Source organism: Carassius carassius, chromosome 30, assembly GCF_963082965.1.
Source record: "Carassius carassius chromosome 30, fCarCar2.1, whole genome shotgun sequence".
In the NCBI taxonomy this organism is placed as follows: Eukaryota; Metazoa; Chordata; class Actinopteri; order Cypriniformes; family Cyprinidae; genus Carassius; species Carassius carassius.
This window is the reverse complement of record NC_081784.1, coordinates 5,755,355-5,822,412: the sequence shown is the minus strand read 5'-3', so window position 1 is coordinate 5,822,412 and position 67,058 is coordinate 5,755,355. Positions and strand designations below refer to the sequence as shown.

At 36.3% G+C, this 67,058-nt stretch overlaps 5 protein-coding genes across 7 annotated transcripts in view; 2 read left to right on the top strand and 3 right to left on the bottom strand.

The window, feature by feature from the left end:
• Positions 1–13,973: 13,973 nt before the first annotated feature.
• Positions 13,974–16,368, bottom strand: LOC132111097 (homeobox protein zampogna-like). The gene is made up of 2 exons (XM_059518267.1): positions 15,889–16,368; positions 13,974–14,806 (listed from the first exon to the last, which is right to left on the bottom strand). The coding sequence occupies exons 1-2, from the start codon at positions 16,172–16,174 to the stop codon at positions 14,349–14,351; spliced, it is 744 nt and encodes a 247-aa protein (XP_059374250.1). The 5' UTR covers positions 16,175–16,368; the 3' UTR covers positions 13,974–14,348.
• A 5,062-nt stretch (positions 16,369–21,430) lies between these two features.
• LOC132111096 (homeobox protein Nkx-2.3-like) lies at positions 21,431–23,925 on the bottom strand. Its single transcript, XM_059518266.1, has 3 exons — positions 23,785–23,925; positions 23,333–23,678; positions 21,431–22,366 (listed from the first exon to the last, which is right to left on the bottom strand). The coding sequence occupies exons 2-3, from the start codon at positions 23,670–23,672 to the stop codon at positions 21,741–21,743; spliced, it is 966 nt and encodes a 321-aa protein (XP_059374249.1). The 5' UTR covers positions 23,673–23,678; positions 23,785–23,925; the 3' UTR covers positions 21,431–21,740.
• A 10,841-nt stretch (positions 23,926–34,766) lies between these two features.
• On the top strand, positions 34,767–41,501 carry LOC132110467 (aspartate aminotransferase, cytoplasmic-like). Its single transcript, XM_059517096.1, has 9 exons — positions 34,767–35,012; positions 37,323–37,504; positions 37,765–37,888; positions 38,058–38,170; positions 39,352–39,456; positions 39,791–39,941; positions 40,053–40,218; positions 40,617–40,759; positions 41,177–41,501. Exons 1-9 carry the CDS (start codon positions 34,904–34,906, stop codon positions 41,314–41,316), a joined length of 1,233 nt encoding a protein of 410 aa, XP_059373079.1. The 5' UTR covers positions 34,767–34,903; the 3' UTR covers positions 41,317–41,501.
• Positions 41,502–45,019: 3,518 nt separating this feature from the next.
• LOC132110466 (metal transporter CNNM1-like) lies at positions 45,020–61,006 on the bottom strand. 2 transcript variants are annotated; one of them, XM_059517094.1, is made up of 10 exons: positions 59,414–61,006; positions 54,145–54,288; positions 53,266–53,406; positions 52,808–52,977; positions 51,989–52,088; positions 50,441–50,586; positions 49,543–49,783; positions 47,999–48,103; positions 46,832–46,942; positions 45,020–45,753 (listed from the first exon to the last, which is right to left on the bottom strand). In XM_059517094.1, the coding sequence occupies exons 1-10, from the start codon at positions 60,855–60,857 to the stop codon at positions 45,674–45,676; spliced, it is 2,682 nt and encodes an 893-aa protein (XP_059373077.1). In that variant the 5' UTR covers positions 60,858–61,006; the 3' UTR covers positions 45,020–45,673. The 2 variants fall into 2 exon arrangements, with proteins under 2 accessions (XP_059373077.1, XP_059373078.1); XM_059517095.1 differs by lacking the exon at positions 46,832–46,942 and having other exon boundaries at positions 59,414–61,004.
• A 4,342-nt stretch (positions 61,007–65,348) lies between these two features.
• The window catches only part of LOC132111095 (inactive heparanase-2-like), a 64,359-nt gene continuing 62,649 nt past the window's right edge, over positions 65,349–67,058 (top strand). For both annotated transcript variants that reach the window (XM_059518265.1, XM_059518264.1), the window contains exon 1: positions 65,349–65,685. In XM_059518265.1, coding sequence (XP_059374248.1) covers positions 65,435–65,685 — 251 coding nt within the window. In that variant the 5' untranslated portion in view covers positions 65,349–65,434. The remainder of the gene's footprint in view (positions 65,686–67,058) is intronic.

The following is a 67,058-nucleotide window of genomic DNA, read 5'->3' as shown; positions in this document are numbered from 1 at the left end:
TTGAATTTTTTTTTATAATTTTTTGGGCCACTTTTTTTTCGTTTGATGGAATTAGAAATCATGTCATGTCATCACTGTAAAGATCACACGCATCCGTAAAGCCTGAATGATACGGGGCTCATGGTGTCTAAATTGCACGTTCTTCATCTGTGTGCCTAAATATACACCCAACGTGTGTTTGGATTTAGTTTTTTCATGTTTTTCATGTTTTTTCAAGTGTTTGAAGGCCTGTGTTGTTTTGCGTCACTAGTTAAGGCTTGTGAAACAGGATATTTCACACCTTGCACGAAATAAAAGAATCTCATGCCAGGCTTGTTGTGAACAGAAAGCTTCCCCTAATAAATCCAGATGTTTATAGTTCCGAGACACTCTTAATGGCCTCTAGTCTTGAGAGCACAGTGCACCTTCTTGCACTCACAAAAGTGATATATTAATACCACACAGAGTGTTGGCATTTACGCATGAAGACAGTTGTGAAAATAAAAGAAGGGATTGGAGAGGATGGGCTGGTCTTATTTATTCGAGATCACATACACTTAATCCAACAGGAGAAAATAAATGAAAAGGCACAACTTGTTTGAAGTTATGATTTTAATTTAAATATGCTGTTTGCATGGCTATATTGACTTTAAATTAAATTGAAACATCTAATAAATAAAGAATGGCGTTCACAGAATAGTTCATCCTGAAGTCTTGTTATCATTTACTCACCCTCATAACTTTTAACACCTGCATGACTTTTTTCTTGCGTGGAAAGCTAAAGGTGTTATTTATAGCTGAAAGTCAATTGCTCTTTCCTATGTAGAGAAATTAAATAGAGACCAAATCTGTCAGGCAAGATTTCCAATAAATTTCTAATTAGTGCTACATTATGTAACTTAATTTTGTTCGGAACTGAAATAATGAGCGAGTACATCATACAACCGTCTTCCAAAACCAGTTTCTGCCTTACCCTAAATCAAAATGGTAAGACTATAACATTATATTTTAGAGCTAACTGGATGGATTTCGCGGGAACCAGCATTTCAGTCTGTATGTGTATGTTTATTTATGTTTAACCCCTTTAACTCGAAGCTGCCTGGTACTGAGCAGACAGGGGGCGCTGCAAAGTTTGGAATCGTCATATTGCTTCTAAACCACTTGCTTGACCAGCACAAAATAGGTGTCATTTTAAAGCTTAGATGATTGGCTTTACAGTGAAGATGTGAAGGAATATGTGCAACTCTTAAAAAGTGCTTTTAAAATTGCTGAAATATTAGAGGTGCTTAATTTTCATAACATAAGGAAAAAATGGCTCTACTTGGAAATGTGGTCTGTAAAAGCATCATACATAACAGATAGTCTTGTGTTATAAATCGTCGAAAAGGTCTCAACTACAAGAATACAAAAAGCATATCTGTTGCAACTAAAAATGTGCTGAAGCACATGTAAACAGCATACATACTTTACAGTTTTGCGCCACGCTTTGGCTTATAACTTAAGTAAACTACAGTAGATCGGATATCTTTATTTAGAGCAGGTGGTCTTGACTCAATTGAGCCAACATGCAATAACACGATACCTAAACCATGAGAAAATCCCCACGGAATAACATTATATGCTGCTTGACTAAAGCTATTGGACTTCCTGGATCTAAGTGTTCTCCAACATCATTTGAAAGTTCAAACAATATAATCTCATCTCGGGTATGGTGATTGGTTATGGTGTGTAGAGAACATTATGTCACTGTTTTACAGCGGGAGCGTGCTTGGATTGGGCTGATCGCTCCGAATGACTGCACTTGCTTCACCATGCGTCATAGATTAGGAGCGCTCAGTGAAGGGCATTGGAAGATCATCAGGATCTTATTAGTTTAGTATTTTTAAGTTTTATTGTGGCATTTACACATGTAAGTAGTACTTATTTTCAGTAAATTTTCAGATTTGGAGAGGTTCCAGGACTTTTGATAAAAAGGCTACCTTGGTTCAAAATGCCTTAACTTTTCATTGCTTTCAGAGATCAACACAAAATTAGGCGCAGGTGCAGTTGACATGATCGTGAACCAGCCCAAAATTTATATTATGACCAGTCACATATGCTTTTTATGTCAAGCTTGCTTGAATAATTACAAAATAAATAAACAAACAAATTGCATTACTTTTTACTGGGTTTTCTCAGCAGTGTTGTGACGTCTTGCCTCCAAACATGATGATCAAAATATATTTTTCTATTAAATTTAAAGATGTGTTCTATTATATGAGACCAACTTGTTGATTTCTTTTTTAAGTTATGTAAAGTTATAAGCCGCAACTTTTGAGAAAATGTAGAAATCATTAAAAATGCCTTCAGGGTGTAAAGGGTTAATACAGAAAAGGACAGACTACTACATGGCTGTAAGCAGTTTAAGTAGTCTGAAGCCAAAACAAATGAGCCTCAAACCGAAAAGCGTTAGCAAGCAAAAAAACTAAAACGACAGTTCCCGTAATAAAACACGAATCAACATAGTTTGCATAGCATCAAATGAGCTCTGCACTGACTAGGTTTTCACAAAACAATGTTTTTGTTGGTTTCAATGCCAATCTCTCATCCAATGCTTTGGTTTATTTGCCTATAAATAGCCTATAGGCAGGTTAATAGTTACCACCAAATTACCTTATCTGATATGAATAGCAATCGTTATGTCTAATATCAACACTGCTAAACTTTTGTAACAATGCATTTAAAAAGGCATTACAGCCACCTGCCCATAAGGCCTATTTTTTGGATGTCCGTTACCCTTTCGTTACTGATATTCACTTTGATACAATGGTGCACCTCAAGCCATCAGTCACATAATTCAGACTCATGTAGGCTAATTACCAAAAGCAATGTCAAGCTATTAGATTCACGTGATTCAGACCCATGTAATTACAAAAACATGTCCTCTGACTGCAAGTAACTTGCAATTTTATTTTTCATTCACTAGATGGACAGAGGTTACGAAGTGTAGCTTTAAATTTAATTTCCCATGCAAATGGTATTCATAAGTCTTGAAATATAGTGCACAAATTGTATGGAATTAAATCGTATTGCTTTTTTAGAGCAAGTACCCATTCACTTTAAATATATGAAGAGAGCAGATTGAACATTCTGCTAAATGTCTCTTTGTGTTTCTTTCGGGTTTGGAAATGATGACAGGATGTTCATTTTTCACTATACCTTTTAAAGGGTTCATATGATACTGCTAAAAAGAACATTATTTTGTCTATTTGGTGTAATGCAATGTGTTTACGTGGTTTAAGGTTCAAGAAACAAATTATTTTCCACATATTGTACATTATTGCTGCTCCTCTATGCCCGGTCTTTCTGAAAAGCGTACTTTTTTGCAAAGCTCATCGTTATGAAAAGCGAGGTGTATGCAGATTGGCCAGCTATCCAGTGCATTGTGATTGGCTGAATACCTCAAGTATGTGACGAAAATGTTACACCCCTCATTATACTGTGATGCTGTATCCTGGGGCAAAGAGACAAAACCAATAAAACCCCTTAGAAACATGGCATTTGTTGCGTCAAACAAATGCCATGGGGACAAATTTACACATTATAATGACTTATACTGTCTTTTTACATGTTGCTTTGTGTATCGCGCCATGTACACATAAAACCATTTCTGCATTTGTGATCAGAGATACAACAAACAACAAGTGCTACTCTACACTGCTCAAAACTCGCATTTGAATCATCATGACAAATTCTTTAAATATGAAAACATATTTACAGCCTGTGAGTCAGAAGCGCCAGACTGTCCTTGCAAAGTTGGAACTGCCCCACTTTATAGAAACAGCCTTTGTGCACAGACGGCATTGTAGGCTATTCTCCCAGGTTCAGGAAACAGTCCTCTGTAAAATGTGCTGCACACATCTGAATATTTGGGTTGAACTGTTCTGGAACAGTCTTGTAAATACAACTTAACCAATGATTTCTAGTCGTGTCCTCTTTTGGAAGGCCAAACAAAGTAGTTTCATTTTCACAATGAAACAGCGTGTCCACGACATGGCGGCTGTGGCAGCAACAATATTACAGCAAGAATCAAGAAGTTACGCTGCCTTTCTTTGTATGAATATTTGGGTTGTGTTATGCAAATCTTCCCACACAGTGACGTAGACATGTGGGGGCGTGTTTAAACTAGGTGTTTTAGGAGGGCGTGGACGAGTCTTAACTTTTATAAAGACTATCTCTTTGGGTCTGAGACTTTAGGCTTTGCAACTTTAGGAATTTTATCCATGCACAAACAGACTTACACTTACACAGACTTACACTTCAAAAAGAAAGGAAAACTTGAAATTGCATCATATGACCCCTTTAAGGCCACACAGGGTTTGATAGTAAGCTGATTTTGTGTGAAGGTGTCCAAAAGTTTCTCTCTTTCTGCTTTCTTGACAAATGCCTGTCAGAAAGTAAACAAGGACATAAAATATCCTGTCAAGAGCCTCAAAGTGAAGTTTGTATGCTCTCACTGCACAGCCAGCCAGTTGTCAGTTGACTTCTCTTCCACAGGTGTGGACAGGGCTGGGCGAAGAGGAGGGATCTCAGCCTGTTGGACAGAACAAAAGCGTACCGGACAGAGCTGTCTGCTCTATGTTGACCTTGAGCAACAAACAAAAAGCTGTTTGTCATTGAGAAATTTCTTTGCTTGCCTCGACTGGTCATTCCATGACCTGTTTAGTGAGATGCTGTAAATTTCATGGCTAGTCATAGTCCAATTTGTTGAGATAGCTCAAAGCAGTGGATGCAAACCTTATTCCCGAAGCATTCCAGACTGCACATTTTGGATGTCTCCTTTATTTAACACCTGATTCAGCTCATTAACAGAGGCTCCATGACTAAAACTTGGTGTGTAAGATAAGGGAAACATCCAAAATACAGTGGTGTGGGAAATGCTTGTGAAACACTAACTCAAAGCATAGTTGTAGCAAATTTAAAGCGTATATTTAATAATCACTGCATATATTTTTCTCTGACAATTTATTTGAGTGTTCTAAAATCTGTTTAGAGTTTCCTCATGTTATCACTGTAAAGTTCATATAGATCAGTAAAGCCTGAATGAAGTTGCTTTGTTACTTGGCAACTGATATTTTATTATATTATATTATATTTACTTGAGTAATTTTCTTTATTGTAATCATTGCTTTTAATATGTTTAATTTGTTTTATTTATCATATTACTGTTGCCACAATAGAAGCTACTTGATATAGTGTAGTGATGGGAATTTGAGATAATTTTACTGACTCTATCCTTTGAGTCTCGTTCAGCACAATGAACAAATCTTTTTTTCATTTTAGCAAAATGTAATTAAAATGTTATGTGTTACTTCCCTAACACATCTAGTACTTACGCACACGTTGATCACACTACAAACAATACAAAACTATGAGAATGAGAAAATATTAATTTGTTATTTACCTGTGTCTTTAGCCTATGATTAGCTCACTTCACCTCTTATCTGACAAGTCTTCGGGTTTGAGTCGTTCCTTCATCACGTGATAGCCCCATAAACTAAGCCTATAGGTGCATTTGACTTCATTCAGTGCTGCACAAACCGATCACAATCTGACTTGAAGCAGTGCATGCCAGTTTGAAATTTTGTCCGATTTGAGATGGCGCCGATTCCAAATGACTTTCATGTGTGGCATTAAAGTAAAGTGAGAGGGATTCGAGAGCAGCCGGCTGACTCAGCCGCCGTAGTTTCTCCAGGAAGACTGCAGGAGTGCTGATGACGACACAGCTGTTTCACGATTGGCCAGATTCACCACATGCAAACGATCATGTGTGTTTCGGGTTTATTCTAACCTTTTCATTTCCAAAAATGGCCACAGATCTGTGTTTTTAGAATGGTTAAAGCTTTTTTAGTGTAGTCGCACTGTTGCATTGAGTCACGTTTATCATGCAACACTGATAAAATCACATATACCCCCACTTTATTAGTGTTTAAATAGTATATGACTATGTTGAACTTTATTCTTGAAAAGATGGTACTGTATTAAGCAGTACATAAAAAGTGTTTCTGTTGCTCATGAAAATGTTTCTAAAATGTCTGTGTATTTGACAAATATTGCATTTAATTCACTTTACCTGCGATAAAGTGTGCAAACACCACTTGAGTGTCACTAATGGGACCAGAAAGTGTCCGGCTTGATGTGTCTGTTCTCAACTCCACCCCCGACTGCAAGCGGCTACTCTCATTGACCGCCGTCTGTAGCCGTGCTTCAAGTCCAACACACCTTTTGTTAAGCTATGGGACTGTCACATGATGAACAAATGACTCAATAGATAAACTAATCAATTCTCTTTCCGGCTCAAACTGCATTTTTTAAAGGGATCATATGATGCAACTAAATTTTTCCCTTTCTCTTTGAAGTGTTACAAGCTTTCTTTGCAAATACTAAAGTCTCAAATCCAAAGAGATATTCTTTATCGAAGTTAAGACTCTGCTACGCCCCCCTAAAATGGCTTGTTCTAACACGCCCCCACATGTCTACATCAATATGTGGATATATATACGTAATTCTGCCCAAATGTTCACGCAAGGAAAGAAGGCGTGATTTCAGTAATCGCAGTTAGTGTTGAAGCAGTCATGTCAGGGAGATGCTGTGCATTTCTAGTTGAAAGCAAAAGCACTTTATTTGGCTTTCCGAAAGTAGATGCATTTAGGAATCTTTAAGATTACTTACCACAGAACAGCAACGCATTTTATGGACGACCGTTTGGTGAACCTAGGAGAGGAGGTCATTCTGACTTTGCTATGACAATCTGGAGCTTCTGAATCAGCTACTTTAAGTATGTTTGGTTATCAGCTTAAGTATTTGCTATTGAATGTTCAAATGGAGTTTTGCGCGTCACGTGAGTGTATGTGCACATGCTGTGAGAAAGAGAGAGAGAGAGAGAGAGGGTCACACAGTGGAGTCAGCTGTGTTAACGTCCGTGGATTGTGTTCTGCAAACACATACGAGCTTCATCACTGTCTCTGCCACTCTACTCTGTTCCCCTTTCAGGCTTGAGCTGATGGTAAAACTAAGGACATTAATAACTGTCTTTAAATTTATTTTGAAAGATGAATCTCGCGATAATGGAAAGGGACGTTACATTTCCGATGAGTGCTTGCAGTTTTCGGCCAATCACAATGCACTGGGTCACTTGGCCAATCAGAGCAGACTGCTCTTGTCAGAAGGAAGGACTTTGTAGAAAACGACGCATTTGAGAGAGGCGGGGCATAGAGGACCTTCAATAATGTACAGTATTTGAAAAATGTTTTTTTTTAACATTAAAACATGTCAACATATTCTTTTACACCAAATACACAAAATAATGATATTTAAAAAAAGGCATAATATGACCCCTTTAAGCTATGGGGCTGTCATTTGATAAACGAATGACCCGAAAAACCCGAAGTCTCAAAAGAGGTGAACTAATTTCAGTACAGAACTCATAGGATGTTGCGAATGCACGACTGAACGTATCACTCCCCGAGATGACTTGTTCGTTCCGAGTCAGATTAAAGATTTGTTTAAAATGAAGGAATCGCTCAAGAACGACCCATAACAAATATAGTGCATATAACCTTGCTTTAGTTCACAGTAAAACTGTAATACTGAGAATGTATCCTTATAGTCATTAACAGATCATTTAAAAATAAAAACAAAAAGTCATATCCTTTCTCAGGAATACTTGATCATGGTAGCGTCAGTTCAAGGTCAGGTAGTTTTTGTTCTAACCTAGCAGTCATGAAGGCCTTGAATGTTTGCATTTTACCTTCCTAACCATTAAACACATGATTTGGGCAAAGCAACAACAACAGGACACCATTCCAGAGAGTGGAGGAGCGGATGTGTGCCAAATCAGAGTTGGTGAGCAGCCCTAAGAGGTTCTAAGTGGAGGTCCTATCTCTGCTCTGATAAGTGAAGTTGCCTTTTGTCAGTGTTTTTCAATGCACTCCTTGTTTTTTCCTTATCTGCGATAATTAAAACATTGAAATTCCTTTCACAGAGTCCAGGGAGTGAGAGTCAGACCTGTTGGGAAGCATCTTGTGGAAATGTAACAGGTTGGAGCATATCAGAGCCCTCAGCAAGCCATCTATGGCCAGAGAAGTGTAAAAATATTCACACTCTGGTGCCAGAAAACACCATGTTCCCACACTCACTCACAAACCCATCTTTCAGCCCAAAAAGGAAAACCACTTTTATCCATCTTTTTATGGTAAACAACAACTTCATGTGCATATTTTGAACTCAGCATTTAATATCATATTGCTTTGAGTTTAGAGTTTGTAAACTACTGCAGAATAATATGTAGAGGAGAGCAGGTCTAGTTGTAAAACACATGGTTTAAACGTTTCCACGTATGCTAACATGACAAAACCTAGTTGCCAAGTTGACATTAGCATAGTCAAAAACTGCGACAAAATGTAAAATTCTTTATATCACAGAACATTAACCATAGCAAAAGAAAATGTAATATCAGTTTAAATGTTTATTTAAAATGTGACAAATCTGTTATTTAGCAGTTTCCATTGCTATTGAGAAAGTGTCAGAAAAACTTCTGCATCTTCGCAGTGACGGCACTCTTATTTTCCAGTTTGGACGTGAAAGGTTATGCATGAAAATGTTTTCTTGCGCACGTGAAAATGTCCATGTTTTTTTTCTGTAAATGGAACCGTGAATCTGTAGTTATCCATTGGAAATGTAAAGTGGATCATCTCAGACTTCATTTAGTGAATCCAAATTTTTTTTACCTTAAAGGGTTAATTCACCTGAGAATGAAACTTCTGAGAATGAGAATGAAAATGAATCTTCTACTCACCCTCAAGCATCCTAGGTGAATGTGACTTTGCTTTTTCAGAATAGCCCAATCAAAGTTATATAAAAAATTGTCCTTGCTCTTCCAAGCCATTCAGCGAGGGTAAGCAGGTGTTTGTTGTCAACAGTTCAGAAGACGTGAAATAAAGTGCGCGCATCTGTAATAAAACATCCCTCACACTGCTCTGGGGGGTGAATAAAGGCTCCCTGTAGCGAATCCATGTTTTTGTAAGATAAATATCCAGATTTAAAATGTAATAAACACTTTTTTTCTAACATCTGACTGTGGGACGTGGAAGATGCATGTGTCATGCACACGCCTCTGGGAAATGTAGGAGCAAAGGAAACAATGTTTCCTTAATTTAGCGTAGGAAAACAAGTCTCCTCTTAGCTTATATCGAAATCCTCCAATGTTTTTCTTTACAAATCCTAGTTTTGTAACTCTAATTCATGACCAGCGTTTTGTTTTGTTCTTTCTCCGCTCTCATTACTAACCACGCAACGCACGTCTTCCGGTTCCCCACAGTCAGCAGAAGTGGAAAAAAAGTGATTATTACATTTGAAATCTGGATATTTATCTTACAAAAATGCATGGATCCGCTACAGGGGGCCTTTATTCACCCCCCGTAGCCATGTGAGGGAAATTTTTATTACAGATGCGCGCACTTTATTTTCACGTCTCCTGAACAGCTGACAACAAACACTCGCTTACCCCATAGAGCAAAGACAATATTGAATATAACTTTGACTGGATTATTCTGAAAGAAGAAAGTCACACACACACCTAGGATGCTTTGAGGGTGATTAGAAGATGGACAATTTTTCATTCACGGGTGAACTTAACCCTTTAAAAGGGGGATTTTTTTCTCAAAATGTAACGTGGTCTGAAACAACTTTTCCTTTGCAGCTGACGTCACGAAATCCTTAATTTCCGGCCACCTGCCCAGGCACAATTCTGGTAGGTAGGCTAATCAGTCTAATTAACTCTTGAAAACAAAACAAAATTCCTGTTTTACACCATTTCTCTTATAATATCTAGAGTACCAAAAAGTTAAATGTGTTTAATTCACCAACTGTCAGAAAAACCACAATCGACCTCTAAAACCAACATCTAAAACAATTTGATCCCTAAAAAAAATCATTAATGCATTGATTATTTTTTACATTAATTTTCTTAACCACACACTCATAAAACAAAGTACATTTAAATCTGTGGAATTACAAAGCTGTTCTTATAGTTAGAAAGTGTGTGTTTTAAGAGTTGATAGTTGATAAATGCATCACACTGGCGTAGAGTTAATCTCTTATGGTTTTACTGTAAATGTTTACATTCCAGCATACCGTGATGTTATCAGCTAATCGTTTCTGGAACAGACTGTAGAGTCCTGTGGGTTGGATTATTGGTGGTGGTGTTGGGAGTGGGGGGGGGGGGGGGGGGGTGATTCGCCTGAGGAGACAAGGTCAATGTGAAGCTCTGCTCTCTCCAAACAAAGGTATTAACTTTGGGCCATTTCTTTCCTCTTTCGTGCACTTTCTATGGCAGGGATGAATGCATTAACGTCTCTTTCCACTGTGCACATGTGAAAATTTAACTTCATGTTACTTTCTCCCACCTTGATCATCTGTTCAAGTATCATAGAAAGGCATTAATGCATGTCATGGACTCCATGACTTTTATTTTGAAGGTGACATGTGTCATTTTTTCCCCCAATATAAAATACCTCTCATCTTATTCTTATTCATGTCTCATCTTATTCAGAGACAACGTTGTGTATCTTGTTTCCCTAAACAGTTTTAGTATTGTTGATCTGTTGCAAAATTGACTCAACCAATGGTGTGAGGTTAGGGCGGGACTATGTGTTAAATCTTAAATTGAGAAATAGGGTAATAGGGAAAACAGTTTTGCAGTTCCTTTCAGTGACACTAATTGTGCAAAATGTATATGATGCCTTTTAGGATGGGCATTGAACCTATTTTTTGTCTTTTCTCTGACACTGAAATAAATGAGCTGCTAGAAGCCCATTTCTGCCATGGAATAAAATAAGCAATTGCAACTTTTTCTCTCACGATTGTGGGTATATCTCATAATTTTGCATTTCTTTCACAAATATTGGAAAAGAAGTCAGAATTGCAAGACATAAACTCACAATTTAGATTTTTTTAAAAATGGAATTAAGAGGGAGAATTCAGACTTTTTTCACAATTCTCAGTGAGAATTGAAAAAAGGTTTGTGTGACTTTTTATCTCACAATTCTGACTTTTTTCTCATAATTGGAAGTATATATCTTACAATTCTAACTTTTCTTCTCAGAATTTAATGTTTATATCTTGCACAATTCTAATTCTTTCTCTCTCTCTCTCAGAATTGTGAGAAAATTTCTGAATTGTGAGATAAAACATTGCAATTACCTTTTTTCTTTTTTTTTTATCCCATTCCAGAAACAAGAAAAAAAGACACCCCAGATATAATGAACCTCTGATCCTTTTTTATTGCTCATCAAGGAAATTGTGTGTCATTCTGGAAGTATTTTCAGTTCTTTGTGTGAAATCCCTCAATCAGTGTCCCGGCTGAAGACAGACACTTTGTTCTTCAGTAGTTGATCTGGGAGGCTCCGACTCATGGTTGATGTGTTTTGAATCAATTCTTTGTCTCACCTATTTTAATTTCCTCACAGATGAATGTCGGAGTGAAACATGACAAAATAACATTTGAGTCCCCCCCCCCTCCCCCCCCGTCATTGTGAGGCTTAATTGCTGAGGTGTTTTGTCGTAGCAGGTAATAATGAGTATGCAGTGGGCGAACTCTCCCAACCGCTTTTGTTGTCTTTGTGAGGGTTTATAAGCTTGCTCACTCTAGTCTGCACAAATCGTCTGCTCTACTCAAAACTGTTTACATACTTTTCCACGATAGCTTTTTGTTGTTGTTGTATAAACACAGACATCCATATGGTTCTCAACTGCGCCCTAATTCCTCTTCAGAAGCTAAACTATTCCCGTGTTTGTGGAGAGGTCTAAAGTACTTTAGGCCTTGTGCTTCTAAAGGCCATCATCATTAATCTATTTTAATCATAAAAAAAGTTTATAACTGAAAGCAAAAACGAATATACAGAAACTTGGGAGACATTTAATTATTCAATACACTTAAACAACATCTTAGCAAAATTTGCAAGTATTGTTAAAGCATATTTACTTGAATTTGTGCATTTCATTATAGTAAACGTTTTCATTTAGGTCCAGGTGATTGACTCTGATGGTAGGCCTACACAGGTGGCATAAAAGTATATTTATAGTTTAGTTATTTTCTTTTCCTTACTTTGTTGGTGAATTGTAAACAGAAATCCATGTTTTGCCCTCAAATGGCTCTTACAAAATGTTGCTATGATTTCATCCATGAATTGACTATGCGTAATGGATGCAGGTCTCAAAGGGTGTGACTGCAGATAGATGCTGTATTTTGGTGATACTGAACCTCCTTTCTCTTGCCTTTATGAGGGTGTTGTCTCCTCAAGGGCCCTTGATTAATGTGCTCTGGGCTTTGGCCAGACTCTGTTGTGCAACATAGATACGGTTTATTGACAGTATCTGAATCATGCAGATTTCACGAAAGGGCTGCTTAAACTCATGTGAACTGCTTTATATTGTGATGGTTGAAATAGAATTATATTCCTCGCCCCCATCATTTTTTAATCTAATTTTTCAACTAATCCTTGAATGTGTGTGAGAGGCAGCACAGTCTCAGTCACGTGGAATACCACACATTTCAACACATTTACCTGAAACACTTCAGATATTCATTACAGTTAATGAACAGGCTAAGTTAACTAGCTAAAGTTTAGTTATTTAATTAATTTATTGAGAATTTGTGATTTATTGCTAAATGATCTGAATGAAAAAATTGGTGTAGAAACAGTTTTCATTCAAATTGCTGATATATTACAAAATGGATCACAAAAAAATGCTAACACGTTGAATTAAACATGACATTTTTCGAATTAAAAATATATTTTTTTTTCTTTTTTTTTACAGTATAACTCAATTAAATTAAATTGATCAGCAGATGATTTACTTTTTTTTAATTTTATTTTTTATTTTTTTAATCATGAGTTATAATGTACCCTTAATTCAGCTTAGCTTTTAAATTTCAGTAGATTAGATATTCAATATATAAACAGTTAATATTGGAGAAAGAAAAAAAAAGTTGAATTATCTCATACCCTTTTACAAACCATGTGATTTGGCATGTAAACAGCACTTCATTTGTAAACGTGTTTGACCTCACGGTGATACTGTCCTTCTCAAACACAGGTCTGCAGACTTTTCAAAACAGTCTGTCCGTCTCTGTTGTTCTTTATGAAAATGTACGGCACAGTCTTGCATGCGAGGTCATAGACGGGGCAGATTAAAGATAATGTGATACTTCTAATCCTATATTGGCTCGCTTTGAGCATACTTAACTTAATATTTAATTTAAATAAGAAATTTTGGTGTGGGTTGATCTAAAATTGTATTGAATTATTACTTTAATGTTACAGATGGTGTTTTCATTGGCTTTTATCTGTATGTTTGTCTGTCACCTGTCAAGTAATTATTTAATAAGAATCTTTTGATCAGTTCATCCTCTTAAATTACTGCCTTTAAGGCATTAATCTTTGTATGTTGTGTTGACAAACCCACTTCAAGCTTTGTGCTTTTGCGGTTAGTTTGTCTCGAGACAAATGATAGCTCATTTCCTTTTTTTTCTAAAACCTGCTTTACCTTTCTTCAACCTGTATTTTCTGTTCAAGGCAGCATTTTTGAGGCTGTATTTAGGCAATGAATTGCACATTTTATGATGTAATGCTCTATAGAGTGTATTTTCCAAGGTGATGGAAATAAACAAGAACTTTAATCAGTGACAAATGCTAACAGAAAAACTCCTCAAAATTGGTAAACACTCCACATCAAAGCATTTACAGTGGACCTACAGTTTTTGAACACTTATGCCACACTTACAAATGCATGGATGCCTTTGCACTAGATAACAAATATTAAACTGAATGGTTTAATAGCACTGTCATGCAAAACATTTTACAAACGGAAGGTTTTAAATTATACAATAAAAACTATTTAGACACTTTCTGACTTTTTTAAATGGGAAAATTAGCATTTAAATGGGATACTAAGCATATATATATTTTTAAACACTTTTTGGTTTAATATTTTGTTATCTAAAGCAAGACACATTAAGTGCACATCACTTGTCCAAATACATAACTGTACAACATTAAAAAGAACAGATATGACAACAAATGAGAGAATGTCTTTTGAGTGAATTGTCTATGCTTTGGCTTACTGATCGTTATTGAAATGATAGATAGTGAACATCAGTAAATCATATTCCTTTTTTGGCTTCATAGTCATTATATAGTGCATTTTCAATCCATGGAGGAATGACAGTTTTGTTTACTCTGTTCTCTTCTGCATAAATGATCTGTGTTTGTGGCTGTATGTTTGTGTCTCCACAATCACTTTCCACATGATGCTATAACTCCAGTAAATCAGTACAGGCCACCACTTAAAGAGTTTCCTGAGTTCCACGGCTGGAAGCAGAACATGTAAGGATAGTAAGGGAATGACTGGTATAATGGAGGAACAGACGGACTGGGCTGCTCTTCAGTGTTGTATTGCCTCTGGTCGTTTCTCACCAGGACTTTCACTGCCACTCTCTTTGCCAGTGTTGTTGTAGGAGTTGTCGCAAGCTCGGCTGCCATTTGTCTTCGCTTAGTTTTGTATCTCCTGTTCTGGAACCAGATCTTCACCTGTGTCTCGGTCAGTTTGAGTGCTCCTGCCAGGTCGGCCCGCTCTGGGCCGGACAGGTACCGCTGCAGGTTAAAGCGCCGCTCCAGCTCATATACTTGAGCGTGAGAAAACGCTGCCCGTGACCTCTTTTTGCTCGATTTGGGGTTGTTATCTTCAAAGTTGCAGCCCTGTGATTTCTGTTGGTCAATGTCATGATCTGTATAGATGGACAAAAAGAGGTTTAGGCTTTGTTTGGAAAATCACAGGCCCTTGTGTTACAAACAGTAGTCCATATGAAAATTTAAATAGTCATACAATATTGAGGAGTGACTTCAGCTTCTTCATCTTTGGTTTTTTGTGCTGTGTCTTGAATTTTGATGCATTACTTTAATATATAAACATATATAAATTAGTATCAAGTGCAGAGCTAAAATTTAGAACATTAATATTTTAAATGTTTAAATGAATTTATTGTTGTAATCAAATACTTCTTCACAATAATTTTGCCATGTCATTTTAAAGACTTTAATTCATTTTTTACTTTAAACAGAAAATAAAATCGGAAGCAAAATACAGAAATACATAAAACTTATAGGCTAAAGGCATAAAAAGGTGTTAGCATAAAGCTTGTGTGAATGTTATTTGATCAAATAATATTAAAAACTATTATTACAATGTTGAAGATACCAGTTCTGTCATTTAATTTTCACTAACATGATTATAAATCAAATTTATATATAAATCTATAAATCTAATGTTTCTCTGTGTAAAAATATTTCCATGTATTTACAAGACAACCCCCGTTTTGGGGTAAGAAATCATAATTTCATTTATGTCTTTGATTTGTATTATGTAAATTAGCATTTTCTGTTATTTAATTTGGTTAAATTGGACCCACAAATACTAAAATGCTAATAAGCTCATATAAGCTATATTTGTCACAATTGCGACTAACACACATTTGTTATGTTAAAGATTAGTCTCTGTTTTACTTATGTAATTGTTTCCAGTTGTATTTAAAATGCTTAATGTGTGCCATTTTTAATTAAAATGTTTAAGCTGATATTTAATGATGCCAAAAAATTGATTACCCCAATAAAGTAATACACAATATCTAACATGTCAGACAGGCCTACTGACAACATCACTCTTATAATTAACGTTAATCTACACAGTTTATATGGGAATATAGAAGTTTGAAACACGTAAAGTGCAAAAACATGGTAATAACTGAATGTTTTACAACACTGCCCAATATCCCATCTGTGCTATATACGTGAAGTTGTCTTAATGTCTCACCGTGTCGTATTTCGAGTGAATAGTCTTCTCCTCCCGTTGATTCTTCCTCACATGAGTGCTGCTCAGAGGATGAGGAGTCCAGCTCGAGCGCACAGGAAGAGATGCGCCTCTGCGCGCTCTCAGCTCCAGCATTCACCGGCAGAGATGAGCGCGAACAATCCCGCGCCTCTCTCTCTCCGTGAACCCGCTCATCTGAGTATTCCTCAGCAAGACCACTAATTTTCTCACAATCAAGTCCTCCGTTTAATATGTTGTGAATAGAAAAGGAGGTGCGGTTATTCGCCATTTAGAAACATAACCTGCGTAACCTGCTCGATGGCCTGTAGTTTTGCGCTTTTATCTGGGAAGCTCCTGCTCTTTCATGGCGGTGAATTAGTCCACAGTATAATTGCTTTTCTCTTTGCGTGTCATTTAATTACGGCGAAACGTCTTCTGACCCAATCATCGAGTAAAGTGTCAGAAAAAGCCATGTGTGCATCAGTTTCCTCTCATCCCTTTCCAGACACGGTGCCAATGGGCTTTCTGGAGCGTTTTGCTCCTCCCTCAAAAATAGACGTGTAGAATTGAACACCCATCGAAATCTGTTTACTACCGCATGCTTTTACTGGCTTTGATGGGTTTGAAGACATTTTTCGATGAGAGACAAGGATGTCCGAAACGATATGTGTGTGTGTGTATATATATATATATATATATATATATATATATATATATATATATATATTTTTTTTTTTTTTTTTTACACATTGCTTTAGGCCTAAAAGTATTATTTTTTTGTTGTTGTTGCTGTTGTCGCTTATAACATTTTCTAAAAAATAACAAAAATAAAAACAACAGGTAAAGTGGTTAGTATCTGCTAAAACATTGGCTCCTTTCATACACGCAAGTGTAGCACTAAATCATTATTTTTAAAAGCGTTTTCAAACATAGCCTGCTGTTCAATATGGAGAAATCTTTGGATTAGGCTACTCCAGTCGACACGAAAACGCGGTTTTCAATAAATATGATCAGGCTATCTGACTATTTTAAGAAAGAGCTAATGACCTTCTCTTATGAAAATTAACCATGGTTTTAGTTTAGTAACCATGGCGTAGCTATTGATTACCATTTGTATAATCATAGTTTTACTATACAAGTACGATTGTTAAACTATGTTTAGTGTAGCAAAACCATGGCTAATTTATTTCCATGGATAAACTAGCCTATATTAACCATGTTTTTTTTTTTTTTTTGTAATAAAACCATGGTTAATTTTTGTAAGGGTTGATACAGAGTCATGAAGGTCTAAATTAAACCCTCTCTATATTATGATTATTTTGTCAAAGGACAGCAAAATGGCTTCCCGCACGTTGGTTACGCCACAGTGACTTTGATTCGCCTGACAAAATTTACGCCACCATTTATTTTCTCTTTTATTCACGGAAGAGATGAAATTCACTTTTTGTGTGTGGACAGGTCATGTAGACATTAGTGAATTCAAGGAGGAAAATCACGATGCATTGTTACTAGAAGAGTTGTAGGCTATAGGTGTTTTTTTTTTTTTTTTTTTTTGCATAGGCTATTTGATGTGTCCTGAACTTTATATCCGGAAGGACAAACAAAAAGTAAATATATAAACCCATACATTGGTGGCGTCATAATTTCAAAGCTGACTGAAACTGCTGCGTCTAAAAAATAAATAAAACATGAAATAAAAATATTCAATACGGTTTCAAGCAGTATAATTTTTTATTTATTTATATGCGTATTATATTAACTATAATAATGTATTAGATATGTAGGCTACTTGCATGTTGTTAATAATTTAAGTTCTAAAACGCGTTCATTCTTTGAACCACAAAATGTGATTTTTTTCGTCTGGAGAAATGAAATGTTTATTCTTCATCTTTTTTGTCCAATTTAAACGTTATTATCTGTACACTAACGAAGCAAGCTTGAATTTGTATTAATTTATTTTTTATTTTTTTGCTTTACATGTTTTTTTTTCTCGTATAGCCTATGCTTATTTGTAAAGCACAATTGTGAAATTGTTAATTTAAATTCAGATGTCTTTTGCGTAAACGCTCATCAGCCTGCCTGTGATGATGATAACTCATACTGATGTTTTGTGAGATCTCTTCTCAGTTCCTGTCAGGTTTTCTGATGAGTTATACAGAATAGCACAATAACTGCTTACAGCGAAGCTCCAGTGAATGTGAGTATTTCGACTCTATGACATTATGAAATAAATCTCAGTTTGTTGTAAATGATTCTCAAAGCCATTGTTCTCCGTTTGTGTTTCGAAGAAATACGGTTGTAGCACCTCCATGTGGCCAGCATATGTCCGTGTGTTTGAGAAGCTGATGGCTTGAATCTTTCGTGAAAAAAAGTCAACTTTTTTAAATGTAAATAATTATATATGACAAAATAATTCCATGGTATACAGAGTAAAAAAGACAGAATTTTTATTATGATACTGTTATGAATTAAACAGAGATCGACAAGTGCCATGCTTGGGCTTGATTTTCTGTCTTCTTAAGGTTGTAAATATGTTATGCCTACATTGACATATTGCGCTTATTATGCCTTTAATTTGGTATATTGAGTGTTTTTCACTCACTCTATTCCAAATGACAGAATCTGATGCTCAACAAGGACAGTTGGTGTAGGCCTATATCCCGTTTTCATGACAACAACTTTCTGCACTTGTATATATTTGGTGTCATGTTTCACATATAAGTGCTCACAAACCAAACTGTGCCAGATCTTGTAAAGTGGCTCATGTTTAAAACCTTTTTAAAAAAACTTTTAGCAGGATGTTTTTTTTTGTTTGCACTTCTACCATGGTCAACCAAATAAATATTACTCTGCTGTTATTTATGTTGAGTAAGCCATTTCACCATATTGGGAGGTCTGAAATATTGTAAATGTTTTTCACTCTGAAGAAACATTCCAATTCATCAAGTCAGATGCCGCAGAAAAGAAAAAATCATCTGGGAGGTTACAAATCAGATTCAGGGGCCAAGTGTATTTCTCTTCTGTTCAAATGTCAGTTAGAGAGGTTTCTAGTCTAAAACATATAGCAAATATAGTATTGTATTTAAGTGTATTTTATTTTGTATTTTTGTTTCATATTCTCAGGACGGATGTGACGGGACCAGCAGGGGGCGCCTTCCATCCTGAGCTCCCAGTGTAAAGGTGCTGACAGTATAAATTACATTTAGGATAACACCCAAAGCCGTAGTACTCAACCTTTGTGGATTAAGATATGCCATTTATCACCTTGAGGTTTGTGACAAATTTAAGGCCTGATAATAATTCTTTATCTGCAAATAACTTTCCTCCTATAGTAAATGTGTTGTTTATTGGTTAGCCTACATCATACAGGTTGTGATGTTTGAGATCACCATAGGGTTATGAAAGCAAAACATTCAGATGCTGTCATTTATGCTTATGCAGCTGTATTCGTCACACATTCTCTCATTTCCTCTTTTATTTGTATTACCCTTGGTTTCAATAATTAACATCACTTTAAAATTCAGTCAGCTTATTTACTTTATGTTCTTCTTGTTTGCCCACTTTACAGCTTAGAAGATGAATTCACTGGCCTTCGACCTCATGTTCTCTTAATGTTCCGAATCAGCTTTTTTCCCTTTCTTTTTATCGCTACACAGATGACCACATATTTCCTCCTCTATACCTCCTTTGATTAAGGACTATTTGAGTAGTTATATGACAGTGATTAATTTTAGAATTCTAAAACTTTAACCGAAATGTGGTCAACCCAACAGTTTTAGCCTGCTCTTATCAGAAATCTGGTCATCCAGCTACTAATATTTGGCCTATGACACACTGTTTAGGGCTGCTAACCACACCCTGTCCTGATATTCGACCAGAAATCCTCTCTATAGATTCATATCTCTTGTCCAGCACTCTCTATAGCAGCTCATCCTGAGGCATCGCCGCTTTGTCGCCATGAGTATTTACACTGAAGTGTCTGGGCCACTTACCCTGACAGCAGGTATGTGTATGTCCAATGGCCTTGCAGTAGCGAGGGGTGCTCTTCATCCTCGCTATTAGTGTAGAGACAACTCGCCGATGATTCTGTTTACTTTTCTATTAATCTTCATTATTAGAGTAGCCTAGGAGCTCTGGTGAACCCGTGAATGGGCTGAAGGAGAAACGATGAATGGGCTGAAGGAGAAACGAGTTACGCCGTGCGTAATGGTGGAACATACACGTGTTTCCATCAAAGCTTTGTGTTTGTTATTAAGTAATCAAAATGATGAATTATAGAATTTTCAAGAACTGAAATTCAGTAACTCCAGTGAAGCACGCCATTTATTTTCTTTCTTCTTTCTTTTTTCTTTATTTTATTGTAATAATTTTTTTGTTTGTTGTTTTTTTTTTTTACAATTTTATATTGTTTATATGGTCATTATAGGAGCTGTCAGGTCCAAAGATGCTGAATTTAGGCCAGCAATCTCCAAGGATTTTTGTTTTCACAAAAAGAAAGTTGTAAAGTGCACAAATTGCTAGGTAAATAAAAACAAAAACACTTATAATAATTATTACAGCTAGTTCATAAATTTAAAATGTGATTAAACACGATGCCTGTCAATGTAGGCTCCGCATTAACATCGTACATGCCATGACTGAGAAGATTGAAACCTGCCATTGGAGGAAGAAGAAATAGGAGGAGTGGACACAAAGTGGGATCAATTCGTGTCTCCCTTGCTTAAATTGTTTGTTTATTAGTGTATTTTAAACACATTGCATGTGTTTCTTGTGAAATTGTTGTTGTTTAATAATGCATACTTCAAACGCAATTAATCATGCTTATCAAAATAGGCCTCTAAACAAAATTTGAACTTCTTGTTTGACATAAAGTCAGGGTATTGCGTGGATTAAAGTATCAATGAAGCAGTTTTTACCAGAACGTTTTATTCTCTGCTATCGTAGCCTATTTATTTGCTTTCCTAAAAAGTCAATTTTCGTTTTTTGCCCTTTTGAAAAACTGGGAGCTGTTTTTTAAGCGAAAGATTAAGTTTAAGTGTGTACGTATGAGACGTCCAAATCTATCGTTAATACGCGAACATTTTCAAATGCTATTTAATTAACGATGTGCTTGGTAGTTAAATTCGAATTATTCTTGTAGGCTAAATATTAATAATTTAATGTTAAACGTTGCCTATAGTAAAATAAAGCTAATTTATTTCAAACGTAAGTTGACTATTTTAGAACTGTTTATTGAACGAAATGCACTTTAATTTATGTTTAAAAATATTGCAAGAGTAGCTATATTGGCTTAGGCCTAGTTTATTGCTTAGCCTATATTTTAGATTTTTTTCCTCTTATTAAAACCTTTTTGCGTCTTCAATTGCATGTCTTCGATTTATATTAGTTACTCTCTTTCACTTGAACGTTTCTTAAAATGTAGCTATGTCACGTGTATCCAATAGTAAATATTTTAGCATCACCTTTTAAAAATAAAGTTTATTGTTTTTATTTTTTACATTGTATATTTGCACAAAATTACACACACCATTGTCAATATTCGTAACATTTCTTAGCTATTAACTTTTTCATCGATAAGTGGAATGAATGAGAAAACAGCTATCTCTGATACCATGGTGCCGGTCTAAACTCAGACCCGCAAATGTTCAAGGTGTATGTTGTCCGAACAGCTGGTCAAAATTGCTACGAATATTCATGTGCATTCGTTCAGCCATCATGGAAGGGTTGCTAGAAGAAATTCACTCAAGTTTATACTGAAAAGGTAGACTACAGGACCCTAGGCCTAAAATATGGATAACTGTGTGCTAATATTGTAAAGTTGCCATTTATACACAGACGGCTGGGTTGCAATGACACTACCATGCCCGAATTCCCTGCAGAGTCCCTTGGCACGCGGACACGGGTGTCCCTTGTGATGTCTGAGGTTGGGAATATGTTCCGAGGTTGTTCAGACTCATGCTCATCAGAGCATTAGTGGATGTGTTTGCTGGGAGAGGTGGAAGGCTGGGATATGTACAGCTGTAAGGGTTTGTATACGCGGCGTTATTGTACGATGAATAGCCGTTATATGTGTACGGGCCTGGGTTTACCGCGTACGTGGCGTTGTAACTCTGTGATCCCGTTAAACACGGTTTACCATCCCGGACTAGGACCGGCACCGCCACTCTCCTGGGCGGCGGCGGGTGATGGTGTCCTGCCATTTCCAGTGTTTTGTCCTGACGCTGTCGCTTGCATTTGTATCTGCGGTTCTGGAACCAGATTTTGACCTGCGTCGATGTGAGTTTCAGGGTACTAGCCAAATGTTCTCTCTCAGGAGCCGATAAATAGCGCTGCTGTTTAAAGCGCCGCTCGAGCTCGAAGACCTGCGCCTGGCTGAAGAGAACCCGCGGCTTCCTGCGCGTCCTCTGCCGCTGCGCGCGCTCCGTGTCCGAGTGCAGCTCACCCTCACACTCCGGGGATCTGATGATGGCACCGCAGCTCTCTAGAAAAACAGACACAAAATACACAGAGCTAACCGGTTAACTATCACTTCACGTAATTCACAGTAACCTTTTCTTGCATAAACCAAAGAGAAAAAAAAACTTTTTTTTTTCGTGAGCCTGGATATAGGCCTTTATCCACAGTTTCTAAGTCACTTACACAACTTTGCAAATAAAAAATCATCCATGTTTATTTTTACCCAGATATAATGTAAAATAAAATAAACATTTGAACTGTTAGCAATACATGTTACAGTGCATATTGTACGAATTTATCACACGACCTTACGCGAGAACACAAGAGTTTGTGCAAATTGTGCATCAGTCAGCAGATGAGTCATATATTTATGTAGTGCAATACATAAACAGTAAACAAGTGGTCAGTCAATGTTATTTATATGCATATACTTTATAGATATATTTATGTTTATGTCTATGTCTCTGCAGGGTTAGGCCGACAGAAAATAAGAGAGAATTAGGACGATAATTATAAATGTCATAACATGATATATTGACTTTAAACATTAGCCTAAATAATACAGCTTTATCATAATTACATACTTTAACGAGGTTATTTGTATTAGCCTACCTTGCACTGAAGACGCATAAAAATAGGCCTACCACGTTGGATCTTTCCAAGCTGCTCTTTTATGCAATCACAAAACAGAATGGTTTTTCCTTTTCTTTTCAAAAGCTATTTACATGGTCACATTTGTAAAAAAAATAATTTGATAGGCCTCAAGTCTAGTCAATATGAAAGGCCTTATTGAAGATAGTTTTAAATTTGTGATAAAGCGTTATATAGGATTCATCCAATATTGAACTTAATAAAAAAAAATAGCATTGTAGGCCTATTCATCAAAAATACAATGACACTTTGAATTATTCTCGTTTTCTCATATTATTTAGAGACGAGCAATTCGATCCCCTTGTTCATTCACGTCAGTTGTAAAACACAAATCACCCACTCGTTTCGTGGTCCTCAAGTTCATCTTCAAGTTTAGTGTCGACGTGTCCCAGGGCCGGATGGACGAACATCGGAGGGGAAAGGCTGCTCTCCACTAAACTATCCTGCATGGAGAGAGAGTTCAGAAAAGACATCTTCTCGTCGCTGTCTGAGAAGCCGGGGCTGTCTCCACCTCCGAGAAAACAGGATGATGGTGCCTGAAATCTCTCCTGCAGTTCCGGATGCAGTTGTGCGTGGTGTTGCGCGGGATGCAGAGATTGAAGGTGGCGAGATTGCTGCTCCAGTTTCAGTATATCCTTCACAGAAAACGGCGTTGATGTGACCGGGCTCGGAAGCATCATCAGGCGCTGTTGGATTACATCTACAATGTTATTCCTGATTCAACTGGAAGCTTCGAGCACTAAGCCCTGTTGAACAATTGTTTAGATAACCAACAATTTCAAGTAAACATACCTAAATGTGTCGATTAATCTCCCATTTTGTCATGGCTTTTGATTTGCATGAAGAGAGGTGAGGACCGCCACTCGTCGGTGTAAAACGGTTGTGTGTTTTTCTTGGAGTCCGGCAGCAAAAGGCAGTTCTTCTGCCCGGTGATGTCACGTTACCGGGGCGGGATGTAATGATCCTTCCTACAATCCACAGAGGAAACGCATATACAGTTTCATAGCAGGAGAAAAACAGCCTCTACTACACGATACATTTTTGATAGCTATATCCAAACCAACGTAATCGTTTATGCATGCTTGAAAAATAAAAGTTCTTCCAGTATTTCTCAGTTCAACAGAGAATCATCATCTCATCAAGAACATTGTTTTACCGCACACACTTTTCAAGTCTGTTAATGTGATTCTTTGGAGAGTAAACGTTAATGTCACATTATAGGTTTTCCAGATCAGTAGCCTATTGATTTAGATAAAAAAAAGTTCTTTACGTCCTATCGAACAATTTTAGTTTAATGGTGTGTTCCGAAAAAAAAAAACCTTACAGAGTTAGTAAAGTGGTATATAATATAGCTCGGGAATAAATCTCCCACAAGGTCCTTATGAAAATGTAAATCATGCAAATGACTCATGCTCATCTGCTCAATGCAAATCCATCTGTTCTGCACAATTAAATTTTTTATAAATGTTTAAATATATTTTGAAACATCGTTGACCATGATAAGACTGAAGTATGTTTCCTTTCCAATAAACTGAACCAAAAGACGCTTAACCCTGCTGCTGCTATTATCTCCTTCAGATCTGACCTGCATCACACTTGTGTGCCATTACACAGCCAAGCTGGAGCAAAAACAGCTGCAGACTTTTGACAATGAAGCAGCAAGCGGATTTAAACATAACTTTGTTTGAGCGTGAGAGACAAATGGTGTCTGCATGTGTGTGCGTCTGTGCGAGAGAGCATGGCCTTAAGTAGTTCTAGTTTTCTAAAAAAAATTATAAAAAAAAATAGAAGAACAATTTTAAGTAGGGCAGATTTCCTTTAGTGGTCAGACTTACTGTAATGGCTTTTCTATGAAGTCGCAGCAGCTTTATATCTGGAAAATAGTTTTAAGATGTCGATTCGTGTTTAATCGAGAATTTTAATCTAATCTTGATTCCAGATTCTTCGTCGTCATTTTACTTTAATTAATTAATTAATTAATTAATTAATTAATCAATTTGTTTTTATTATTATTATTATTATTATTATTATTTCTCGTTTAAATTTCGTCTTTTGTCTGTATAACATAATTCTCTCTTCACCTCTCCAAAAGTTGTAAACATGATCAATCATTTGCTATTGTAATATTCATCTTTGCGTTTTCATCACTTTAAGCACAATTGGGTAGAAATAACAATAATACAAATTGCCTGTAAATTTTACTGACTTTGTGGCATCGATTATCTCAGTTTCACCAAAATGAATAGGCCTGTTAGACATAATATTATTTATCTACCTATTTATTTATTTTCATGTTGTTTAATCTATTTTAGTGCCTGTGACTGATTAAAAACTTTTAATTCAAAATCTCAAAATTATCCAAAACCATTTTGGAGACGCCTTGATGTGCTTAATTCTTTGCCGTATAAACAGCACCAGATGAAGCAGAAGTCGTAGGTTTTATACGATTTCTCTTTCCATCCTGTATCCAGTCCTAGGAATCGATCACTTATGAGGAGGGTGCGCAGGAAACCTGTTTGAGGGCGCAATGATGCGCATCGGTGTCTCTCTGAGCTCCTGCTTCGGCGCCAGAGACAAAAGCCTTCCAGAGACTAAGAAGAAGAGAAAAGAAAAGGAAAGAGAGACGAGATTATCTCATCCGTTAGCTATCAACAGTGTTGCTTAGACCAGCTTTGTCTCATCCAGTCCCAAGACTAATGGCTCAGGAGGAAAGTCGAAGTGGAGGGTTTCTAGCTTTTTCTCTTAAGAACCGAATAGCAAGGTATTATTTTCATGATATTTGCTGTAATTCATTAAGGATTTGATCTTTGTTGTTGTACAGCATGTTGGCTGTAGAACCCATGCAGTCGTTATTGGTGTACTCATAGGTAGAGGGCCTAACATTTTGTTAAGGTTTTTGATTTGTTGCAGGTTTTTTTTTTCTTCAACCAGCACCACTTATCTGACACATCATGATAACGTCATGATAACTTCGTACTGACACGATCACAAACAACATAGAACCTTTTGATCATGTTTAGTTAAAAAAAGGCAGATTAAATAAAATAAATATATATTACAAACACTGTTAATGCAGGTGTCCTTACAGGTCCATGACCAGAGCTTTGGAGAGTGTACGATCGCAGGATTCGGACGTTGTCGCGTGTTTTATCTTATCAGTATAGTGATCTTTGCCCCACACACGACTAAAGTGTGTGAGTGTTTTGTCTGGTTAATAGTACCATTAAGGAGAGTCTCAGTCAAGCATGAAGCCAAGCTGACCGTGAAGAGTGCATGTCTACACAGGACACTCCTCTGGAGTCTCCAGTGTCCTGATGGATGGACATTGATTATAGCAACACCAGAATATGTAACAATAATTCAAACGCTTCCGTTCGGTTTGCACGACTTGCTTATGTGGATGAAGTCACTGTTAATAGCACTGCATAAGCCTAAAACCGAATAAAGTCGAAAATAAATTAGCCCACATTAAACATCAAATTTAGTGATTTTACGAACCCTCGTTGCGCACGAATGAAATATGTTTTCTGTATCCATTTGGAATGTCTAAAAAGTTATATTTATCTAATATCTATATTATGCTCAAATGTTTTGTACAGTTAACCTAAATGTTTTTATCAGTGTCAACTATATAAATTATAATTAATTTGAATGTTCAGATCAGAACAACTGCACGTTTTCAGATCAGATCTCATGATGATGTTGGGGGGAAATATTAAAAGCCTAAATAATTAAACTTTTTTTATTATAAAATATAGGATGTTTATATATTATATGCATATCAAACTTATTTATTTATTCATATGTATGTTTTAGAGCATCTCATTATATTAAGGTAAATTTTATTGCTATTTCATGTTGAGACTTAATTTTGTTAATTTACATGTTTGCTGGATATATTATGATTTTCGATTTTAAGATGTTTAGATATTGTAAACTAAATTAATTATTTCATTGTCTGTAGAAAACACATTTCCTGGCATATGGTAGTAAATGGCTTAATGTCCAGACTATGGTGTTATTGACAGTTTACTGTCCAGTAATAGCCTAGGCTACTTCTCCGTTTTTGTTCACAAGTTCATTGTGTCACACGCATCTCCTGTAGCTTTATGTTAATTATAATTTTCCTTTCAGTTGTTTACTTAATTTATACAATTATAGGCTACCTATCCATATTTTACCAACAGACTACCTCTAGCTGCAGCATAGCAAGTTATCTTAAATTCTACCACACTCCTAAATGTTCACTGCATGGCGTTTTAGTGTTTTAAACCATAATAATCCATCTTCATTTTCAGTATTAAAATACTCAGAAAAAACATCGAGTTAACAAAACGATTGCGTGCCAATGCCAGTCCTAAAAATAAAAAAAAGCCCATGTTTATGTAAAGGAAGAGCCTGTTTCCTGCACCTAACAAAACCCAGACCTGAGCACCATGACAGTGAGGCGGTCAGCAGAGGGAGGGAGAGGCCGGTAGATCATCTTCATCACGGACACTGACTTAGGTTAGATGTAGAGGTACCAGAAGTGGATCAAGCAGGCCGCATCTTTTCGGACCATCAACTGCTCATTGACATCACAGCATTCTGTACAAACTCAAAGCCAGCGAATGTGAACATCAGGCTCAAATCCAAAGTCTGTGAGAACAGAATGTAAATTCATGTTTATGAGTTGAGAATATGTTTTAGATGGATATCTGCAGCATTTTAAAGCAACTGTATGTAGTTTTGTGTATTTTTGCGACTTTGGAACCCCCTACAGGCTAAGTGAGTGGACTTCCCTGTCGTAAAAATATCAATTTTAATTAGAGTGGCTAGCAGATCCAAAATCGCATAATCTCTCGGAATAAGTAATTATGAATGTTAACTATGAATGCAATCCGGTCTCTTCAGAATTTCGCTAGAAATAATAGGTCAGACTTTTTGTCTACTGTTTTATGAATATTGTGAATTCGGGCATAGGCCTACTACTGTGTTCACACAGGGTGCTGTTTTTCGCCTACTTTATAGTAGGGAAGTGTGCGAGGATGAACTATTTTTTTTGGTGCCGTAAAGCAATCCGAAAGCAGAATTTCGTACCCGCTTACCAAACTCTCAAAATATATGCGTTTGAGGCTCTAGGATGGCCATATGTGCCGTTCATACGCCACACGTCCTAGACAGGATTTTTATCCTTAAATCATCCAAAGTAGTTTGACCAATAACATGCAGGTATTGTATATAATCGACCAATCGTGGCGCCTGAGAACGTGACCTCTCCAGAGAACGATCAAAGTGACGCAAATATTCGCACGTGTTTGTTCGTCTGACTTGAAGCGTCGCTGCGCGCAGATCAGTGAATAACACTAAAGTACCCCGAGAGCGATTCGAAAGCATAAGAAGCCGGCTGATCTGCTCTCTATAGCTCTCGTGAATGTCATACAATGATCGATCTGCACAGTGCAAACACCCATTTCCCCGTAAAAATGGCCCGTTTGGTCACCCTAGTTTGATGTGGGAACGTGGGAAAGAAACAGAAAGACAATTAATAGAAGTCAGTGTACCATCAGAATCATTTCGAAACTAATATCTCAAGGTTTATGTGAATATTTAAAAAAAGGAATAAACATTCAAAAAGTTTTCTTTTTGGTTCCCCAACAAACCTTTCAGTGAGCAGTTCTTAAAAGAACCATATTTTCTTAATGTGAAAAATATTTTAATAGTCTAAATAACCTTTTCCTGCTATGAAGAAGCTTCTGTAGAATTGAAAGTTTCCATGGTTGTGAAACATTCTTCATGAAAACAAAAATTCCAATAAAGAACTGTAATTTTTAAGAGTGTACACAGGTAAAGACTTGCTCGCAGTGGCCAACAGGAGGACATTTCCTCACACGATTCTCAGCAGTCCCAGAAAACCTTCCATATACACAGAACGCGTATCTGAAGAGGTGCAGATCCTGTTAGGTCCCGGAAGGTGAGTCTTATCAGCTCCTGGTTTCAGGCCGTGTGCTGCGCCAGGCCTTGAATCCTCGCCTGGAACCATTGTGCATTTGACCCAGCTGTATGACTGATAGCCTTCCCCGTTTCTGCCGCAGACGGGGAGGAAAGGAGGGAGGCGAGGCACTGCAGCACCAGACATTCCCTGTCACACCAGAGCTCTGAGTTAGGGAGGTCTGGTCTGGAAGCCCGATGACGGAAGTCAGGCCAGGAGAAATCCACACAGCCTCCTGGGACTAATAAATTAGACAGCTGTATTTTCTCTCATGGCCTTAACCCTGCAGGTGTGTGTTTGTATACATGTGCACAAATTACCGAGCGTTTAGCCTGTAATGTGTGTGACCTACACTGTGTCATGTGGTGAGAGAGGAAGGCCGAAACCTAAATATTCGACAGGAGTGATTAAGACGCAGAGTAGCTACACAAAGTCTTAGAGTGGGATGTGAACGGCTAGATTTCCTCTCTTTTTTTTGTCTAAACATTCCCTGGGCCATGCCAGAGAGGCAAAAATAAAAGGAAAGGTTGCTTCAAGTTCATCTGACCACTGGTATGTGCACAGTTTACAAAGATTGTCATTCAAACAATAATACAATTAATTTTATTCAGATTTATATGTTGTTCATTTGGGGATGCACACCACATGACCTTCCACTGGATAAACATGTTGCGAGCAGGGAGCCTGTGTTACTCAGAGCAGCCAGTGTGGCGTCTCCCATCAAACTGACAATTTGTTTCTATTCGAGCATGAGATCCCATTCATTCGCCGTCGCAGCTGTAAATAAAAAGGAAGCTCGTTTCTGCTCCTACATTTTCCTTGGGTTTGGAACGGCTCGTTTCAGTTGGGAAACAGACAAGTTGTGTGCGGCCCCTGAAATTGCAGTCCTGGGAATCCCTTGGTTTGTGCAAGCAGGGCTAGTTGATCAATTGACGATTGTGATAAACAGTTGTAGTGTCATCTCCAACACAACCAACAATTTTGTACTTGGTTACCAAATTGAGATATATTTTGGTCAGAATAAGCATTCAGAAGTGAATATATAATCTTTTTGTGTTTATTTTGAGTGCATGATAGTTAGAAAAAAATTTTTATTTTAGTTTTTTTTTTTGGTTCAAATTTCATTTCCACAACAGAAGTTTGTCCAAAAAAAAAAAAAAAAGAAATTCCTAAATACATTTGTGATGATTTGTGCTGTTAGAAGACACATTAAATAATAAGACCTGTTTTATTATTCAGCCATTTTGAAACTCAAACTGATTATAATGAATTATTATACTGTCTTTCTTAACATGTTAATGTCAAAAAGACTTGTTGAGATCCGATTTATTACTGTTAATGGCTTTTATTTTCTTGGCTTCTTAAGGGGAAAAAAATGGCAGTATGACAGTGTAGGACGAAAAGAAAAATTCTCAGAAGTATTCATAGCAGACATGTAGGAACTTGTAGTCTTCCAAGTTGTCAGGCTCTGTGATTGCGATGGATTTCTTTCATCGCCGTGACTTTACTATTTATTGCTGAAAAATCAGAAGTATTAGTGTGCTACATTTATAATCTCTGAGACCATAAAGATGCGGTTTCTTGTCAAATCTGCTTTGCAAATATTTGTGCGATAACACATTTGTCAGAACTGCTAATTCAAACAAGCATAATTGTGTGGTTTCACAACCTCTGAAAATCATGGCAAAGAGACTCAGTTTGTTGTGTTCCATATATTTTTATGAGTGACAATCCCAGCATTCATACAAAGGCTCTGAATCCGGTGACTGAAGTAAATAAAGGCTAATTGTGGACAGCTGTATGTATCAGCTATGTTTCTGCTGCCATTATGACATGTTTGTGGTGAGGTATGAATTAAGACGATGTTTGTACGGTCCTTTTCGTGTATGTTTATTTGTTCTTTTCAATAAGACGTAAACCAATTGGTGGCAGCAGACTAGTAGACATGAGGTTGCACTTCCTCCCATTGTTTAAAACGGTCAGATCGAAAAGTAGTCAAGGTCAAAATTGGAAGAAAAGGAACATCTGTTCAATTTGTAGACAGGCGTACACATATCTGTGTTTTGCTACAATGAAAGTCATACAAGTAAATGTATTCGTAGGGTGTGACTTGTTCTGTTTGTACAGAACTATTATGGATTAGCCTTTCAATGAGTAATGCCACTTTAATCACGCTTAACAGCACTTATGCATCATATTTTCATTCATATTGACATACAGGGCCGTAACCACCATAGACATTCTTCTCAGCATTCAGATTACTTCAGATTTGGTTCATTCTTAAGTTGACGGTTATTTCTTCAGTGTTTATGTTTAAGGGTTAAGTTTTTGAAACTTTTTGTTTAATGAAGATCACATTTACAATATCTATGAAATGTCTTAGACATTCAGATGTCCTTCATGTGGAGTTTTTAGTGATTTACTCTTGTCACAAACCCAAACATTTCATCTTAAACTATAAAAATATTATATTAATTATTATATGTACAAATATTAGCACAAATGTTTTACAAATGTCTCACAGTTGATTTTCAAACAACCAACAATTTTGTCCCATTAAAAATATTTTTATTGTTAGTGTTGTACTAAATAATATTCTCTGTGGTTGAAATTCTGAAACTAGAGGCGAAAAATCAAGGTAAATATCACTTATGAATATTCTATTCTGCATAACCATCATCTGTTTAGGATACATGATAGTTAGCTATGAAATTACCAAAACAATGAGTTACCAATTTTATTTCTAAAATATTTAAAATGTCACTTCACACCAAAAAAAATGGAAATGTGATGGAACGAATTAAACTAGTTTGACTAATATTTCCTTTACTTGAAATAAAATAAACATTAAATGAAATAAAATAAAATCTAAATAATCCTTTAAGCTTTTGAATTGATGTAAATATATGATGTTAAAATATATTGATTTTTTAAACTTAATTAAAAAAATAAAATTAAAATAATAATAGTAATACATTTTAGTAATAAATAGTATCTGAAAATAAAATAACGTTAAAACGGCCATAGGGACAAAGGTGAACATAGAAACTATTACGCTTGTTGCCCCAATCCTGAATATGGGGTTACATTCTTGCTGAGATATGATGAATTTCAGAGATGTCAAATGAAATATGTTTTTGGACATTTTAGCCCATTTCTCCAACTATACAGCAAATATCTTACCAACATGTCCCTCATGCCCACTCTGAATCTTTAAGAGGTGTCTCCTACAACATTTATTTTCTCCCCTGTTTCTTTCTTCTCTCTTTTCTTAAAGAGTGACTCATGATATTTAACCTACTTACTGAGCTCCACCTATAGCTGCTCTCTTTGGAACGTCTCGGGTCCTCAAGCTCAGAATGCAGTGAAGGGAAAACATGGTGGTCTTATAGTCAAGTCCATCAAACAGAATTGATGAAACTAGCAACAGTACACAAAATAACCAACATGGAGTTTAGAAAAGGCCCTCACTCAGTGAAGTGCGCTGAACCTTAGCAGGGAGGCTAATGTAACACGTGAACAACACGAGAAGGTCCTGCACTGGAATGTTACTCTGTGTACATGTTTGGTATGACCTGCCGACTTTCTGTCATGGTCCATGCATGTTTTTGAAGTCTCCTCAAATTCTAGCTTTTGAACACTGTTTTGTCAGAATGAAGCTGATTATTATGCAGTGTTGAATGTGGATTTCAGATGTTTGTTGATGTTGTTGCAAACTTATAATGTTCCAATGTTTTCGTATTTGTTGAGGTGGGTCTCTAATGAATGCTCTTTGATATGGTATTAGCTGACAGAAGCTGCAAACGATTTCCCAGGAGGCACTTGTGTCATGTGCTTCTGTGGTCTCCACTCTTCTCTCAGCCTCTCTCTGTCTGTCCCCAGGCTAACAAACCTTGTGCTGGAAGCTTTAAATCCCATAATTACCAAGCTGACAGTTAACACACAGGTAAGCTACCCTTACTGACGGGCAAAGAATGCAAACATCTTCTGTATAGGATTGAGAGATGGAGATGGAGGCCATGCTGCAGGTGTAGAAGTTACTCCTCCATATCTCCTGGGGGTTGTGAGGGCATACGATCATCCCAACACAAAACTGAGAGGTATAGGTTTGGTAGAGTGATCCATAGAATAACTATTTTGGTTCCTCAAAGAACCATTTAGTTAACAGTTCTTAAAATACCTATTTTTTTTCTTCTTGGTGTGAAGAACATTTTATTAATTTCAAAACCACTGTTCCACTATGAAGAACCTTTTGTTCAGTGGAAAGTTTCCATGGATATTTCAGTTTTTCATGGAACAATATATGCCAATAAAGAGCCTTTATTTTAAAGAGTGGATGTTCTTTAGATTATTAAAATGTTGTTTAAACTAGAAACTAGAATAAAAAAAGTTATTCTATGGTATTATTGTGAAAACCCCCTTTTGTAACCTTTATTTTCAAGAGAAGTAGAAAAATGCTTTCCACGTGAATTGTTAATTAAAATCTTAGGATTTTGCAGGTTATTAAATCATTTGCTCACTTTCTCACACAAAGCAATCACAGTACTTGAAATACAGGTCTGGGTTGTGCAGGTGATTTGAGGTTGATAAGATATCTGATGGTGCTGCCACTCTGTCTAAATGGGAGATGGTAGTTTCGTATCTTTTTAAGGTTCATATCTTCCACTAATAGCAGGTCAAGAGAAGTAAAAGCATAATCTCTTAAACTGACAAAAATCTACAATTTTAGGATGGACCATATAGGCCTAGAGTGGCTTTCCAACAGTATCCTGACAATTAAAATATATCCTTTAACAGCACAGGATCAAAAAGTAAATTTAAACCTTCTTTAACTTTTTTTTTTATTTTTTATTAAAAGTCTATGATAGCTAACTTCAGATTAAGTATTATTATTGAAAGAGACAATGGAAAAGTGGTAAGATAATGAACAGGAGATCACATGTTGTCTGAACATACATTTTCAGAGACCTTCATGATATAAATACCACTAACAGAACTGCTCATATTTCGTTTTTCCCTCTTGGGCCTTGAATTATGATTCCATTAGAAACCTTAAAACAGATCTCAAGTGTTTAGGTGTGAGACAGAATCGAAAGCTTAGACCGCCACCCTGTGGCCTCACAGGGACATGACATAAGAAACATACGAATTTATTATTTTTTTTTCTTCTCAAAAATGTAGGAACTGTATCTCTCTCTGTGTGTGTGTGTGTGCGTGCGTGCTTGTGTGTGTGTGTGTAATAGTTTTATTATTAATTAATTAATTAAATTTTGTTAAGTCTATCCAAAACAGGTGCTCTATTTCCTCGACGAAACTTGCTATCAATGATCTTTTACAGCATTTATATAAACTGATCGTGTTGTAATTTACTGATTTACTGACATCGAATTCAGTAGTGTTTTTGGTTGATATCTGGTGTAAGGTGAAAGTAGCTTGAGGTTTACTATCATCATTAAATTGAACTAAGTAGGATATTATGAAATTTCTGTTTTCATAAACGCACATAACACCCATAAATTACACAACATGATCCAGATAACTGTGTATGGAACTCAGATCAACTGTGTGGGTGTGAATGAAAACAACGCTGCCCATTGAAGCAAACATAGCCCGCCCACTCTACTTTCTCATTGGTCAGAAGGCACGTCGCTCTTACACGTTCGCGTTACCATTTGTCCCCGCAGTGCTGTCGAGCGCGTTCTTTGATGACGCAGCGGCTTGACATTTTTGTGCTAAAAGATGATTGGGTAATCTTCGTGTCGAACATATACTTCTGGGTTTCTATTGGTTAGTTTAGACACGCCTGTCCTCCATTGCTCAAATCTCGCATCTGAAGGTTAAAGTGTGTCTGTCTCATCACACAGCGCTTCAGTCCAGCGGTTCTTGCATATCACTCTCCCTGTCCTTGCTCATAATTTGTAGAAATATTAACACAATATCATGTCGATATTTGGTGAAGTCCCGCAGGCTGCTCCTGTCGCAGTGTTTAAACTGACAGCAGATTTCCGTGAAGATCAGAATCCCAGCAAGGTGAACCTGGGAGTCGGAGGTGAGAGATGTACAAGCATTTACATATCAGAGTATATGAATATGAATGTCAGTGTTTGTCAGTTTATGCATGCTTTGGCCATGTACACACAGTTATTCTCGATCTATGACAACAGTAGGCCTCTTATCGATAATAAGAATCGATCACTTGTGTCTGCTCTGCTTTACTCATTGCATTTAAACCTGTCTGTTTTAAAATTTGTTTTATTTATTATGGTGGTGACCACAGCACCTGATTACAGATCAGCAGTTAGTTTTCTGAAATCTAATAACATCACCAGTAACATGAGATTCTTCATATATAATTTGAAATTAAACTCTAAATCGCTTTAGACTATATGCAAATCATGCACACATTGAATTAAGTTTTTTTTTTTTCTTGAAGCTTTCATTCTTGTAATTGGTTTTGTAAGCGAATATAGACTTCTGAGTCTGAGTCTAAAGTACATTTGAACTCTTTTAATAATGTTTAAAAGGCATTAAATGCACAGTTAAAAAAAAAAAAAAAAAAAAAAAAAAAAAAAAAAATATATATATATATATATATATATATATATATACATATATATGTGTGTGTGTGTGTGTGTGTGTGTGTTTGGACACACTTAAAGAATAATGCTCAAATTTTTGTAATTGGTTCTGATAGAGTCAAGTCATAAAAATATTCATGTTAAAATGTTAACAAATCATATTATGTCTGACCTTTTTCAAAGTAGTTCTGCACAGTTTTGAGCTACATCCTGGGATGCTTTTAAGCAGTATTTAAAGAGCTCACATGTATGCTTCTTTAATTACTCTAAAATATAGTCAATGTATAATAAAGAATGAACTTATGTGTTCAAATGTTTAACTTGTGTTGTATCACATTAAACTGTACAGTTAGCTGACATTAAACTATGGACATCGCATTTAGCTCCAGAGGCATCTAGGGTTTCTAAATATACTTGAAGGATAAAGTTGCTCTCCCGGCACTAGTCGTTTCTATCAGAGACCAGGCCCTTGTGCAGTGCTGTTAGCTGGGGATGAATAGATTGTGTTATGTCAACAGTATTATTGTGCAGAAGCAGTCGTCACGTGTCATCTGTAGTTATTCCTGATTCCTCAGAGAGCGTGACCTTCGGAGGATTCAGGGAGGATCATCTTTATCTTCTTCTTTTCCTGAAACCCTACTGACACCATGACTCCTGAGGTTCTGAGACATAAGCAAAAGCTGAAAGTCACATCTCTAAATTTCCCTGAGTCATGATTGTGTGGACTGTTTTTAAACACTTCCTCCTGGCCTGTGGTCTTTTCTTCAGATTGAAACGACTATCCCTCTTGAACAACCCAGAACACTGATTTCATATGCCTTCTAAAGACATTTACTGTCTCTAACTACAGCTTGCCATGCTTCGGCAGAATGTGACAACAACATGCTTCAGAATATGCTTCTTTTCTAATATATTTTTGCTTAAAGGCTCATAATTATGCTAAACCAGATATGTTGCACCATAAATTGCTCATTGATCTAATATTTGATGCATTCAGACATGCAGATTTATTAAAATCATTGCTCTGCTTCACAATCTTTTGATTCCACAACTACAGGACATCATTTATTTGGATAAGTTTTGTTCTGTATTTGTGTAGAATTGTTCATTCTTGTATTGCATTAGGATATGAGCAGTACACGTTAGTGTCGAAAAAGCTAATTTTGCTCTTGGGGAAAAGTTCACAGATGAATCCTGATCATAGACAGCCCTGATAAAAAGGAACAATTCCACATAACAGATGTTGTGTAGATAGGAATTCAGGAAGCTGTAATGTACGCTATTCAAAAGTTTGGGGTGTGACTCTGTGATTACTGCATTACTGACTAACTGTAAAGCTTAGAAACACTGGAAAGCTGCTTTGACACAACCAGTATTGCATAAAGTACTATACAAATGGAAGTGACTTTACTTGACTTTTTTTTTTTAAAGAAGTCTGTCATGTTCATCAAGGCTGCATTTATTTTTATTAAAGATATAGTAAAAACAGTTTGTGAAATATTACAATTTGAAATAACTTACATTTTATTTAGATATATGTTAAAAAGCTGAATTTTCAGCAGCCATTACTCCAGTCTTCAGTGTGACATGATATTTTTGGCAATTTTTTTGATGAATAGAAAATTCAAAATTTAGTTCGAGATTTATTTGAAATAAAACAAAATATACATTTCTTTAAAAAAATTATTTGCACCAAACTTTTGAGTGGTAGTGTACAAATCAGAATTTTGCCTTTTTATTTTGTAGTCTGGTTTAAATGTTCATCCTCTTCCTCTCCTTAGCCTACAGGACAGAGGAATGCCAGCCCTGGGTTCTCCCTGTGGTAAGAAAAGTGGAGAAGATGATCGCTGATGACCATAGTTTGAACCACGAGTACCTGCCCATTCTAGGCCTGCCAGAGTTTCGCTCCAGTGCATCTAAGATTGCTCTGGGTGAAGACAGTTCAGCCATCAAGGACAAACGGGTCAGATGAGATGCTTAAAATCCTGTTTTGATCACCTATATCAAAAACAAATATAAAAAGTTTTTATTTATTTATAAAAAAATAATGCACAGCAGAATTTTCGGCATCATTACTCCAGTCTTCAGTGTCACATGATCCTACAGAAATCATTCCATTTTTGGATTTAGCAAAACGTTTATTTTAGACCTTGTTAACACATTTTGAACTGGTAGGCTATCATTCTAATGTAGAGGTTTTTGTTACTTTTTTTTGTATTGCAGGTTGGAGCTGTGCAGTGTTTAGGTGGCACTGGTGCTCTGAAGATCGGAGCCGAGTTTCTTCGCCGTTGGTACAATGGAACCGACAACACAAAAACTCCAGTTTATGTGTCTGCGCCAACATGGGGTGAGCATAAGATCGAATTACACTAAAATGTCATTCTAATATTTAATTGACTACAGTATAAAATCTGTAAAAATTTTGCCTCAAAAGAACTTAACTATTTTCATGCTGATGATAAGTTCAATAATTAACTTCTGTCAAATAATAAAACAGTTTGTGATCTTCATTCTAGAGAACCACAATGCTGTTTTCTCTAATGCTGGATTTGAGGACATCCGTCCATACAAATATTGGGATGCAGGGAAGCGTGGACTCGATCTGGAAGGTTTTCTGGGTGACCTCGAGGTAAGTAGCGATTTCTAAATGAAACAAGCTCTTTGTAGTTACATATAGGGATGCACCGGCCGATTTTTCCGGATGTGCGCCCGCGTGCACATACTACATTGTAATCATTCGCTATGTCATATGTGTGGAAGTATTTCGAAATCTGTGCGCAGGACACGGGCAGCCGTTCAGCAATGGAAGTGCAGAGCTTCATGTCTGAGGCACAGATAGCAGGAAGCGATCAGCCGTTGTTGTACTGGCGCACAAATAAAAGCCCCTTTTTCTGCATGCACTGAAGCTGCGCGAGCGTATACTGTACCGGTCCGCGCCCTGAACATGAGTAGACCGTGAAGAGATGTTCAGATCAACTTCTCACGTGTTGGATGAGAAACGAAACGGACTAAACTGTGACAAAACTGTGACAAAACTGAAATGTTTTTTTTTTTTTTTTTGTAAATTAGAACTTGCATACACGTTTAAAAAAGCCAGAAGTAAACGTCAGTTCTGCATTAGGATGATTTTTTTATTTTACCTTATAATGACATCGACTTAATTTGATTTAGAAATCACCTGCTGTAGCACACTGAAAAAAAGTGTTTCATTCATTCAATTAAAAAAATTTAGTGTAATGATTCACATCTATATTTTTTTACTTGAGACAATAGTTATTTATTTTTCATTGTCTCAAGTAAAAAAATATAGATGTGAATCATTACCCTATTTTTTTTAAATGGGACACTTTTATTTACTCTCAATGGTAAAGACCTTTTTTTTTATTTTAAAACCAAATTTAAAAACTAAAACAAATACTGAATGCTGATTAAGAAACCTCTTACTGAATGTGTGTTGTTTGGACTGTAGAACTATGCAAATATTGCCTTTCTTGTTTGTTGCTTAAAGAAAAAAAAAATTTGGAAATCTGTATCGGAATCGGCCAGTTTGCTTGTAAAAAATCGGTATCGGAATCGGCCATGAAAAATCATGATCGTGCATCCCTAGTTACATATTTATCAGTAATTGATAAATGTTATCTAAAAAGCTTTGATTGTGTGCAAAAACAAGTGTTGAGCTTGAAAGATTTTTTTTTTTCTGCTGGGCTCATTAAAAAAAAAAAAACCTTGTTTGATTTTTGGCCCTTTGAAATAAATGTTTGAACACCTCTGCTATATACAGTCCATTTGACACTATGTCTTTCCTGTCAGAGTGCACCTGATCACTCCATCTTTGTGCTGCATGCCTGCGCTCACAACCCCACCGGCACAGATCCCACCCAGGACCAGTGGAAGAAGATCGCTGATGTCATGAAGGTGAGACCATCACAACCACCCCACATCTGCTGACTAAGATTAGAACATTGAAGCCCTTGATACAAAAATAGATCCTAATTACATGTAATAAGACATTTAAGCACAATGTGCAGTTACAACCTACTGTTGTCTAAGTTTAAACCCTTTGCAGTTTTATAAATAGTGAGTTAACTATTGCATAATTATCTAAAGCCAACATGTATCGAAATTTTAGTTAGGAGTTATACAGGGCACAGAATGTTACTGAAAAGTTCATCAGTGGAGCTCTAAGTGCATTTTTGAATGGCAGAGATGTTGTTATCTGGCTTTTTTCTTCTCTCAACTCTCTCTTCAGCGAAAGAGTCTGTTTGCCTTCTTTGATTCAGCCTATCAGGGTTTCGCCTCAGGAAATTTAGATAAGGACGCCTGGGCTGTCCGCTACTTTGTGTCACAGGGTTTTGAATTGTTCTGTGCCCAGTCATTCTCAAAGAACTTCGGTCTGTACAGTAAGTGGTTCCAGCGGAGTTTATGTTAGTTGTTAGAGATTTCATTTTAATGCCTTGTACTGTGTCCTTGTTCAGAAGCATTTAATTGTAAAGAATAATCTGACTCCACAGATGAGAGAGTGGGGAACCTGACTGTTGTAGCCAAAGACCAAGACAATTTGAACCGTGTACTGTCTCAAATGGAGAAGATTGCTCGAGTCACCTGGTCCAACCCTCCGTCCCAGGGTGCACGTCTGGTTGCCATCACACTCAACACCCCTGAACTCTTTGCTGAATGGTAAATGCAGTTCAAATTAATCTAATTTCATGATTTTGGTTCAACAACGAAACATTGATGCATTCGATGATGTCCATTTTCCAAAAATTCTCATTAGTGTGTTAAAAAACTAATCTCCATTTCATCACTGTGATGCAAAAGATCAATTATATATTAAATTGTAAATTGTTTATAGTGTTTAGTGTACTGCCTTAAACTTATGATGATTTAAATTAAAAGCTGATGCATTTATACACATTGTTTTGTGCAAAAAAACTGTGCAAAAGGAAAGAATGTGGGATGGAATGTGACCTACACTTGTAGATGTGTTCTTGATTTATTTTGTGAGATTCACCAGTGTATATGTATGCTTTGTTTAAGGGTTGTTACTAGTCTGCCATTTTTCCATCTTTCTACAGGAAGGACAATGTGAAGACCATGGCAGACAGGGTCCTGCTCATGCGTGCTCAGCTGAAGGAAAAACTCAAAGCACTGGGAACTCCAGGAACCTGGGAGCACATCACTGAACAGATCGGCATGTTCAGCTTCACCGGACTCAACCGTAAGCATCTCCTTCTAGCGCTTTCACACTTCGTTCATCCAAGCGTCTCACCACTGGAAACATCTGTTCTAACACGGCAGTTACGAATGCTTTAGCTACTTTTCCTTACACATTACTGCAGCTGAAGATAAATAGTTGCCATGCTTTCAAATCTTTATTTAAAGCCTTTTAGGTTATAGACTTTAAAAGCGAGAGCAATAGTTAATGCTAATACTTAGAAAATAGTTCAGAGTTAGTACTGAGAAGATAGCTAGAGGGTAGAATTGTGAAAATAGAACTGAGAAAATAGTTAAAAGCTAGTACTGTGGAGATTGTTAAAAGCTGGCACTTTAATATTTAGTTAATAATACAGTGTGTGTTTCAAATTTACATAAAATGTCACTCAACCATTTCAAAATGTTGTTTTCTGTTTTACAGCTAAGCAGGTGGAGTACATGGTGAAAGAGAAGCACATTTATCTGATGGCGAGCGGGCGCATCAACATGTGTGGACTCACCACCAAGAACATCGACTATGTGGCCGAGTCCATTCATGAGGCTGTCACTACAGTCCAATAAGCACCTTTACCATACTTCCTTTTTGTGTGTGTGTGTGTGTGTGTTTGTGTTTCCACAGGAACATAGACATGCAGAGACACACACACACTGATGCACCCCTTCACTTGCCAGCTTTCTCGGTTTAATTTAGTCATCAGTATTTCAACATTCTGTTTTAACTTGTAATTATAAAGCAATGAAACCGTCCCAGAAAACAAAAAAAAACAAACAAAAACTATATATATATATATATATATATATATATATATATATATATGTATAGTTCACTTCATCCTATGACAATGTATAAAATATTATCCGTGGAGTTCATGCAAATCTTGTTTCTATGAATAAGCATTCTGTGGTGGGATTTACAGTCAACCATACATTAACATTGATTTCATTAACCTGAAGGTCCAGCTTGACTGATTTTATGTTATATATCTTTCATGCTCTTAGGTTAAATTCAAACAGGTTAGTGTGAATGAATCAGAGTTATAGTCAGCATTTGAGTTGAAATGGATGAAAACTAGCCTTTATTAAATTAACTTGTCGAATTTTATCACAGTGTGTCTGAAATTTCATTGTATTGAGTGCTGAACTGAAGGACAGTTCGCATGTTTCATGACTGATGGGGCTGTATTCTTAAAACATGCAAACAGAGACAACTTTAGAACTTGAATGAATGGGGGCATTAGATTTTGTTTCACTGTCTATTCCTGGTTGCTCTTACCTCAAATTAAATGGCTTGAAGAAACATTTTACCTTGAAAACTTATTGTGACTTGTTAAAACAATGGAAGAAGAAACCTGGTATTGTGGTCTGTGAAGAGGTGCATTTTGGGATATTGGATATCTGACAGCTGAAGGTGACTGAATTATACTAAAAAATGTGATTTGGGGGTTAAATATTCTTTTAAGCTTTTCGTGTTTGATGTTCTGGAAATTCTGGGTTGTGAAGAGCCCAGGCATTGATTTGCACTTTATTTTCTGGTGTCTTTTTTTATTCTGGTCCATCACTTTTACTGCTGTGTTTTTGTGTCCAGGCTCATTTTTGTGCACTGCAGGAACATTTAATGAATGTTCAGACATTAGTCTAAGTATACTACTCTCCCACCCAGCTTAGTCTCAAATGATCAGTCCTCCAGGAGTATGAAAACTCTTTGAGCACAAATGTACTAATTAAAGTGCATTGAAATAAATGACGTAAACTAGCATGTTTTCTGGTGTGTCTTATTGGCAAAAGTCACATGTCCAAGTGATAGTAAATTGACAGTATCATTCAGAAGAATGGGGTATTATTAAACAAATTAATACTCATTTTCAGTGTGGATGCATTAACTCATTTCAAAAGTGAAATTACATTGAATATATGTTTGCAGATTTTTTGGCACAAAACAAAAACTGAGAAATGAGACTTCAGTTCTTTTCAAAGTCTGTAAAGGTTTGAATATAACAGGGTTGGCACAAAAATAATTTTTTAAAGCTAAATCCATGGTGTATTGTTTTAAAATGTTTGATTTGTCAACTGCACATAGAGGGTGACTGGCACTGATAGAATTTACTCTATCTACAGTATTCATATATGCTTGTCAATTTTAAACTTACTGTGACAAGGTTTGTTTTTTCATCAGAACAGATTTGGAGAAATCTAGCATTAGATCACTTGTTCACCAATGGATGCTAGGCAGTGAATGGGTGCCATCAGAATGAGAGTCCAAACAGCTGATAAAAACATCACAATAATCCACAAGTAACCCACAAGACTCATCTATTAACATCTTGTGAAGTTGCATGTTTGTAAGAAGCAGATCAGTATCTGTTGTTCTGTTATCAAAATCCACCCTAATTTTTGTTTAGAACTGTCCTACCCCATTTTCACTTATAGACTCAGCTTGATCGGTGCATATTTCTCTGCTGATTAAGGATAGAGGACTTGTATTTTAACTGGAAGCCACAGTTTAAAGATAAAAACCCATTAAAGATGGATTTGTTTCTTACAAATCGGGTTTACTCTTCACAAGGCAACAACTGATGGACTGGAGTGTTGAATAATGTGTTGTTTTTATCAGCTGTTTAGACTCATTCTGATGGCACCCATTCACTGCAGAGAATCCATTGTTGATCAAGTAATGTATGATAAGCATATTCAAAGAACGTGTTCTGCCTCAAAATAACACCCAGAAAAGGTTATCATCCTGAAATAGTCCAGCAGTTGTTAAACATTAATGAACGTTACGTACTCATGTAATTGAAGTGAAATTTGTTGATATGAATCTAAAACATTCTCTTCCATAACAGGACTGAGAACTCAAATGTACCATAATAAACCTTTGACTTTTTATATTGCTTCGCAGTACTTGTTTACTGCAATTGAGCAAAAATGTTCAATGTTTTCTGAGACAAATTTGAAACAAATCTTAATTTATTGGGATGCCAGTGGTACTTTTCTTTCTGAAATACCACATCAAAACCTAATAGGACATTTGATAATCTCTTCTATTTGAGGTATTTTCAAATAGAAGTCTTTGTAAACTCTGTAGAAACATATATCCTTCGGCCGACTCACTGTACAGAGAGCGAAAGCTGGAGAGGATTTTCTAAATGTCTTTAGCAAGTACCCTCAGTTTAAGGCTTAAATATACACATGCTTAAATATACAGTGGATTTCTCATTTAAAGCAGCTGAGTCAATCGTGTATTTGTATGGAGGGGTTGAGCATCTATCACTCAGTCCACCCTGCAATGCAGCACCGTGACGTTAAAAAGTGCTGCCCCCCCCCCCCCCCCCCTTTCTTTCTTTCTTTCTTTCTCTCTGTCGGCATGTGCTCTCTGTACAGGGGTTTTAGCACACAGTATTGCACAACACAAAGTGCCCATGTGGCCTGAAAGCAAGCAGGCACATTCAATTCACTCCTGACCATCAAGATGCAATGCAACTTTATAAAAGGGGCTAGCTTGGTTATTGCTATTAAATATTAGGAATAAATATCAAGGGGAAAGAAACCAACATCCAGTGGTTTCCAGTCTAAGTTTTTTTATGCTTTCTGTATTTGACTTCCCGGTGGTGTGATAGATCACTGTTAGCATAGAGGCAAAAAGAGTCTTGTTTGTGGCCCCACAGTCTCTATATCACCAGTGTTTGCTGCATTCATGCAGGAGAGAGGTATTCACTTGACATACTCCGTAAAAACAACCTTTCATGCAAAACACATCCTAGGTATAATCCCCTGGCATAATGTAATCATGTGACCGGTTGTTGGCAGGGATGAGCTGATTGGTTAGTTTGTCATGATCATGGCATGCTGGGAAAGTCATGGCAGTGAACCAGTAATGGAAATGTGAGTGAGATTTTCAGTGTGCTGTAAATTACTAAAAGGGCTCAAATACAAAATACTATAGGCATGTTTTGGATATTGCTTATGAATTTTTCTCACACACACATAATATATTTATATCTGAGGTGACATTTAAGTATCAGTGCTTCAAGTTTGTTCAAGTTATGGCTTTGCGCATATCCTAACTTTTTATAATATTTTATACAATAAGCACAATGCTGTTCTAATAATAACAATAATAACACTGCTGTTCGAGAAAAGCATGCCGATATAATAAATATTATTTTTAAACAAATAAATCTAATGTCAAATACATGTGCTTGGACCATTAGCACTGGCATCTCAGACTATTTAAAGCTATGTAAATGTGGCCTAATATAGCTAGAAAATTATCTTTGTGCCTCTCAATGTGCAAAAATAAAAGCAAAATGATAAGAAATAAATATAAAATATTATTTTAAAAACAGAAAAAAAAAATAGAAAAAAGATTCTGACACCACTTGCCTAATATAGGTATTTCTTCTCTGTCAACACCTCAGCTATTCAACAGAATATGAATTAAATGGATCTGATCTGTCTCAAAGTGCTCTGATATCCTGATTGAGCTCCAGGCACAGCCTGACAAATACCTCTCACTTAATATGATATAAAAACACACAATAAACACTTTGTTTCTGGATAATTCTACTGAACGATGACCATACTAAAGGTTCTGCCCTCACATTGGTCAAACGGTTGACTTCAGGTCTCCAGGCTTGTGCTTGCTGGCTTTGCCCGGGGTCAGAGGTCAGAATGTCATTACCATAGTGACTGGAGATGACATCATCATAAACCTCCATCAAAACGGTAGTATATCAACGGTCAATTAAAGAGAAAACATGTCTTGCTGCATGTTGTAAATTTCTGGTTTGTTATATTTCTCAGGTTGTCCAGCCCGTTGCAATGCTGAAGGCAAGGTTTTCTGATGCTACATCTGTTGTGATGGTCGATTTCACATTAGTGGGAGAAGCAGGTGAGAGAGCAAAAACCCATTCAACGAATGCTAGGTCTTCACCTGTGATTGTTCAGGATTGTCTTCCAGAGGTTTATCTCCATCACGAGACTTCTTTCTTTTTTTGTTGCCTGGAGAATAGAAAGTAAAATGTGAAATCCCTAGTTTTGAAATGACATGAATTTTTTTTTTATATATATATAAAAAAAGCTGTCAACTGATGAATAAGTATCAATAAATTATGAAAATGTCTGATTGATGAATACTGTGATTTAGCAAACAGGGCATGTTTCTGACAGGTTTTTGTACCATTCAAAATTGAATTAAGAATGCCTTTAATATTTCAATGCAAGTCCCGAATTTGAAATAAATTTGGACTGAAACAGGATGCATAATTTGAATTTGAATTTAAGTAGAATTAAAATTTATATAATCTAAACAATTCTTAGTTGATTTTTTTAGAGCAAGCCTTGAATTTCTTTTTATTGGTAACTTGAAAAGGGTATATTTGGAATAAAAAAAATAAAATAGCATGTATTTTCTATGTATACACTGGAATTTAAATGAATATACGTGTAAATGTACAACTTTAACTGTAATCATGTTTGAAAAATTGTTAAAAAGGATTTTAAGGTTTTCAGACTTTCAAGATAGAATAAATAAAAAACTGACTGTAAAATAAATAAATGAATATATGATAATGATACTTATTGTTTTTTGTTTCTTTTTGTTTTGTTTCAAGGTTTTATATGTACATATGTTGAAAGTATATTGAAAACCCATTCAATTTTAACATTAAAAACATTTAGCTTTTATCAGACATTAAATTTTACTTTATAAGTTATGCGTTTGATTCCCAGTGAAGTATATAGTTTAAATTAAATTTGAGTTGCTGCACCTCCCACACATTTTTTAACAGCAGGTATGATTTCTTGATAAAAAGTTTTTCCACAAGCAACAAAGGCTGCAGACCCAGAAATATGTCCTACTTGCGTAAATCACAGTGTTCTGAGTGACTTGTCAATTTTTATTAAACAGATGTGTGGGCTGCAGTTTGCCTGGCTGCTAGGAAACAGATGGAGTTTGAAAATGCAGAATAAAAGCAGGTGTGTGTGTGTGTTTGTGCAGATGTAAACGCAGGTGTCCTGTCATTACGGGAGAGATTCACAAATTTGTGATTCAGTCAGGTGCTTGGCAGCTGATACACACTGAGTTTCCGAAGCAGTTTTTTCCCCAGGTTCTCATCCGAGCCACCCAGAGAGTGAGAGCTGATGAGCTGAGATGTAGACAGGTCTGGATCCATGGGTACGGCTGTAGAATCTGAAATAGATTGGACACACTATGACAATGGGCCATGATCACATGACAAACTGAGCTGAAGAGTCATTGGTTTGTCTCTTCTCTTCTCTTCTCTTCTCTTCTCTTCTCTTCTCTTCTCTTCTCTTCTCTTCTCTTCTCTTCTCTTCTCTTCTCTTCTCTTCTCTTCTCTTCTCTTCTCTTTTCTTCTCTTCTCTTCTCTTCTCTATACATCCAAACGTCACTGATTCTTGATTTTGTCATCCCTGTTAACCTCCAGTCATAACAAGCAGAGCTGAAATGGACAGTTCTAGTCTGATGTCAACATTCCTTTGCAGGTCGTATAAACAGAGCCTATACAGCTCATGCATTTCCTCTCCCTGCAGTCTGTCAAACGTCCCGTTCGCTGTCAAACAGCCACTCCAATGTTTGAAATTTGGGTGCATTTAGTCAGAGAACAGACCACCACCCTTCTTAAAGGGATAGTTCACAACACTTTGTCATTATTTACTCACCCTCAAGTCATTTTATAACCTGTGCACTGTTACTTTTTTCTGTTTAAGACAAACAGACACTGTTATTTTTAAAAATCTTGCGAAAGTATTGTAAAAGTAGTCCATACGATTATAGTATTAAAAATGATTCTGAAGCTCTGAAGTCATATGATAGCATTGTATGAGTTGAAAATAATATACATAGCATACACGGTATAAAAACAGATATATAGTCACTATGAGTAGTTTTAGTAAAAATAATAATAATAATAATAATGTTCTTCTAAAATTATCCATGGACAGCATCCAGGTTTGAAATGCCATGAGGCTGAATAAATATATATAATTTAAAATGTACAGATTTAAAATAATTTTTCTTTTTGGTGAACTATTCATTTTTGTATTTCAAAAGGACAGTTCCTGCAGTGATTTATGTTCACCCAATGCCCAGCTCCTTCTGTTGATTTTTACTTTCAGCAGCATTTAAATTCATTTTTGGACTTAACAAGGTAAACACTGTACTGTATATTGGTACATAAGATTATGTCATGGTTTGGCTTCAGAAATCATCCTTTAATTCACCCACCAGTTCCTTCTTTTCTCTCCACGTGATTGTCTCTTATATATGGGGTGTCATCCATACACAGGAACACAGAGTCACTGGGGCTCTTCTGTCCATCTGACTTACTTCCTACAGGGGGAGCCACAGAACCACAGTCAGCTGATCACACAGGAAATGCAAGACTATCTGATTACAAAGCAATGAGTAATCAAAGACATTTAAAGCTTTGAGTCCATGTCTTTTGATATAAAAATGAAATTGATTTGGCAAACACAATTTTCCGACCTGTGTTGACATTGAAACAGCATACTAACATACTACTTTTATGATTTCTGCCATATAAAGCTAGTATGCAATTCTCAATTCAGCCAAATTTCCTATTGAAACAGCAAGTTGGGGTGGGATGTATAGAAGACCTTTAAAGAAAAAAAATAAAATAAAATAACAATAATAAAACGGCCAGTAGCCTTTAATATTAACCAAAACCTGAGATTAACCACAGTTCTTACTGAGGATGAAAGTAATGAATTCTGGACTATTTCTAATTCTGCTGCTGTTTGATTGTCGTTATATCATTCAGTTGTGTCGCGGCATGTATAATTCAGACTGAAGAGATATTCTCATATTAATTGGACAAAAATAGAGCGAAACTATAGAACATTATTATTATGTTAAATTTCATCACATATATATATATATATATATATATATATATATACATACACACACAACATATATTATGAATATCTTATATGATTAGCATTTATAATATCATGTAAATTAAATTAAAAACATACATTCAATTATATTAAAGATTATGCAATATTCTTGATCTGTTTTTTAGTCCAGTTTTTATGAATACACTTGACCTCAAATAACTTCAAGCTAGCAAACTTGGACAAAGAGTCGAACCATTTTGATTTCGTGGAGATTTTAGTTTAAACTTTGATTGTGGAACTGCTGTCATATCTCAAGTTTCAATCAGTACTGCATGCAAAGTGTATTAAATTTTTACAGTATGGAATTTAAAATCAATGCAAACATTGATATGATAATGTTCAACAGTGTAATTTGATTAACCTGCATTCGATCCTGTGTATACTTTGGGACAGACTTCGTTAACTAAAGGAAACTCTATTTGGTTGTGTTTCGACATTTATAAGTTATTTCTAACTTAAGGATTAGATTTAAACCTTTTCACACAAAGTCTGATAGTTTTAGGTTGAGGATTTCACCAACATGCATTTATCTGCATCCTCGTCTTCCACAAAGATTAAAATGACTGACATTGATATGTTATAGTTATTATAAAACAACTCTTTTGGTGTTCCTCAATCAGTGGCTTGACAGCGCTGTTTTGCAATCACTCTCAACTTCAGAAAAGATCAGAAGCCTTTGGAGATGAGCTCAAATGGTCTGTAACATAAAGCTTTCTGACTGTTTCCTAACTCCTGAGGAAATCTACTTCAGTGCTTTCATGTCAAATTGTTTTAATATTTACCTGCTGCCTGAAAAATGACCAAGAGAACCCGAGAAACATGCTGTAAATGAGAAGTGAATGCACTCACGGACGATGCGGTTCCTCTCATTAAGGGTGCTGGTGCTGTCTGGCTGTCTGTAGAGGTGGCTGTGCTGGTGGAATCGGGTCAGACAGGGCCGTGGTTCTGTCAGAGGAAGGGCAATGCTGTTGGAACGCGTCTCAGGGATTGTCATTCTCTCCCCGGGCACTTGGCTGTCTGCGTCGGGTGTTTGTGGAGAGCTGTCCATGCGTGTAGCTGTCAGGGCGTTCTGATAATGGTTACGAGTGATCTGGAAAGAACGACACATTACAGTAAGCATCTTATATTGTTATATGATTTCTAACATATAGCATTAGAACATTTATGTTATTATTCACAGAAGCATTATTTAAAAAGTATTTGCTTTAGCATTTTGAAGCAAAACTAGAGCACACCGGAAATAAAATGTTGATAGGAATTTTTGGCTCCGCTTCACAAAAACTGGACCTGGGTCATATTTAAATTCAAAATCAATTATAAATAAAATAAAATAAACAAACAAACAAATAAATGTTGTTTGAAATTAATATTTATCAGAGGTGCCCAGTCTACTTAATAAGAAAGGCCAAAAATGAAATGGGCTTGTGGGGCCTGCAGGGCCAAAAGTAAATGTTGCATTATGTCTGACTATATAATATTAAAATGTAATGTTATTTAAATAACAATTTATTATTAATTTAATATAATTCACTTATATAGTTATATATATATATATATATATATATATATATATATATATATATATATATAGATTTACAGTATAGAGAATTTAGGTTAAAAACTTTAATGACCAATAGTTTTCTCGAATTTTCCCCTCCTCCAGCTGTCAGAAAAACAGTATTTCTCTCTCTCTCTCTCTTTCTCTCTCTCTCTCTCTCTCTCTCTCTCTCATAATAGTTAAATTTACCTTAATGATCTGTAGGTCTGTGAGCTGGCGAACTGAATAGTCTGGTAAATACGGTCCTCCGCTGATGCTCAGTTGACCCAGACTGCCTACATGAATTGTAGTATCCGAATGATTGAGACCGCTGCTCTGGGACGGTGATCTGTGGACTGAATCACACCAGTAGAAGTCAATCAGCTGAATATTGCTTTAATTATTGCCAGAGATATTTACTTTTTCTTTCCTCAGGCTATTGAGAGTCTACGTATACTGATATGTTGAGATAGACTAAAAATTTCTGCCAAATGTACACAACTTGGTTGGACTTGTTCAACTGCAAAAGTGACCTCTTAATGATTTTTTTTTTTTTAAATGTCTAAAATCCTTGAACCAAAATATTTTTTACTTATGTAGAAATAGTTTCACGTATTTATGCTAGTGCAGACATTATTTAAGATTTATTTTTAGATGGTAATATAATTTTTTTAAGGTATACATCTTTTTAATGAGAACAATAACAACCTAAGTGTGCTTTTAAAATGTATATAAAAAAAGAATTGGGCTTTTAATAAATATCTAAAAATCCTTGAACTAAAATTGGTGTACTTGAAAACACTGCATACGACACTGTGATTTGTTTCGAAACATTGTATCCTGAATTTAGGTTTATTTTGTTTTTTGTTCTGTATGTTTGGCTGATTTTTTACTCTTTTTATCATTTGGTTTTTTAATGTTTGTGCATAAAAGATTTGAAACATTTAAGACAAAATGTTCTCCTATTAAAGATACATTCTCTGGAAAGAAGCCTATATTATCTACATCAATACAATATATTGCTTCTCAAAGTAAATCTATTTTTTTCAGTGGATTTTTTGACATTTTAACTTGTAAAATTTGGCAAAAATACATGTTAAAAATAGGACATGCAGTGCTGAACAGTGGAAAAACCTTTTAGTGGTGTTGTGTGTTACGAGAGAAAAAAACCATATGCCATTCACAGAATCTCTCTGTGTCCATGTAGATGTCATGTCTCTTTAGTAGATGCTGAGGTCCTGGATGGAGTATACCTGTTTGTATCTGTGCTGTGGCTTTTCTTTATGTCTTTATATCATTAAGAGATGCAGAGAAAACCATCACTAGAGAGATAGACTATGACACAGACACTTGGCTTACATTTAACACACTTTCATTCTGAATTAATCTCTTCAACTAGGGCTAAAGGTTCAATCCTTTAAGTTATTTTTGCATTTTTGTTAAGATAAGCTTATGAGATTTTAGCATGCCATTTTGCCTGAGTGGGCAGACAGAGTTTCTCACCCACTGTAATTACCCGACTCTACTCTCCTAAGATTTACATAGCCGCTCTATCTAGATTTGCTGCCTTAATTATTTCTGGAGCACGTTAAGAGGGGTCAGTTATACACCACGCTCAATGCCTCTCAGAGTTTTCAATTGCTTGTTAAAAAATTTTACTGCAGGAAAACTGAGATATTCTGGAAAGTTTATTTATTTAATGAGGCTCTGTTCACCTCCAGTGATGAATTCTGACAAAGATTAAAGCAGCAAACAAACCTGTGGGAAGGATGGTCATGATAGCATGTAAGCCATAGTATGTGAACGGCCCGTTTTCAAACTTAAGTCCCTCTTTACCGATCTCTACCTCCACTCGACCCTGCAGCCAGAGAGAGATGGTTCAGACATTTTTTATTGTTGAGTGCTTTGAAATCAAGTTTTCAATTATGAAAACTTCGAAAATTAAAACATTTCTCCACTTACAGTGTGCTCCAATAGTGAAAATGCTTTTATTTTGCCTTTAATGTAATATAATTTTGTCGTAACTTTTCTACAGGTTTTTATTATTATTTATTTTTTTATTATTAAATACAATTATTTGTTTTCCTTTAGTTTGCAATAATGAAAAATAAGGAAAATTACATTTCTGTTCATACAATTGGTTGCAAAAAAAAAAGGCTTTTATTTTTGTATTTCATGAATGTAATATTATTTTGTCATAAATTAACGGATTAGCATAACAGTTTGGACAAATATATTTGTAAATATTAATGTTTCTAGTATTTAATAAAATCATTTATTTTGCTCAGTTCACAATTATTAAAACTGCAGAATATAGTATATGGAGTCCAATAGCAATAATGTCATATGTCATAAATTAAATTATCTGCATTACAGTTTGAACAAATATATATATAAATATATATATATATATATATATATATATATATATATATATATATATATATATATATATATATATATACTATATACATTATATACATTTCAGAATATATTTGTATTTCCTTTTAATGAATTTCAGAATATATTTATTTATAATGAATATCAGAATGTCTTTTCAAACTTGTAGTACTTTACCTGCAGTATGAGGATGAAATAATCCACAGGTTTGTTGCGCTGGAAGAGGTAGTGCTTTGGCGATTGCTTGTTTTTCTCATTAAACTTGAGTTCCTGCACCACACTCGGGTGCTTTATCAATCGCAGGAGGATCTTCTCTGAGAGGTGCGTCGACTTAAAAGGCTCTACTTCTATCGACAGAAAGGCAATGGAGAGAAACAAATTAATAATATTGACAATGCACCAAAATTCTGATCCTTCATCATTTGACGATGATTTGCAATGCTGCACAAAGTGAGTAGATACATTAGAATGTCAAATGTGAACACATCATTTGTCTTGAAATGTATGTGCTTTGAACCTAAAACAATTTTCAGCTTCTTAAATCTTCAAATTCTATTGATCCCAAACTGTCTGAATTGATCATTAACAGGACTGATATATTTTGAGACTCACCCACAATTGTGAAGTGAGATTACCTGTTGCTAGAAAGCGATGTGTTGCAAGCAGAAGCTGTGGTGAAACTTTGACCTTCATTTCATTCTCTGACAGTTTAAATATGGAGAAGTCTTGCTGTTTCCTCTCATGGTGAGATACTCGTCTCTTTGTACGGTTATCAGCTGCCACAAAAGAAAACTGCAATATTTAATTCAAGGCAATTTATACATAACTGTATTGTTTTTTTTGTTGTATTTAAACTAAAACACATTTTAAGTATGGTTATTGCAGGACATATAAGTTGGATCACAATTATTATTATTTTTTCTGCTTCTAATATGTTACTATTATTGGCAATTTAATTTCAGGTTCCCATTATGACAACTTACCCCACTTTGGAGCAATCAGGATATGTTTTCACAAAAGGTCAAGCTGGCATTCATAACTATTACTTCTTTCCTTGGCAGAAAATGTAAATAATGAGCAATGTGTTTTTTTTTTTTGGCAAGACGTTAAGGTAAATGTGATTTACTTTTCAAGCTAACTTACAAATTAATCACAGTAAAAGGTGTAACAACAATTAGTACTGTAAATCATGGTAAAAAATGAATTGATAATAGCAGAGTAACACACAGAGTTCTGGAACCCAATTAGTTTGATAATTATTTGCAACAGAGTCACAGTGTTATTGACTATGCATGAGGAAGGGCAGGTTTTCACTCAAACGAACACTCTGTTAAGGCTGTGTGGAGGAAATATTCCACTAATAATGCACCACTGGACTGATTTTATAACTTTTAGGTGTTTTGAATGTTAATCTGAAGCTTAATTATTGAAAGATGAGAAGACAGAAATGCAAATGAGGCCTAAGATTAACATGATGGCACCAGATTTAAGGAACAGAAATATTAAACACCTACTGTAGAGGTCCGTTTCATCCACAATCTCAGACTTGATGATTTCCTCAATGACGTCTTCCAGAGTGATGATGCCCATGACTTCGTAGAAAGGATCTCCTTCTCCTTCATTATTGACCCTCTGCACGATAGCCAAATGAGATTTCCCTTTACAGTGCCAAAGGAAGACATAGGATCACCATTGCAGGATATGAAATCGACATTTAATTTTATACTCATAATCTGCATCCTCATTTGTGTAAAGTATATTAAAGCCAACTTAACAAAACTGCAGTGCTGTTAAATCAATCCATGAAATTATTAGTCAAAGTGTGCAAAATCAATAGTCACACAACTTTAGTAAATGAAGCCCTGTAAATCTATTTAACTCCCCTGATACCTTCGTATCTGATTTCTGTGGCAGAGTCTTTCGCATTGCTGAACTGATTTGACACATGACATAAAGAGTGCTTGAAATGAAGGCTCATGAAGAGATTAACTATGACAGTTCTAAAGATTCAGACCTGACCTTATGTAAAGAGAGCTGAGTGATTATGCAATGGGGTTTGGGAAGCCCTGTGGCTCTGATGATGAAGCTAAGCATTCTAAAAACTGTTGAAATATGCGATTTCTGAGTATTTTTTTTCCTGACTAGTTCATGTTCCCCCTTATTATTAAATAATCATGATGCTCAAATATGTGTTATATTATGCAGAATCAAATGTTTTGTATTTATACACTAACATTCAATCAAGGCATTCTGAGAAAAAAATGATATAATGGTTCCTACAAAAATGTTAAGCAGCACAACTGTTTTCAATATTGATAATAATAAGAAATCTTTTTTGAGCAGCAAATTAGCATATTAAAATTATTTCTGAAAGATCTTGGGACACTGAAGACTGGAGTAATGATGCTGAAATTCAGCTTTACCATCACACACATATTTCTATTGTAAAATCTATTAAAATAAAAAAATAAAAAACAATTATTGTGAATTTTAATAATATTTCACAATATTAAGGTTTTTACTGTATTTTTATATTTTATTTATTAATATGTGTGTGCGTATATGTTGTGAGGTCAGATGCTTTTACATATTAACAATGGCTATTAAATATTTCCCCAGAGCCTTCTGAGGAATCCCACCATTAGAAACGAACAGTTGAAGCCTGGTCATTTGGTCATTTCAACAGATTGTTTTATAAATCTCTTATAATGTAATGCAGCTTTGCCAAAAGGTCTGTTATTGAAATATGGGGCTGCTAAATCTATATTGGCACCAACAGCAAACCAGCAGCTTGTTGCGGCAGCAAAGCTTGATCTCATTTCACATGCAAAGAGGGCACTTACATTGGAATCTTAAAGGTACAGCAGCAAAAACAACAACAACAACAACAAACCTTTACAAAAAAACACCTTTTTAAAAAGTTCATATTATGAAGCATGATTAGTGTTGCTTATACAATATTGTTCTGAATTCCCAAACAGAAGCTCTTTGCAAGGGAACAAACAGAACATCCAAGCTAGCATTTATGTTAATCATCAGTCAGCCAGATTTGGAATATCATTTCAGGCAGAGAGGATTAAATATATAATCCTCAACCTTTGTATAGAGAGAACCTAAGTGACAGAAGTGTCTGTCACACTGTAGTTTCCATGGTAGCGGCACACGCTGAGTGAAGAATTCCGCAGGAGTGAGGTAGAGAGCAAGAGGAATGCAGCACTCTGCATGATCCACCTCAAAGCTGATGTTCAGGGAACTGCACTAAATCACTGCGCTATTGTATAACCCACGCACACATGCACGCGAACCAGGGGGTCTAAGCTCACGTGGATGTCCATGCAATTCCTTCAGCTGCTGTGCCAGCAAATTTACTCGTTAAAAGCTGGCACTATACTCTACTAATGTGATGCATGGCAGAGCAGTATGGAGGGAAGTGCTAAATAAAGCACAGTGTGTGGCTAAAAATGGGAAGAAAACACAGAAGATCTGTTGGAGGAAATGGCTGACTGATTTCTAAATAGAATCCAATAGCACAGTTTGTCCTAAAACAATGCATATGCAAATAAATGATTTTCTATGTTAATTGCTTTTATTTTTATTTATTTTAAAGATTTTGATGCTTGCATTTGACCTCCATTTGAGCTTAAAGGGAAAGTTCACCCAATTGTAAGTTTAAGTAAATTTAAATTCAAGCAAGTTTAAGTTCTGCCATCATTTATTCTCCCTCATGTTGTTCCATAACTGCACAAATTTCTTTTCTTCTACTGAACACAAGAAAAATATATATATATTTTGAAGAATTTCAGTTTATGCACCCCACTGATTTCCATACTGCCCCCCCCCCCCCCCATATATGGAAGTCAGTGGGAACCATCAACTGTTTAATTACCAACATTCTTTAAAATATAATCATTTGTGTTCCACAGAAGAAAGAAACTGATAGGTTTGGTACAGCTTGAAGGTGAGTAAAAGTTTATGATGACAGAATTTAAATTTGTTGGGTGGACTATCCCTTTAGTTATTTACTTTTTTTGAAGTGTTTTGAAATTGTAAAGTCTGATTATCCATGAATACAGTTTGATGAGGGATAGGAGTTATGTAGCGATTGATCCAAAATTTGAGGGCTCGTACACTTTAAGGGCCAAGCACTAAAGGTATGTAGGCACCTATTTTATTATTATTATTTAGTTTTCTTCAGCAGAGTCTATGGCAATCCCTATAAGATTTTAGTGCCACCAGCAGTTCACAATGTCACATACATTTTAGCTCATAATTTATGAACTGAATAAAAACTAAATTCTCTATTTTCATTCCATGGAAAAGTTCCAATTACTGCCCAACAAGGTTTTTGGCATTTGTTTGCACCCCCCCCCCCCCTTCTATCTAGGGGGGAAAGCAAATGATTTGCTTTTTAGCAAAGCAAATGATTTTCAGACAAACTCTAAGCCATTTTTTAGCACCATTTTCTGCATAAATCCCAATGGAATTATTAGCAAACAACAATAGGCATGCCATGTTATTATTAATGTTATTGGTCCTTTTAAAATGTGTTTTTATGGGCGTTTTGCCTTTATAAGACAGAACTGCAGAGCTAGAAGAGGAAACAATAAAGAGAAGTATTGGAGGCTGCCAAACAAATCATGATCAGTCAGATTCTGTGTGATTTCTTGTTTCTAAATTTATCACACAGCTTACACTCTGCCTATGTTTGAATATGTTTGATGTTTTAAAGGGAGAGTAGACCCAAATATAATAATTCACAAAAGACTATAAAAAATAAAAAATAAAAATAAAAATAATAATAATAATATACTTTTTTTTTCTTTTTTTTTTACTCATACAATGAATGACAGTGAAGTCAAAAACATTATGAAATTCTCATTTTCAGTCCAGGGAGCAAATAAAGAAATACAGTTTTGGAGAAATAATTTTACTTTTGGGGTGAACTGGGTGCAAGTAGCAGATTGTGTCACGGTTGTTTTAAATGTAGGATATTTCTTTTATTTGTTATGCACTGAAAAGAATCATACTATTGTTTTTTTTTAGAATAGATATATTTTGACAGTTTTACCACTTCAGTAAACCGCTTCCAGCTTTAACTTCTTCAGGAGAAAAAGGTCATTTATTCAGTTTCACCTTTACCTGCAGTTCAGCACCTGTCTTACTTCACTGAGTGGAGAGGGAAAGGTTGAGCCTGCATATTTCATAATTCCTGCTGTAATTTGTTCACTGGAGGCAGAAGCTTCAAAGAGTGACAGGCTGGGTGCTCACAGTGTGAGGAAGCAGATCCTCTTCTCTCTCACTCTGCTCTTTTTGTCCATATGGTCCCAAGCTGAGACAATGATTGGACCAAAAGGTCACTGCTGCAACTAATCTACCCTGATGTTTCTATACAGACAAGCACTTGGATTTAAAGGGACAGTTCACCCAAAATTGATACTACATCATTTACTCAATCTTATGTCAAAAAAAAATAAATAAATAAAAAATACTGTAACAACATGCATGTATTACATCCTTTACAGCTCCATTTTAATGGAAAAATACTGTAATAAAAATTTCTGAAAATTTTAAGCAATCCAATAGGTAAACTTTGACCTAAGTTTTTGTGTGGTGGAAAATAAATTCAAGTTTTGCACAAAGATTAAACTCAATACAGGGTTGCCTATGTGCCTGTGTCAGTCCATGTTGAACATCCTATTTTTGGTCTGGATGTTGCTTAAACTGCCCTGGATTCCTACGGCGGTTATGGAACTGATACTGTTGATGATCCCTTTACTAAATCTATTGCGTACGAACATTTTTTGCCCTGTGGGGAAGGTAAATCTGGTAAATCTTGTACCCTGTGAGAGCAGTACATCTGACAGGTTACTGCATTACGGCTGAATTATGGCACTCGGCACCCTGCTGCTGCTCTGTAGCTTTGACTCTATGCCTTTGCAGAAAACACCATCAATCTCAAGAAGATATTATTACATAATTTGCACTGTGATGCAGTAAAGGCCAAAGTCACATACCAGGCATCAGAACACATCACATCAATGTCTAGACTTTTATGCAGGGCAGGATCAAGAGGAAATGGTATTCAGCCCTGCATTCCACACAGGTCAGTGCTTGGCATGAGTAATTTATGGATTTTCAGTTAAAGGCGTGTCAAAATATGACTAATAGAACTCTTGTGGTGAACAGTAAGTAATGATGACAGAATGAAAACGGTTGCCATGGGAACAAATTTAAATTATTCAAGTCACCCAGCTTCTAGTCTGTCTGCAGATGTCAGCTAAAGTAAAGATGAGGCTGACACTAAATGTGCAATGTATGATTGTTATAACATTAGAACACTACATTTTTTGTATTATCATATGTTATAGTCAACATAGCCAGAAGGCAATGCATCACTTTAAACATCTACGATTTAACCAGTATTTTCATTTAGAATTCCATTATATTAAAGTACAGTCACTGAACTATATTCTTAAAGGGACAACTCACCCACAAATGAAAAATTTCATCATATACTCGCCTCCATGCACATCTACATATTTTGAAATGTCTTTGTAGTGTTTTTTTTTATCCATACAAATTAAAGTTAATGAAGTCCAATTTTTTATTAACATGATATTAAAATATATTTTTGTTACAGAGAAGAAGAAAAAATAAATGCATACAGGTTTGGAAACGAAATGAGGGTGAGAAATTATTTTTGTGTGATCCTTTTCGCACTGATTTCCTCTCATTCTCTATCATTTGTTGTAACTCTGCACAACTGTCCTACAAACATCTTACCTTTCTTGAATTGCTCCAGCATTGCATCCAGTTTGGTGTCGTTAAAGACACAGTGCAGCGGGTGCTTGTAGAACTGAGTGATGGTTTTTAACGGCGTGCAGTCATCTGGGTCAACAAAGGCCAGATCTTTGACGAAAAGTATATCGACAATATTAGACCGTTCGTTCTCGAACACAGGAATGCGAGTGTATCCGCTCTGCATTACATCTGACATGGTGTAGAAGTCCAGGATGGCATCCGAGGCCAGCATGAAGCAGTCATTGAGAGGGGTCAGCACATCTTCCACCGTTTTGCTCCTGAGTTCCAGAGCTCCCTGGATGATGTTCAGCTCCTCTTTCACCAGGTCATGATACGGGTCGGTAACTCTCAGCATAGCCAGCAACTTCTCACGGGTGTAGAAGTTGCTGATTTCCTGGTGCAGCATATTGTCTAGAAGTTTGCTGATAGGATATGTAATGGGGAAAGTAAGCAGCATCAGCATCTTGGTTAACCATGCGGTCTTGGACGCGATAGCCAGCCCGTGTCTAGAAGCAACGGAGTGCGGCAGGATCTCTCCGATGAAGAAGATGAGAAAAGTGCACGCCGCGGTGGAGACGGGCGTTGCTCCGAGGATCTGGCACATCCAGACCACCAGGAAAGTGTTGGTAAGCACGTTGCACAGCACCAAGGTGCACAGGACGTAGTTGCCGTGTTTGCGCACCGACTCAATCTTGTGCGCGTACTTTTGCTCCTTGCCCGTGCCGCTGTTCTGCAACACTTTGAGCTCCACCGGGTCCAGCGCTAGCATACTGATCACCAGCCCGCTGAAGAGCGCGGAAAGCGCCAGTAGAAACACCGACAGTCCTGCCTGCAGCCACCCTTCCGTATGCGGCGGCCGCTCCACTACCGCTAGCCAGAAGTCGCGCGTCCGGTAGTGCTCCCATTTGATCCCGTCAAAGGCGCACATGGAGTAATACTTGATGTTCTCTCCTCTCCGCAGGTCTTTGGCGAGCAGCTCTACGAGGATGGAGTTCTGGCTGGAGGCTGACTTAAAAGACCCGATGAGCTCTATATCAGAGCTCCTGGCGCTTTCCTCCACGCACAAGTTGCGTTTGGGATGCACCTGCCCCTCTCTGCCCGGCTCCGGTTCTTCTATGAAAGCGATCCACGGCGCGGCTGTGCCGCCGGAGCTGCTGACGCTCCGGTTGTGCCTCTGCGGAGATGCTGCATAGTACACGCGTAACATGAACCGCGTTCCCTCGGTGGCCTTCAGCAGCCCGTCCTGCACAGATAGATCTCCTCCTGTGTCCTCCGGTCGGAAGCCCAGCAGCCCGTGGCTCGGTGTGGTGATAACGAAGACGATCAGGAGGAGCAGGGGCAGGATGCGTGGTAAGGGGATGCGGTGCGGGAGGAGAGCATCCGCAGCATCCGCAGCCATGATGCTGAGTGGTTTGTAGAAGGACATTGGCGAGCGGGATCACGTGGAGATGACACACACCCACGGACACATACATCGGCTCTGTTTGCAGAGTCAGTGTAACAGCTGGAGTCTCATGTAAATAAAATGACACCGCAGTGACGTCATGACGCTTTGCAGGGCTGCGATACTGTAAGGAGCAGGCAGGAAATGCATGGACTATCCTCCAGAAAAACCCAGCCAGAGATGATGTGATACGATTTATTTTACCATTGTAAACCCAAGAAGTCAGTGGACAGATATATAAACATAAATATTTTTTTTAAAATGGCATTTCTTAAATTAATAATTAAGGTGTAATATAATGTAAAATGGTTTAAATGATTAGATGGGGGTGGGGGGTTAGGGTTGGGGTCTCTGGGCTTGCATGTGAAGACTGAAATCAAATGGTTTAATTAAACTAGCAAAATATCAGATGTCTGAATTTTACTGAATCACAAATTTTGCATGTATAAAAGTACATTATATATTATTATTAGTAGTTGTGGTAGTAGTATTAATCTTTATATTTAAGTGAATGCCATGCAATATTTGTCCTTGATGGGGTAAGGCAACGCACTTGTCTTGAGATTCAATGTGGACAGCAAATAAATAATTTCATAGTACAGGGAAACTTGTTTTCCTCACTGTGCACATGACAATAAACTATTTGAATCCTTGAGTCCTTTTTCTGTGGAATAAAACTTAACGAGTCATAACGAATCATCACCACAAGGTGGCACTACATAACAATTTGCATTGACTTTAATAACTGCTTGATGGAAACTTTTAGACGTTATTTGTTCTATTTGACTAATGAAATAAAATGTAAAATTGTAATTACGCAAACACCTTCATAAATAGTGGCATTATGTACTACATATATGTATAAGATATTTACAAATGTCTCCTGGTTGTTGTTGTTTTTTTGTTGTTGCCTGTGGTGGCTCTACAAATAAAAGACATATAAACACACAAAACCGACTAGGAAGACCGTAATAGTTCAGTTTGTATATATTAAACATCTATAAGATAATCGTTAGTTAAATCATATTTTATAACACAAACTTTACCTATTTGCATTTCCAGTCGTTTTAGTTCCCAAAAGCAAGAAGCTCGTTCTGTGGGGTTTTTGTTAGATAAATAATTTCGGAAAAAATAAAATATAAATAAAAATAAAAAACTCCATTAGTCAACAGCAGGGTGAAACGCAGGGTGAAACCAATAAGTTGCGGTCTCATAAACACTCAGGTTTATCTCCTGGGTGTTTGGAGCTAGGCCTCAAGCAGACAGCCAGTGGCACATATGATGGAGAACACCATTCTGACAGTTTATGGGTAAGGAGATAAAACTAAGAAAAAGAAGAATTTGGAGATGTTCGGCTGTGTGTGCTAACCACTTTCGTCTGCTCAGCATCACTCGCTTCCACCTCGTAAATCAGAGACAAATATGTGGATTTTTTTCTCTCTGTCTTATAGTCCACGGCTCGTCGATATTCAGAGGGACCCGTGTGTAAAGCCTTGACCTTGTCGACGGTCTGCAGGGAGGGCTCACAGGACAGTTAGCAGGCTCAAGAAACTTTTAACTAATACATTACTGATGGTTCACTTGGTTGAAATGTTGCACGTCCTTCAGGGACTTGTTTGCAACAGTAGGATTGCCGTGCTCGGATGGTTTCACTAAAAGACTCCTGAAAGACTCAACTATTTGTCTATTGTTGTGTGAGAGGGAAATGGAGAATCACAGCACAAATAATATACACATTTTTAAATGAAAAGAATAAAGACAATTAAAATGTGTGCAAACTTTAGTTTACGATTACAGGGAATTGCTTTATACTTTCATATAATCCTCAAAATAAACATATCATATTCCGACAGGATGAGATTCTTAATAGTGTACATGTGCTTTAAACCAGGCAAGTGAACATTTTCCTTTTATTGTATTAAGAACTGAAAATGTCAGTTATTTGTTGACCTGTTTTTTTATTTTATTTTTCTCTTTCCTGGGAGCTTTGACAAATGACCTAAACGAAATATACTATCCTTTATGCATACATAATTGTAATGGTGTATATGGCTAATATAACGCAGTTCAACGTAAGGCATTTTGAGCGTTAGTTTGAAATCTTTCTCTTCGCATCTAATCAACATAATCTTATTATTGTCATCTTATTAATAATTAATAATATGCGTAATTACTGTCATAACCTGAAACTTTTATACAGAATACTTCATTTTTTTAAATGAAGTTGAAAAGCTTTTTTTTAGTGAATGTATTCTAAAATAAATGAATAAATAAATAATTATTCTGAAGAAAGAACTATACTTGCATGTATCATTTAGATAATTTTGAAACTTTATCCATGTTGTATTTATAGCTAAAAATAATTCTAAAAGTTCTAACCTCTCACTTTTATCAGAATGGGAGTAACAGATGCAAAGTCTGAACTACTTTAGAGCCTATATTGTTTGGTTTCACATTAAACTACAAACTGTGTATCCCTGAATGTTAACCCTATTTGATATGTTTACTCTCAATCTTCTCTGAAGCGGTGAGTTCCAGTTTAGAAAGCTAAAAATTAACTTCAAAAGATTTCTCGTGTACAAATTGATAAATCTAGCCATAAATCTGAGGTTAAAGAGAGTCGCCCTGCCTGGTTTGCTGCCAAGAAACATACTGTAAAACAGAACAGAGTCTTATTTTCTTTCTGTTTTGTTCTATTCTCATTTATTCAGCAAAAGTGGACGCGCGGAATGTTAGGCCAAAGTGTCAGTCACAGGAGGAAACATTACATGATTCCTGTTATAAGACAACAGTGTCCTGAGTGAGGTAAGAGAGCATTATTTTAATGTCTACACTGAACTGTGCACGTCTCAAGTTTAATAATAGCATGGCGTATGCCATTCAGCAGTTAAAATACCAGAACATCGGCTGGTTTGTCACGCCAAAAGATGCGTCCTAAACCATATGTTCAGCATTTTATATTCATATTTTAGCAAAGCTATGCAGTGCATAAAGCAATGAAAGGACAAAGAACAGCGTCAGATCTGTGTTGCTCTAGCCAACATTTAAAAAATGCACCATAGCCTAAAATTATTTTATCGAAAAGATGGAAGACTAGTTCGCGCTGGTGTAGGCTAATTGTAAACGAATATCTTAAAAAGATAAATCAAGAAATGTTTTTAGACACAATGGCCCGTTAGGGGAACACGATATGAGTTACGTGGTTAATGCTTATTATTATTAGTATTAGTATTATTATCATTATTATTATTATTTATTTTAGAGTTTCGCGATCTCTACCTATATGCTGAATTGTTTGCTTCCTATCCCGATGTGGGTGATTAGGCCTACAATAAACACATTTTCATAAAAAAGAGAGGCTGTTATGTCAGCAGATTATTGAAAATTTGTCAGGTGTTTGTTTTTCTTGCTCGGGGAAAATAATATATTTTCCACCTATGAATACGTAACGATTATTATTGTAGGCTATAGCCTACATACACATTGTATTTTATTCAGTATTGTTTAGTTATTTATTAGCTTTCATCACACGATATGTATAAGTTTTTATCTGTGTAAACCGTCTAAAAAAACTCCAGTCCTTTTGAAGAAAACCTCAGAATAATGTATAAATGAAAATCGACATAGACTATCAATATATCAAATTGTAAATGGCTCGGTGGAGATTTTTAGATTATTTATATATTTTTTAAAATCTTTTTAAGTTTCAAATCTTTGCAATGTTTATCAGTAAAAAAGAAAAAAGCAGAAAGCTTACCTTTTTTTAATTTTCTTTACGTAATCGTGTTAAAAAAATAAGCGGATGCATTCACTATTTGTAGGCTAGTCATTCTGTTTTTTTTTTTTTATAATAGCAGGAAAACAAGCCTTTAAAAATAAAAGTTCCTATTGACATTCCATTGACGAAACCTTTTAAATAAGGTTATTAGGAGTTTATATTTGTATTTATTTCAAGTTATATGCTGATGTTAAAATGATCTTAATGAGATTTTAATAACCTATAAATGTAACACCAATAACCTTTATAAAGGATCCATATAAAACATATAATGGGTTTGGATAAAAAAAGGGGTTTCTTTTGCTGAATCCTGCTGAATTTGGATAATTAGAGGATTCTTTTCTGAATTACAAAGAACCACTAACCACTTACCAAAGAACAACAAAGAACCACGACTTTTCTGGTCGCCAATTTTTTTATTATTATTATTATTATTATTTATTATTTATTTTATTTATTTTTTGGTGCAGACAGAACAGTTACGGTTCAGACACCCCACACTCGGAGAAGCTTCTGTTAAATAAGAGTCATCTTACCTTTAAGAGCTGTTGCGTTACTACAGAGGGCGGTGCAGGGTGCAGTGTGATGGAGGCTGGCCCTGGGGCGTGAGTTTACTCCAGCGAACTCTAAAACAGCTGAAGACGGGGGGCTGAAAGAGACACCAGTGATCATTGCTCAAGGAGGGGCATAAAACACTTCAGGTGCTTTTTATTTGGGTTTTATAAGGAGATCTCTGCTGTATCTCCCTCACTGCGCTCCGCCCGGTGCTTGAGGACAGAAGATGCCCAGGCAGTTCCTCTGCCCAGTGTTCGGCTCGTCACTGTGGTTGGCACTGATACTCCAGTCTCTCATTTCCTCCGCCGTTACCTACAGGAGACCAGTGTCCGGAGGGAAGAGACAGAGCTTTCTGGAGAGAACCTTGATTTTACTGGACGTGAATACGCGAAGCCCGGTGAAAGTTTTGAATGACAACTTCCTCTCCTTCCAGTTGGATCCCTCTATTATAAAGGATGGCTGGCTGGACTTTTTAAGGTATTGCAGTTTTGCAATTACACTCTACGCGTGATGATGATGCTTTGATGATGCTGATGTGTTTGTGTTGATTTAGGAAGAACCTGCTGGAGAAGCTGTCCAAAAGGTGTGTTTTAGAACATGGTAGCTGGTTTAAAGCTGGTCCAAATTAACCATGTTGGATTAGCAACATACTATCTTAAAGTGGTCAGTCTGGATGACCAGCTAGAAACCATCTCCCATGTTTCCAACACAGCTACCAGGCTTCAACTAGATTTTCCATCAGGAACGCTACTAGACATTTTTTGTGAATCTTTCCAATTACATATAACTACCCAAACACCTAATACTGCTATTTTACTATGTTTGAATCTATCGACCAACGTCCTGAATACACATTTTTTACACAATATCATATTTTTCTGAAGATAGGTTAATACCAAACTCATTTGCTCTTATTAGACGTTTATTGTTCACGGATAAACTTCATGTTTGGTTGCACCTTTTGGAAATATGAAAGAGACAGATATTCTATGCGATTTATAATTTTATCTTGTAAAATACTAGTGTTGACTTTCATATCTATTTACGAACTTTCGAACATTAATTTTACGCGTAAAGTAGCCTAGAATTCAACATGTTTACACGCAATGTAAAAAAAGAAAAAAAAGAAAAGGAATAGAACATCTGTTGAATCCCAGTGAAACGGTGTTGTGGGATGAGCTTCGCCCGTGTGCCCATCTCTCTACTCCACATACGAATATGGATTTATATATTAGAGCGCGTAACCTGAATATACGCGCAGATTTGAATAGTTGTGTTAATTTGCACACCAGGGCTTGACCTGGAAGTGAATAGGATATGTGTGTTCCAGCCCCCAGAGGAGAAAAGACAAAACCCCACGGAGAACCGAAATGTAAGTGTGTTTCATAGCCCCGAACAGATTTCAGTATCGATGTAGTGTTTACCACCGATATATTGCCGAAATAATAATTATTATAGTAAGGGTGAGGTGTTGAAAAAAATAGAATTTAAGAAGTGGCCCACATAAATCCGAACCCCAATCTGCTGTCGTGGCATTTATTGTTAGTTTTCTGTCGTGTTCAGTGCAACTTATTGCAGAGCAGTCAAATGGGTTTGTTTGGGTTTTACATTTAAATTGCGTAAAGGCTAGCCTACTTCGTTTCTTTCCACATAGCCTATGGAAAGAATCCAGGACTGAATAAAAGCGGAATTTGACACGACCTCTTGAACATTTATATCCACAACATTCAATTGCATGCTATTTCTACAATCTTAAGGTTTGTGATCTGCTGTTCAATAGATTTGATGTGATATGTATAATGTTTTGCTAAAGATATGCGCATGCATGCGTTCATGTTAAAGTATTTGTA

Coding starts and splice junctions, on each gene's coding strand:
- LOC132111096 (XM_059518266.1), bottom strand. CDS start 23,672: ATGATGCTTCCGAGCCCGGTCACATCAACGCCGTTTTCTGTGAAGGAT. Junction 22,367..23,332: donor ACTTGAGGACCACGAAACGA/GTGGGTGATTTG, acceptor CTGTTTTTCTAG/AGAGCTGCGGTGCCATCATC.
- LOC132110466 (XM_059517094.1), bottom strand. CDS start 60,857: ATGTCCTTCTACAAACCACTCAGCATCATGGCTGCGGATGCTGCGGAT. Junction 46,943..47,998: donor GGAGAGAAAAGAAGGAACTG/GTGGGTGAATTA, acceptor AATCTATTTCAG/ATTCTACAGCCGTACCCATG. Junction 45,754..46,831: donor AAAACTGCTTCGGAAACTCA/GTGTGTATCAGC, acceptor TCTATTCTCCAG/GCAACAAAAAAAGAAAGAAG.
- LOC132111097 (XM_059518267.1), bottom strand. CDS start 16,174: ATGGCGAATAACCGCACCTCCTTTTCTATTCACAACATATTAAACGGA. Junction 14,807..15,888: donor TTCACTCGAAATACGACACG/GTGAGACATTAA, acceptor CCATCTATACAG/ATCATGACATTGACCAACAG.
- LOC132110467 (XM_059517096.1), top strand. CDS start 34,904: ATGTCGATATTTGGTGAAGTCCCGCAGGCTGCTCCTGTCGCAGTGTTT. Junction 38,171..39,351: donor GTTTTCTGGGTGACCTCGAG/GTAAGTAGCGAT, acceptor CTTTCCTGTCAG/AGTGCACCTGATCACTCCAT. Junction 39,457..39,790: donor AGATCGCTGATGTCATGAAG/GTGAGACCATCA, acceptor CTCTCTCTTCAG/CGAAAGAGTCTGTTTGCCTT.